This window comes from Salvelinus sp. IW2-2015, linkage group LG24, assembly GCF_002910315.2.
Source record: "Salvelinus sp. IW2-2015 linkage group LG24, ASM291031v2, whole genome shotgun sequence".
Lineage (NCBI taxonomy): Eukaryota > Metazoa > Chordata > Actinopteri > Salmoniformes > Salmonidae > Salvelinus > Salvelinus sp. IW2-2015.
Genome location: NC_036864.1, coordinates 9,638,151 through 9,701,355, shown reverse-complemented (window position 1 = coordinate 9,701,355; position 63,205 = coordinate 9,638,151). Strand labels below are relative to the sequence as shown.

The 63,205-nt window shown below is 42.6% G+C and overlaps 5 protein-coding genes across 11 annotated transcripts; 2 read left to right on the top strand and 3 right to left on the bottom strand.

Moving 5' to 3' along the window:
- The first annotated feature begins 4,941 nt into the window (after positions 1-4,941).
- Positions 4,942-6,967, top strand: LOC111951572 (fibroblast growth factor 23-like). The gene is made up of 3 exons (XM_023969742.2): positions 4,942-5,308; positions 5,415-5,518; positions 5,836-6,967. Exons 1-3 carry the CDS (start codon positions 5,074-5,076, stop codon positions 6,280-6,282), a joined length of 786 nt encoding a protein of 261 aa, XP_023825510.1. The 5' UTR covers positions 4,942-5,073; the 3' UTR covers positions 6,283-6,967.
- Positions 6,968-12,000: 5,033 nt separating this feature from the next.
- LOC111951372 (fibroblast growth factor 23-like) lies at positions 12,001-13,360 on the top strand. Its single transcript, XM_070434726.1, has 3 exons — positions 12,001-12,268; positions 12,375-12,478; positions 12,959-13,360. The coding sequence occupies exons 1-3, from the start codon at positions 12,001-12,003 to the stop codon at positions 13,358-13,360; spliced, it is 774 nt and encodes a 257-aa protein (XP_070290827.1).
- A 908-nt stretch (positions 13,361-14,268) lies between these two features.
- Positions 14,269-18,456, bottom strand: LOC111951274 (fructose-2,6-bisphosphatase TIGAR B-like). Of its 7 annotated transcripts, none has more exons than XM_023969315.2 (6): positions 18,327-18,432; positions 18,001-18,131; positions 17,836-17,873; positions 15,280-15,357; positions 15,027-15,137; positions 14,269-14,803 (listed from the first exon to the last, which is right to left on the bottom strand). In XM_023969315.2, coding segments are annotated over exons 2-6 (657 nt in total). In that variant the 5' UTR covers positions 18,002-18,131; positions 18,327-18,432; the 3' UTR covers positions 14,269-14,374. The 7 variants fall into 7 exon arrangements, with proteins under 7 accessions (XP_023825083.1, XP_023825082.1, XP_023825087.1 ...); XM_023969314.2 differs by having other exon boundaries at positions 18,001-18,080; positions 18,327-18,426; XM_023969319.2 differs by having other exon boundaries at positions 18,005-18,080; positions 18,327-18,426.
- A 4,612-nt stretch (positions 18,457-23,068) lies between these two features.
- LOC111951371 (G1/S-specific cyclin-D2-like) lies at positions 23,069-32,771 on the bottom strand. The gene is made up of 5 exons (XM_070434787.1): positions 32,764-32,771; positions 31,612-31,827; positions 29,017-29,176; positions 26,818-26,966; positions 23,069-23,551 (listed from the first exon to the last, which is right to left on the bottom strand). Exons 2-5 carry the CDS (start codon positions 31,705-31,707, stop codon positions 23,363-23,365), a joined length of 594 nt encoding a protein of 197 aa, XP_070290888.1. The 5' UTR covers positions 31,708-31,827; positions 32,764-32,771; the 3' UTR covers positions 23,069-23,362.
- A 24,466-nt stretch (positions 32,772-57,237) lies between these two features.
- LOC111951370 (ubl carboxyl-terminal hydrolase 18-like) lies at positions 57,238-60,714 on the bottom strand. Its single transcript, XM_070434786.1, has 11 exons — positions 60,614-60,714; positions 60,306-60,445; positions 59,723-59,819; positions 59,461-59,591; positions 59,267-59,346; positions 59,008-59,142; positions 58,744-58,839; positions 58,485-58,649; positions 58,180-58,308; positions 58,028-58,071; positions 57,238-57,907 (listed from the first exon to the last, which is right to left on the bottom strand). Exons 2-11 carry the CDS (start codon positions 60,370-60,372, stop codon positions 57,829-57,831), a joined length of 1,023 nt encoding a protein of 340 aa, XP_070290887.1. The 5' UTR covers positions 60,373-60,445; positions 60,614-60,714; the 3' UTR covers positions 57,238-57,828.
- Positions 60,715-63,205: the final 2,491 nt, after the last annotated feature.

Genomic DNA, 63,205 nt, shown 5'->3' with positions numbered 1-63,205 from the left:
AGGTGCCTTGGTGTTCCCACTTGTGGCCCCCTTAAACTTGCATGTAAGAGACACCCACTGTAGTCAGAAATAGGGCTGACACTCCGAGGAGGGCCTCAGGGGGGCAGGTCTATCTCTGGTTTATTTTCTTTTTCTGTTATTAGATCGATTAAGTAATATACACTCGGGTACACAGAGAGAAGACTAGAGGAGAACTCAGCCATGAGTGTGGGGAGGTAGAGAAACTCAGTTGCCCACCCACAGTAGAAGTTTAACCGCCATGTGAGACTCTAGTCTCTCCACAAGGTCATTTAAACATGGTGGGGCAGTTATGTGTTACAGACTGGATTCAAACCTCCTTTGTCTCAGAGCTCATTTGCATCATGGCTTGAAATGAACTGAAAAAGGGACTAGCATAAGAACGCACAATAAAACATGTATCTGCTCACAAACTGGGACACTGCTGACACCCAAAAGCTTTAGCGTTTGGCTTTGGGTGAGTGTGTGAAATGTAAAATTGCAAGCTTTTGTGCATCGCCATACATAAACATGTCTATTAAGCCAATGAAAAATGATGTAAATATTGACAAATGTGAAACAGAAAAAAGTACCAGGAACAAGTTGCGCAGTTCAGGTTGCACAGTGACCATCCATGATGGTGCCTGATGTCTTTTATGTTGGTGAGAATCGTTCCCATACATGATTATTTATTTAGTTGTTTGTTAATGTGTTTGGTGAAATCCCAGATCAGTGTGCTCTGCAGCACCATTGCAGTGCCAGAAAGTTGTTGGAAGCTGTAGTTGGATGGTTTTAAATGTAATTACGGGAGGTTCAGTTCCTAGAGTCAATGTGTAGCACCGGACTGAAGGACAGTGCAGTGCCTCATAGTTGATAGTGTTCTTTCCTCTGCTGCTGGTTACTTGAAAACTGAGGCTTCTCATTCTACCCGACCCCAAGTCACCCTCTGGGAATGTTCTCTTTGGTGGAGCCGAGGAGGAGCAGGACTATTTTAACCTAGGAAAGACTTATGGGATGCGGCCTGCTGTCTCTGTTTGTTGAATCCCCTGCAAGAATGTGTCTCGGCCAGGATGACTGGCTGCTCCCCACATACTCCCCTTTAACCAGTACCACCCCGGACGTCAGATACCCCTGTGAAAACCCATGGGGCTGGAGGGACCTTGGGATTCCAGCAGTAACCCAGGAGCTTCCTCTCCTGCTTTAGTCCTTTTTTAATAGTTATTACGAGTGCAAGGAGTATCATGACCATGTTGACCTCTGACTCTAGTTGATCAGGGTGTCTGCTATTCGGGTCACCTCTCATCAAATATGTTGTCTCTATGAGATATGGTTTATCATCTCTATATTGATTCATTGCAATCAATTTGATATATAAGCTCAAGTTATTTTTGAAAAAATCCGAGAATTTTTAAAAAACGGGGGGAAGCCATAAAAAACATTGGCCTTTTTTTTTTTTGTTTTAAAAAACTTGGGGGGGTTATTAATTTATTGGACAATATTTATCACTGTTTGAATGTCTCAAAGGAAAAAACCATTCAGTGGCATACGCAATAACTCCATCTTGTTCGCTATATTGTCTCTTATAAAGGGCTTTAATAGCTACTAGTCGTGATGTGCATCCATTTTGGACATTAATGTAATAATGAGCTTTATAGCCATTTATTTAAAAATATAACTTAGAAATTTCGAGAATTAGTTAAACTATGTTACGCTCCATCACACAAACCACCAAATAATTACGCTATGAGTTTAATTCTACTGTTTTAGAACAATGTAATTGTGAACAAAGTCCTATGGGTACTTAGGTGAAAAATAAAAAGTGCTAGGCCAGCGTTTGTTTTTCGAACATAGACTAGCTAAAAATATATATTACAACTCATTGTTCATTTTTCATAGATGCTGGCTGAGAAATGCATGTTCTGAGACTACAGTTGTTTTGAGTTAGTCTTTAATTTCTCTTGCGAAGTTCAAACACTGGTTTGATGCGTCTGCCTGCATTAATGTACATGCGATTTATTTTTTGGCCTCTCTCACCCTTTTATACACACAGCGTACCTACATCCGAATTACTTCCAGGAGGGGACATCTGCAGCTTGAGCGTCTTAGAGACAGATTGAAAAGTACGCAAGTATAGATCTCCAGTCTCTTGTGTTCACGCAGATCCTTGTGGGGCACTGTGAAATAACACCAACCATCTGCTCTTCGGATCAATCGCTCGCTGATGAAACAAGCTCATGTCAAAAGACTGTGGACAGAGTTCAATTCACTAGTTAAACACGTTGTGAAACTTATGCAGTCTTTACAGAGAGGTTGGAACGTGTTAGTTTTAAGATTTTAGAGACATGAGTATTAAGCGAGGGGAGTTTTCATATCTAGTCAGAGTTACGAGTTCACAGTTTACAAAGAGTCCTTGGTAGTAATTTTCAGAGATGGAACGAAGCGATTACTAAAGGGCAGACTACGTACGCATTACTATGGTGTAACAGAGACTGACTTTTGATGAAATATGGACATACGTCACACGGTATATCTGGATGATCAATCACTTTGCCAACATCATTTGAATAGAGCATATATGATGAAGAATAAATCCTTGTCTGTTGACTTTGGTAAAGATAGTCTCAGACAGACTAAAGACGTTTGCGTTACTGCTGTTGCATAAGAGAACTGTGGGATAGTTTATTGACAACATTGGTAAAAGTAAAACAAAAATTATCAGATACATTGTTCTGATAAAAGTGAGGCAAATATGTATAATAAGTTCAATGTGAGTTCATTTAACACTAATCCTCATGCATCCTCAGCACACAACCATACAAGGTATAAGTGATGTGTGTGTGGTGTGTGGTGTTGTTGTGTTGTGTGTGGTGTGTGGTGTGTGTGTGTGTAGTGTGTGTGTGTGTGTGTGTGGGTGTGTGGGGATGTGTGTGTTGTGTGGTGTGTGTTGGTGTGTGTGTGTGTGTGTGTGTGTGTGGTGTGTGTGGTAAGACGCTTGCACGCCCCCTCATAGTCAACAAGATGTCAAGGTGACCTTATCAAGAGATTGGAAATATTGAAAGTAGTGCTGCTTGTGAAAAAGTGACAATTTGTATCTTACAGTAGCTTATAAAATGCTGTTTCTATGTCTGAGCATGGTAACGGATAGTGAGGCAACTAAAATATGGAAGCCTAAACGATTACATGTTGATTTCTGTTCCTATCAGACTTGACCAAAAATACAATTGCAATAAATTCTAGTTCTTTTTTTGAAATGATTTGTGAAATGTGTCAATTTAACTTCAGCAGAGAAGGCATCTGTTATCATGCCCGCTAACTCTAAAAGCTGTCTGAAGCCCACAAGCTTGATTGGGAGTGTGCTGCATGTGTTTCCTTGTGTGTTTCGGCAAAACTTCTTTCTCTTGGTTTGTACCCTGCACAGGGGAGTGAGCTTCCACCTATGCCCCTTCTCTCTGTTAACATATACCTCACCTTTGCCCTTAGTTAATTTGTTTATGTAAAACAGTAGACTTCTGCTCATTCATATTCTGAAAAACTGATGAGGCTACGTGAAGTATCTAATATATGAAATGTTTTTCCTTTTATTTTTGTACGTATGTGCTGTGCACAGCATTCTACTGTATTCCTGAGATACCAATAAACGTTTGTTTTATACTTGTTGTTTTCTTGGTTTCTTATTGAGCCCGGGGCTGGATGGCTTTGTTAAAGGTGACAGAGAATAATGTACACGTCACCTAGGAGAGATCAAGTTGATCTCTCCCTAACACCTCACACACAAAGATGAGTGACTTATCAAACATATAGTGTGTAATGCACACTGACCAGTGCACTATGCCCTCTACAGCCTATTGCAATACTTAAGGTGATCTTCTATTTTAAGGTTCAGGGCCACTCTTCTGCAAAATGTGACCCCTGAACCCCCTTATAGAATGTTGACACTTTTTATGTTGAAGCACCAACAACAAAGGCAAATCTGCAGTAGTTCTTGCTTGGAAAAGTGTCTAACATGAAATCATCATGTCTGAAGATTAGATTTTATGAACTTTATTGTCCCACCAGGGGGAAATTAATTTAGTCAGGTGCTTAAAAGGACCAAGTACATAAAACATTTTATTTGGTCTGACACTAGGACCCCCTGTGCCGTCCATATTGTGGCATAGATTACCTTGTGGTTCCCTCTGCTGGTCAAACTGTAATGGTGGAATTGTTTGTGATGGGCAGTTGGCACCAATGACCATACTTTATTTAAGAGGGCCACTCATCGTCATATATACACACAGTGTAATGTTAATTTGGAGCTTAATTAGTATTAATCAGGCATGGATTTATGTTTTTATAATTAAATAGAAATGTCAGATAGAAATACAGCACTACATTAGATCTGTGTTTTTAAATGGTCAAATATGTATCTGAGTCTAAGATGTTGTCTTATCATTTAATTCAAACAGATTGTACCATAATGTTCAATTACTATCATACAATTACGTTTTCAAAACATTGGAAAGGTGTTGGGAATATGTTGTATAGATTAGGGACAGGAAACCTTGGGAATTGGTTGTATAGATTATCTTTAGCCTTATAAAATGGGTAAAACTGGACCCAATAAAGGGCATAACCTTGACTCATTGTTTTTTTCTATACCTCCCAAAAATATATAGGTAATTATAATATGCTTACTGGACAGAGGGGTATATTTCACACACTGAAATGACAGAGGTTACATGAGTCCAAGGATCCTGATTGTGAACGTTTTTATGCGTGAAAGAAAAGACTTCACTTTTGTACAGACATTGCTCAATGAGACTACTACGTTATTTGGTGACCAATACCTTTAGACAAACAGTCAGGTGGAGATGCACCCCCTTCCTTCCGCCGAGAGAAAGACCCACATCTGCGTTGGGGGCGAGCGCTGCGTAGGCTAAAGGATGCGAGCAGGAGTGGCATTTGGGTCCCTTTAAATAGAGCCGTTCTCAAACTTTGGACCATCAGATCAGCTGAAGTTTGCAAACAGTTTGCTGCAGAACTCACAGCTACATCCGAAATCTCTGTGATACATTTTCAGTGTTCTTTGGGGAAAAGATGGAAATAACCAAAACATCTGGGATGAGGGACGCCGTCCTTGTGCTCTTACTGGCTGTTCTTCAGGGATTTCGACTAGTAGACGCTCTTCCAAACCCATCACCTCTCCTGGGATCCAACTGGGGGAATCCGAGAAGATACGTACACCTGCAGACGTCTTCAGACGTGAACAATTTCTACCTTAAGATCAGTTTAAATGGCCACGTGCGCAAAACTACACTTCGAAGCTCATACAGTAAGTTCTTATTACACTTTTGCCGTTTCTTTTTGATTGAAATTTGGTTTGAAGTTTTTGTCTTTAATCTGCTTCTATAGGCTAACACAATTAATTTTGTCAACAGCTGTGATTTTATTGAAGGCGGAAACAAGAGAGCGCGTAGCGATACTTGGAGTCAAAAGTAACCGCTACCTGTGCATGGATGCCCTGGGAAACCCTTTCAGCTCTGTAAGTAAATGCCCATTTTCATTATCCATTGAACTGAAATACATGTTTTCTTAACATTTAGAATAAGACACGTGAGATAATTGAATGGCACTTTTTCCTCATTTGAACCCTTCCTGACATAAACCAAAAATGCGCTTTTACGCACGGATTTCAGACCACTTTTATCAAAACACACAGCCTATATCTTATCCTTTTTTGTTTTGTTTTACACTGGTCGAAGTGTTCTTGTGTTTAGCACTCAAGCAACACTTAAACAATTAAGTTAATGGATATACGTTTCTAAATTGCAGTTTTTACGTAAATTTATCTGTTTACAGACCGTTTGCCACAAGGAAGACTGTCTTTTTAACCACAAGTTATTGGAAAACCACCGCGACGTGTACTACTCTTGCAGAACTGGTATTCTGCTCAACTTGGAAGGGATAAAGCAAGTGTACACTGTGAGTCAGAATCTACCGCAAACCTCCCTCTTCCTGTCGGAGAAGAACACGGTGCCACTGGAGCGCCTCTTGCACCGGGAGAAGAGAAACCGGGTGGTTGACCCTTCTGATCCGTACAACATGCTGGGGCAGACGGAGGAGGATGAGGACTCCCGGGCTATGCCGGAGCTGGATGACACCTTGGAGACGGACCAGGAGGCTGAACTCCCCGAGGGACGCAACATCTCCAGGGAGACCCCCCAATCTCACTCCGACGACCCGTGGAACGTGCATTCCCTAAACCCCCCTCCCAGCCCCCGTATAATGAATGCAATGGTGGGATAAGAGGACAGGACACTTGCCGTTGTACACCTGGTTTTAAGAATATAAATTGTGTGCGCGTTCACGTTGGATCTTTTCCAGCTGGTCTGGAAACAGACCCTAACTATTACACCTGTGAAAGGCTGACCGTGACAGGCATATTAGTCGTTTGTATATAGTCATAAGACGGAAAATTGTATTTTGTTCATTTTTCACTATAGCACAGTAGCTAGTGGGTATGTACAGTAACTATTGGTTACCGTGCTTTTTTATTCTAGGACGCAAATTCTGCACATGAGTGCGCTCTGTTTACGGGATGGATTCTTATGAGAATCATGCTGAAACACGAAATATTTGTGCGTCTTCTTCGAAGAAAAAAAGTAAGTTGAGCTGAAGTCACTTTATTAAATGTTTTACAATGTAAGAAGCCTACAAGAAAATACTTGGGTTATCAAATCAAGCTTTATTTATACAGCACATTTCAGACATGGAACGCAACACAATGTGCTTTACAGGAAAAATATTGTAAAAAAAACTATGAAAATAGAAGCTGAAATATTTACTAAACAACAAATATGAGATAAAAAACAAAAGATGACACAAACTGAACAACAAAAAAGGACCCCAATGAAAAGCAAAGCTAAAATGTGTGTTTTAAGATCTCTTTTATATATGTCCACAGTTGATCTCTTTTAAATATGTCCACAGTTTCGGCCCCCCTCAGGTTGTCTGGCATGCCTCTAAATGCTTCTTGGTCCAATGGCACTGGCCTTTTAACAAACCCAAAGCCTATGACGGCTTTGGGTTTGTTAAAAGGCCAGTGCCATTGGACCTGAGGGACCTAACATAAAAGTATGTCTGACATGTATTGAGGTGCACAATCATGGATAGATTTAAAATCCAATAGAAGAATCTTAAAATTAATTCTAAAACTCACAGACAGCCAGTGCAGAGACCTTTAAAATTGGTGTAATGTGTACTCTCCGTCTGGTCTTGGTCAGTACCCGTGCTGCTGCATTCTATGTTTTGTAGTTGACTAATGGCTTTCTTGAGTAGACCAGACAGGAGACCATTACAGTAGTCAAGCCTGCTTGTAATAAAAGCATGGATGAGTCTCTATCAGCCTGAGTGAGAAACGGCCGCACCTTGGCAATGTTCCTCACGTGGTAAAAAGCTATTTTGGTCACATTCCTAATGTGTGATTTGAAATTAGGTCAGAATCTGAAATAACACATCGTTTTTTACCTGGTTGTTTTATCTTTATTGCCCGTGAATTAAAATGTGCGGCTAGATTCTCTCTCTGGGCTTTGGCTCCAACAATAAGTACCTCATTCTTCTCTTGATTTAGCTGGAGGAAGTTGTGAGCCAACCAAGTATTTAAATAATAATTTATACGTGGAGCTAAAATCCTCTGGTGACACAGAAATGTAAAGTTGTGTATCGTCTGCGTAGCAGTGCAAATAAATTCTGTGCTTTCTGATAACGCTGCCAATGGGTAGCATATATAAACTGAACAGTACCAGACCCACAATCAAACGTTGTGGAACAACATGATATGTATTTTCTCCGAGTTATGTTCACCAAGGGTGACAAAGAACTCTTGACCAGTTAAATAGGTCCTAAACCAATTTAGAACTGGACCGGAGAGGCCAACCCACCTCTTCAGTCTGTCCAGAAAGACATCATGGTCAACAGTGTCGAACGCAGCACTTAAATCTAAGAGTACAAGGTCAGATTATGATGATGAAACTTAAACATATTCCATATAAAATTAGGCCTACTACAATGTTTAATATGCCAGTACGCCTACATGTTATAGGCCATTTTCTTGCAGTGAGACATTTAATTTAAAACGGGAATGAATGGCAGGCCTACACCCTACAGGGTATCAGAACACAGAAAGAACAGGTTGGTGATAGGTGCTGGCCAGCAAAAGCAAGCAACAAAGCCAATCCCAAGAAAGTTGAAAGAAAGTATTTATTTATTTAAATCTATTCATTTATTGTTATTTCTAGTATTTATATGGATGCTTAACTGTTAAAGAGGAATTCTGAGTTGGCCTTTGATGGGATATAGCTTCCGTTTCCCCAGAAAACCGGATGTGGGGACTCAGCTCAGGCGTTTCTTTTATGGCTGCTACATTAGGTTAGTTGTGAGTAGGCTGTGTGTGAGTGTTTGTGACATTTATCTTGAAAAATAAATTATTATGAACAAAATATGACTTTTTTTCAATGTATTTATTTTTTGGGGTTATATTTTAGATAAATATTTTAGTACTTAAGGATGAAAAACGGCATACCTGAGATCCCCATGATGTCATAATAGCAAGCAAATGCAGTTCTGGGTGGAGAAAAAGGCGTACTCTGTTTTGTTTCTGAATCGTCTGAATGGACTTGATATTGACAGTAATCTACAACGTTAGGGACTTTGTAATTATATAAATTACAATAAATCCCATATTCAGCCATATAAGATTTTTCATGTGTTATTTTGCTTATGTTTAGAGCTTGCAAGAAATGTATTTCACTGTACTTGTGTATTTGACATAAAAACTTAACTTGCTGTGTGTTGCTGTTTGAAAGGTTAGCAATCGCACCAGTGTTACATCCCTGTTACATTATTGTTTACATCCCTGTTAGTGAGCATTTCTCTTTTGCCAAGATAATTCATCCACCTGACATATCCATCCACCTGCGGCATATCAAGAAGCTGATTAAACAGCATGATCATTACACAGGTGCACCTTGTGCTGGGAACAATAAAAAGGCCATGCTAAAATATGCAGTTTTGTCACACAACACAATGCTACAGGTGTCACAAGTTGAGGGATCGTGCAATTGGCATGCTGACTGTAGGAATGTCCACCAGAGCTGTTGTCAGAATTCAATTGAAATTTCTCTACCATAAGCCGCCTCCAACATCATTTTAAAGAATTTGGTAGTATGTCCAACCGGCCTAACAACTTCAGACCACGTGTATGGTGTCGTGTGGGCGAGCGGTTTTCTGATGTCAATGTTGTGAACAGAGGGCCCCATGGTGATGGTGGGGTTATGGTATGGGCAGGCATAAGCTGCAGACAACGAATACAATTCCATTTAATCTAAGGCAATTTGAATGCACAAAAATACTGTGATGAGATCCTGAGGCACATTGTGAGGCCCATATTTTTTTAAGGTATCTGTATTCCCAGTCATGTGAAATCCATAGATTAAAGTCTAATAAATGTATGATTTCCTCCTATGTACTGCAAATGAATGAAATTGCTGTATGTCACATTTATATATTTGAACCCTTTTTCGTAGTTACAGTCTTGTCCCATCTTTGCAACTCCCATACAGACTTGGGAGAGGGGAAGGTCAAGATCCGTGCGTCCTCCAAAACACAACCCAGGCAAGCCTCACTGGTTCTTGACACAATGCCCGCTTAACCCGGAAGCCAGCCGCACCAATGTGTCGGAGGAAACACTTTACACCTGTCGACCGTGTCAGCTTGCATTGCCATGGGTCTTCAGGATCTCCAGTGGCACAGCTAGCACTGCGATGCAGTGCCTTAGAACACCGCGCCACTCGGGAGGCCCTGCATTTATATTTTTGTTTAGTATATTTTATATAATTATAAATGGCATCAAACTGTTTAAAATCTTATTTCCCCCTAGCTGATCATTGTCTGCAGCCAGCTCTGATTATAATATAATGAAACAGGCAGGAAAAGTGAGCTCGTTTGTGGTAGTCGGTGAACCCTCAAACGTCTGTCCCGTAGCCCTGCATGGCATCGACTCTGCCACAAAAGCATGCCGAAGTGGCAAAGTTGATATCCACCTTTATAAACACAGGGTCGCTACAGTTATTGTTATTTGTGGTCATAAACATTATTTTGAGGAAATTCTATGAGGGGGGGGGGGGTGTTCAATTTATTTTAAAGTAAAAGGGGAGGGTCATGTGGAAATATTGTAACTTTGCATTTGCATTTTTTTTATGACACCTTGAGTTGGATAGGCCCCTCCCCCCTGGTACATTTCGATCTGTCCTTTAAGGAGCCTAACGTTACCATTACTCCTTAAAGTCCAACAACCTTATGTTATTTTCAGAGGTAGACTGGCTCTGGCAGCCCAAAACAGCCAAATACTAAATTTAAACATTAATCAATTTTCAATTGCGATATGTTTCCCCCTTATTCATTCAATATAATCTATAAAAGCTTAAGCTGACCTCATGAAGCTGGTTGAGAGAATGCCAAGAGTGTACAAAGCTGTTATCAAGGCAAAGGGTGGCTACTTTGAAGAATCTAAAATCTAAAATATATGTTGATTTGTTCAACACTTTTTTGGTTACTACATGATTCCATATGTGTTATTTCATAGTTTGATGTTTTCACTATTATTCTACAATGTAGGAAAAAAATGAAATAAAGACAAACTCTTGAATAAACTTTTGAGTGGTACTGTAGTTCAACTGGAGGATCCAGCATTTTGCCTGGAAACCAATTGGTTGAAGAGAAAACACCAGTACTTCACTCAAGTTCAAACACAACTGCTTGTCACAGGATGTCAACAGGGTAACTTTGTTGTCTGGACACAGCAAGGCATTTCTGTCATCAATCTTCCCTGAGATGAGGCATTCATTCAAGACCTGTTGATCAGAACCCAAGCCTTTGTTGAACATCACCTGATTCCAGAGTTGCAGAAAAGGAAGTTGCAAATGGTATTGAATGAATAGGAGGAGGGATCAGCAGTAATCTGTTCCTGCAATAGACATCTGTTCGGCAAGATCATCTGCTGCATGGTGAAGTGGTTCCATTACAGATGTGTAGGAATCAAAAGGAAGACAGGACAATGGTTGTGTAATTCACATAGGAAGTAACCTAAACAAGAAGAGGCAGTGTTGTTTCTACACAAGGGGTAATATTGGACAAAGTAAGTCTAGCTCCCCCAGTCATCATCAACTATACACACAGTGTAATGTTAATTTGGAGCTTAATTAGTATTATTCAGGCATGGATTTATGTTTTTATAATTGTATAGAAAATACTAGATAGAAATACAGCACTACATTAGATCTGTGTTTTTAATTTGTCAAATATTTATCTAAGTTTAAGATGTTGTCTTATCATTTAATTCGAACAGATTGTACCATAATGTTCAATTACTATCATATAATTACGTTTTCAAAACATTGAAAGTTGTTGGGAATATGTTGTATAGGATTAGGAACAGGAAACCTTGGGAATTGGTTGTATAGATTATCTATAGACTTATCTATAGTCAGTTTTTCAATGTGAAATGATTAATATGTTTCTATATCTATAGAAAATATATAAGTCTATTATAATATGCTTACTGGACAGAGGGTTATATTGCACACACTGTGATGACATATGCAATTTAAATATTAGTGCAAGGATCATGGTTATGAAAGTGCTGATGTTTGAAAAAATACGTCACTTTTGTACAGACATTGCTCAAGGAGACTACTACGTTATTTGGTGACCAATACCTTTAGACAAACATTCAGGTGGAGATGCACCCCCTTCCTCCCGCCGAGAGAAAGACCCACATCTGCGTTGGGGGCGAGCGCTGCGTAGGCTAAAGGATGCGAGCAGGAGTGGCACTTGGGTCCCTTTAAATTGAGCCGTTCTCAAACGTTGGACCATCAGATCAGMTGAAGTTTGCCAACAGCTTGCTGCTGAATTCAAAGCTACATCCGAAATCTCTGGGATACATTGTCTGTATTTTAGGGGTAAAAGATGGAAATAACCAATACATCTGGGATGAGGGACGCCGTCCTTGTGCTCTCACTGGCTGTTCTTCAGGGATTTCGACTAGTAGACGCTCTTCCAAACCCATCACCTCTCATAGGATCCAACTGGGGGAATCCGAGAAGACGTTGGACCATCAGATCAGCTGAAGTTTGCCAGTTTGCCAGTTTGCAGACGTCTTCAGACGTGAACAATTTCTACATTGAGATCAGTTTAAATGGCCACTTGCGCAAAACTACACTTCGAGGCTCATACAGTAAGTTCTTATTACATTTTTGCCGTTTGGTTTTGATTGAAATTTAGTTTTAAGTCTTTGTCTTTAATCTGCTTCTATAGGCTAACACATTTCATTTTGTCAACAGGTGTGATTTTATTGAAGGCGGAAACAAGAGAGCGCGTGGCGATACTTGGAGTCAAAAGTAACCGCTACCTGTGCATGGATGCCCTGGGAAACCCTTTCAGCTCTGTAAGTAAATGCCCATTTTCATTATCCATTGAACTGAAATACATGTTTTCTTAACATGTAGAATAAGACTCGTGAGAGAAGTTTCCTAATTTGAGCTCTTTCTGTCATATGCCTACCAAAAATGCGCTTTTACGCACGGATTTCAGACCACTTTTATCCAAACACATAGCCAATATAATATCACATTTTTACATTGGTCTAAGTGTTCTTGTGTTTAGCACTCAAGTAACACTTTGAAAATGAAGTTATTTTATGTACGTTTATAAATGGTCTGTTTGCGTAAATTAATCTGTTTACAGACTGTTTGCATTTACATTTTACATTTACATTTAAGTCATTTAGCAGACGCTCTTATCCAGAGCGACTTACAAATTGGAAAGTTCATACATATTCATCCTGGTCCCCCTGTGGGAATTGAACCCACAACCCTGGCGTTGCAAGCGCCATGCTCTACCAACTGAGCCACACGGGACCCACAAGGTTTGCCACAAGGAAGACTGTCTTTTTAACCACAAGTTATTGGAAAACCACCGCAACATGTACTACTCTTGGAGAACTGGTATTCTGCTCAACTTGGAAAGGATAAAGCAAGTGTACACGGTGGGTCAGAATCTACCGCAAACCTCCCTCTTCCTATCGGAGATGAACACCGTGCCGCTGGAGCGCCTCTTGCACCGGGAGAAGAGGAACCGGGTGGTTGATTCTTCTGATCCTTACAGCATGCTGGGTCAAACGGAGGAGGATGAGGACTCCCGGGCAATGACGGAGCTGGATGACACCTTGGAGATGGACCAGAAGGCTGAACTCCCCGAGGGACGTCAAAGTCAAAGTCTCCCTCGACGACCCGTGGAACGTGCATTCCCTAAACCCCCCCCGGGGTAACTCCACATTGCATTGTAAAGGCTTTAAAAGATAATGACATTCCTCACACTTTTCTGCCTTTGGTATAATATGACAAAAACAATAAAATCGAGTCACACAGGATATACAAACATCCTGCCAATAGTTCTGCAGAATTTGCACTGAGCAATGATCTACTGTAAAAAGGGTCCATTGTCAGCTAAAAAGCTAATAATTTACCCTGTATTCCCATAATACTTTGTGTCCTCTACTTCTCAGTGTACTTGTCTGTGGTCGGGTATTCATTACTCTCTCGTGATCAATTTCTGATTACATTTGTTAATAAAACGGGAGAAACAGACAAACCTCAATGACAAAGGAACAAAATTATGTAAAATAGATACATGATATCACTACAGGGATATGGACCCAACTTCAGACTGATTCAAGCTGCACCATCCGACCTCTCAAGCCAACCCACCCCGATCTCTAGCCAAATAAATACACAATCAAACAATCAAAAGAACAACTGAGGTAGTACATTTTTGTGTGTAATTGCCATCGCAGCGCCAGCATCTTTTCTGCTTTTGTCAAACCTGTCAGCATTACACGTCATTGTTGGAGTGACAGTGTGTGTGATGAGTCATCATTAAGGACTGGTATAGTGACTCCAAGAACATCAGAAAAGGTAGAAGATACCAATCTTCAAAATCTATCCACTTTGGGGCACTTCCAATACATATGCATAAAAGAGCCTAGGTCACCATGGGTGAGGTCACATAACGTGTAGGTTACTTAAAAAGCTTTAAAACAGGCGAAGATATAAACTGTGCAAAAATGCTTAATTTATTTACTGTGTATAAAATAAAAAATGAATCAATTGGTGATTTGTGTTCTTCGATGACCCTACTAAAATCTCCCCCCAACTCATATCATCAATATTAGACAGGTCACTGTGCCAGATATTCTTTACTTTCAGTGGTTTGTTAGCTACAGTAAATAACATTTAAACAGAACAGAGTAGTGACTAAACCTTTTGTGTTGCCTTGTCCATCTTTAATGTGTGATGTAACATATGTTACGGGAGGTCAGGTGGTCCTTCCTGTTGGTGAAAACACAGCGGACAGCAGAGAGGCCAGACTCTGTGGGAGACACGATGAGGACAAAGCGGCTGATGCCCGTGTTGGGGCAGGCTGACAACAACTTGGACATCTTCAGGCCCTGGGGCAGAGAGCACTGCAGGTCCTCCACAAAATGTCTCACAGCCACACGGATGTAGGCCCCGTGGCTCACCACCAGGGCATGGAGAGGGACACCCTCCATCCCGTCGTCAGGCAGACCAGGTAGGGGCCCATCTGTGCCAGACTCAGCTGCACCGGCCCCGGCCTCTCTCCCTACAGCAGCAGAACTCTGTCCTGAGCAGCCGTGGTCGTCAACCATGCGCTGGTAAAGGGACTTTAGAAACTTCTTGCATCGCAGCCTTACCTTGAGGGAGACAGACACACGTTTAAATTATACAAGGACTAAAATAATACTTATCTCCCTAGAAGAAAAATCTATTAATGATGTGTTGAGCTTCTGCCTTGAAGTTCCGAGTTGAACCCCTGCATGGCACTGTTGGCCATGGAATCCAGCTCTGAGCTGTTGGCAGCTAGCCAACAGCAGGGCCAAAGGGAAAGCTGATTAAATGTTTAGATCCCAGTCTAACCTGTTCCAAGGTCTCCCCTCCTGGAGGAGTATAGTCTCGACACGACTGGCCGGCTCTGTTAGCCATGTTCTTTAGATCCTCCTTGGGCCGTCCTTCTGCGATCCCAAAACCCTGTATGATTGATGAACCACTTTGATGATACTTTTCTATGCATTGTATTTGAATGTCAAACTCTAAGGTCCCTGTTGAGGTAGACTGGGCTGGATCAAATGTATACTACATACATGCAATAGGAGGCATATGAAAGACTTACCCTCTCTCTGAGTAACGGGTCAAAGACCATTTCAACACCCGAGGAGTGAACATTGTTCCTCATAATGATTTCTGCAGTCTGACAAAGGATAAGGATGTGTGAACAATGACAACATTGTCTTAATCTCCACACCTACAACCAAATCAGCTACTAGGCTAGAAACAAACATTTCCCTCATTACTGTACTTCTAAACTCAGCAAAAAAAGAAACGTCCCTTTTTCTGGACCCTGTCTTTCAAAGATAATTCTTAAAAATCCAAATAACTTCACAGATCTTCATTGTAAAGGGTTTAAACACTGTTTCCCATGCTTGTTCAATGAACCATAAACATTAATGAACATGCACCTGTCGTTAAGACACTAACAGCTTACAGACGGTAGGCAATTAAGGTCAGTTATGAAAACTTAGGACACTAAAGAGGCCTTTCTACTGACTCTGAAAAACACCAAAAAGGTAGATGCCCAGGGACCCTGCTCATCTGCATGAACGTGCCTTTGGCATGCTGCAAGGAGGCATGAGGACTGCAGATGTGGCCAGGGCAATAAATTGCAATGTCCATACTGTGAGACGCCTAAGACAGCGCTACAGGGAGACAGCTGATCGTCCTCGCAGTGGCAGACCATGTATAACAACACCTGCACAGGATCGGTACATCCGAACATCACACCTGCAGGACAGGTACAGGATGGCTACAACTGCCCGAGTTACACCAGGAATGCACAATCTCTCCATCAGTGCTCAGACTGTCCGCAATAGGCTGTGAGGCTGGACTGACAGCTTGTAGGCCTGTTGTAAGGCAGGTCCTCACCAGATATCACCGGCAACAACGTCGCCTATGGGCACAAACCCACCGTCGCTGGACCAGACAGGACAGAATTTTACATACACTCAATTAGTATTTGGTAGCATTGCCTTTAAATTGTTTAACTTGGGTCAAATGTTTCGGGTAGCCTCCACAAGCTTCCCACAATAAGTTGGATGAATTTTGGCCCATTCCTCCTGACAGAGCTGGTATAACTGAGTCAGGTTTGTAGGCCTCCTTGCTCGCACACGCTTTTTCAGTTCTGCCCACAACTTTTCTATGGGATTGAGGTCAGGGCTTTGTGATGGCCACTCCAATACCTTGACTTTGTTGTCCTTAAGACATTTTGCCACAACTTTGGAAGTATGCTTGGGGTCATTGTCGATTTGGAAGACCCATTTGCGACCAAACTTTAACTTCCTGACTGATGTCTTGAGATGTTGCTTCAATATATCCACATCATTTTCCTCCCTCATGATGGCATCTATTTTGTGAAGTGCACCAGTCCCTCCTGCAGCAAAGTACCCCCACAACATGATGCTGCCATCCCTGTCCTTCACAGTTGGGATAGTGTTCTTCGGCTTGCAAGCCTCCCCTTTTTCCTCCAAACATAACGATGGTCATTATGGCCAAACAGTTCCATTTTTGTTTCATCAGACCAGAGGACATTTCTCCAAAAAGTACGATCTTTGTCCCCATGTGCAGTTCCAAACCGTAGTCTGGCTTTTTTTAATGGAGGTTTTGGAGCAGTAGCTTCTTCCTTGCTGAGCGGCCTATCAGGGTAAGTCAATATAGGACTCGTTTTATTGTGGATATAGATACTTTTGTATCTGATTCCTCCAGCATCTTCACAAGGTCCTTTGCTGTTGTTCTGGGATTGATTTGCACTTCTCAACACCAAAGTACGTTCATCTCAAGGAGACAGAACGCGTCTCCTTCCTGAGCGGTATGACAGCTGCGTGGTCCCATGGTGTTTATACTTGCGTACTATTGTTTGTACAGATGAACATGGTACCTTCAGACGTTTGGAAATTGCTCCCAAGGATGAACCAGATGTGTTTAGATCTACAATTTTTTTCTGAGGTTTTGGCTGATTTCTTTTGATTTTCCCATGATGTCAAGCAAAGACGCACTGAGTTTGAAGGTAGGCCTTGAAATACATCCACAGGTACACCTCCAATTGACTCAAATGATGTCAATTAGCCTATTAGAAGCTTCTAAAGCCATTACATAATTTTCTGGAATTTTCCAAGCCGTTTAAAGGAACAGTCAACTTAGTGTATGTAAACTTCTGAGCCACTGGAATTGTGATACAGTGAATTATAAGTGAAATAATCTGTCTGCAAACAATTGGTGGAAAAATGACTTGTGTCATGCACAAAGTAGATGTCCTAACAGACTTGCCAAAAAAATAGTTTGTTCACAAGAAATTTGGGGAGTCGCTGAAAAACGAGTTTTAATGACTCCAACCTAACTGTATGTAAACTTCCGACTTCAACTGTATACACACTTAGAAAACCAGTTGGATAAGGGATTAGTCAGTGTTTGTGTGAATTACCATTATTTTAACATTCCCTCTCAAGTGAACATGGAAACAGATGAGGATCAATAACTTTGATTCTACTAGCTGATACATGAGCAACAAGGAAAGGTTTATAGCTGGTTCTTACAGCCTTTGTTTTTAAATCACACATGATTCCCGAGTGAAGGTCATTACTGGTCAATGTTGGAATGTTTACAAATGACAACATACCTTGTAGCAACTTCTCCTTGTTGTATTGTGTCTCCCCACTGTGAAATTGAGAAGATAGTCATTTTGAAAATTACATGCACAGCAATTTTCTGAGGATAAAGAGTATCAGATAACTTTTAAGCTATTTGTGCACCTCTAGAATGTAACGTTAATAGCTTTAATCACTTGCATGTCTTTCAAGGAGGCTGCATGGGAGGTAGGCTTTATATGTGGTCTATGGAGAGAGGACACTCAGGGTGACACTGCTTCGATATGGTGGGCAGAATAAGAAACCTATGGATTTAGCTAGGCAGCCGCTTTGGCACAGAATAATACTGTTAGATGATACATTTGAATAGGCAACACGCTTCCTARCTAATATTGTCGGCAACTGACAGCTGTGCTTTGAAGTGGTTCAATAGGGTTGTCAAGAATGCAGAAGCCTACGTACATTTTAGTAAATATATTATACATACAGCACACAAAACAGAAAGGTGGTGGTATTTACTTACTGTCGAACAACGGTCAAGCTAAATGTAAGCATTTTAGGCTTAGCCAAAAGATTTTCTGCCTCCTTACCGGCTCAATGTTTACGGGTTTTTTCCTAGTTCTATGACACGTGGACTTGACGTCAAACGTCACGAGGTCTACTGTAACAGACCAATGGCATTGCAGAAGGTGAGAAATGAATAATACATGTTCTAGTTAAAAATAAATACAAACGTTATTATTAAGATTGTTCCCTGGTCAAACACAATTCTTTGAACAATTGAACAATTCTTAGAACATTGTTGTCTAGAATAATAATTTCATGAACACTAAATGCCTTTCGTGAGGTGAAGATAACCGTTTTGTATGTGATTCCAGAGAGAATAGGCAAGGCATTAAAAAAGCAATACATTTGTCAATGAACTACAACTATTGGGGGGGGGCTGAATTAGTGGAAAAATGATCCGAATTGGATTGCTTGTCTACCAGCCATTGGTGTGTAATGGTATGTGATAAATGTAGCCTAATCATTGAAGTAAAGAGAGGGAGTTTAAGGATGCTTGCAACTGAAAAGGTACAAAACCATTCCATTTGAGTTGGATATATTTTCTTCAACATTATTGGTTGTTTACCACTGTATATTTTATCATCTAAAAGAAAGCTGCTATATAGTAAGTCTTTACTAGTATCTCACCTCTGAAGATTCAATACTGCAATTGTTAGTGAGAATATATAATACCCAAACAACTTGTGCTTTAGTGTACGTTTCAAAACTCTATGTCAATTATACAAAGAGAATTGTAAGAAGTGTGAAGAGGTATGTGGCTCTGCGGTTTAAACAATACCATGCAGCCAAGAATTTGTAGGTTCAAATATCTTGTGTGTGTGTTTGTGTACGTTTCTGCAACTCTCGATGTCAAAATTACAAAGAGTATAAAAAGTGTGAAGAAGTCTGTGGCTCGGAGGTTAAAACCATAACTTGCACCTGAGTTGAATGTTTTATCCTATACTCTTACACTTCAGTGTGGATTTCTGCAACTCTTAACGTCAAACATACAGAGGAAGAAGCATTAACCTTTTACTGCAGTGGGCAGTATCAGGGTCATGCAGTGTTTCTTGGTAGTCTTAAACAAATCTACTTTGAAACAAAAGTATACACCTCACACACATGGTTATGGGATTAAAAAAAAGAAAAAACCTGTACCATATCAGATTTAGAGTTGAAATGTATACATTTTTTTGTCTGCATCCCAATATTACACTTTAAATACATCACAGAACACAAATACAGCAAAACAGTTTTACATAAACACCAGATTTGGGGCGTAAAAATAAATAGTTTATTATTTATGAAATTATGTAAAATATTAATGATTCCACTTGAGGCCACTAGGTCATTTGTCTGCAGGAAAGGGGTACAGACTTGGTGGTTTAATAATCATAGAACTGACTTACAGCCAAGAGGTTGTGGGTTTAATATCATCGATGTGTGCTTTTGTATACATTTTTGCAACTCTCATTGTCAAAATTACAAAGGAGAACGTTTGAAGGAGTCTCTGGTTCTGGCGTAAGGATCCCACCCCATAAGAAGTTTGAACACACGGCCACTAGGTCAGATAAGCCTATAGCTGCAGACACAAAATAGCCTTTTGGTGCAGCATATCTTCAATCAAATGAGAAGCCATTTAKCACCTTCAACTTACCTTCATATGGGCCTGCATAGTTACTTGACTGCACAGTACACCACCGCCAACCCAATTACTCTACACATTTCACCTTCCCTTTATCTCATCCACCAGCTGGCTCTCTATGCACCAGCAATTTGAGCCTGGGGACGAGGTTAACCTTCCCTTAACCAGCACAGAACAGAAGTACATTACTAGCCAGTAAAGATGCTTCACTCTTTTTTGTGGGTCAAATTTATTGAACAGAAGTTGTGGATCAGACACTTCTGAGGTACATGTGGTGGGGGTCAGAACGAACTGGAAACCCACAGTTTTCCACACTGAAGGATTACACAAACATTTTTTGATCATATAAAAAAAACTCACTAAATGGGTACCTCACAAAATGCATTCCACTTAATCCAATACACTGATCCTAAATGTGCCAATTAAATTGTAACTCAAATGTAGGAAAAATAAGATACAAAATATATTTTTATTGTTTTCCAAATACATTTTATATAGCCGTCTCTTATTTAGCACTAGGTATGATATGAAATACCTGGTATATGGTCCTTTACTTGGCCAACGACAGATCAGTGTAATCTGACGGATGACAAGGAACTTCTGTTGTCTGAAGAGAGGAGGTGCCACGTGAATATCCTGCCTCTCATCCAGGGAAAAATCTAGAACCTATCAAAAACGTATCAGAGTCAGATTTGATTCCACTAACTCCCTGAAAAACTGCTGAGTTGTGAGGTATTGTCCAATGAACCTGAGGTACAACAACATTTCAATGGTAGAATGCAGCAAGGAAACGACAGAACACCAGATAAATGGAAAGAGTAAAACATGCTATTTTAGAAAACTGCAGAAGGTATTTCCAGTCGAAGACGTGTCCCACTTTACCGCTCTCCAGTTTACATACAGCAAGGAAAAAGCAAGGAAATAATGATACTTTAAAATTCATAATTTAGCAGCACACTCAAGTGAATATCACAATTCTAAGATTGAAAAACAAAAAGCTTAATAGCAGCAAGAAAAAGATATCAAGATAAACAGATCCATTTTGCTTTCATCATTGAAATTATTTAAGTAATTAACAAACAAAACTTAAACGCTTACCCATATCTTTTCTCAGTTTATAGCAAATTGCATTTCATGAGAAAAAGCAAATAGGTTTTAAGTACTTTCTGCTTTGTGAACGTGATGCCAAAAGTAAAGAGCAAAGTTTTCTGCCCATAGGTTTAAAGTCAGTATGTTTTTTTTTTTTTCTGAAAAACAAGCTGAACTGTGGAGCAAAACAAAATACAAAAACTATGAACACGAAAAAAAAAACATTGTGTAATCCTTTCTTAGGACCATCATATTGATTTGGATATGAAGAAGGCAAAAATAAAATTCAAGTTAAATGGATGTAATCAAAAAATCAAGTTAGATGTGATTTTTAAAGCTTTCCTAGGTTTGCATTGCAAATTATTTGGTTCAGTTGGTAAACCTTCTCCTACTCATTGGTCAGGAAATGCTTCTAGTCCTTGTGCATCACCTAAGTGGGAATCCAGCCCAGAGAAAATAAATAACTTAAAGAAAAAAAATAAAAAAAAACATTGAAAACCACCTACCCCGTTTGATACCATCCTTCAGCTTTTAAGGAACATGTTTTTAAAAGTGCATTTAGGTTGATCCAAGTCTTTGACCACTTAAATATCTAGTTGATTTAACGACGGAGGCCCTTACAGGAAATGTTCAGCACACCAAACTGCTCCCTCGTGATCAACTCTTGACCTATCAGAATGACAACCGCCTGCAGCCCTTCAATCAAGAACAGGCTTGTTCTGGTGTGCCACGGAGCTTCCTACCATGTCTTCATCCATTTCCCCCTCATTTAACTGTTTGCAGTCCTTCATTTCATGGCACCAATCGTGCCTCTCTAGTTCCATTCAACATCCTCTTTTTTGCCATCTCCTCTCACTCTCCAATAGGCTACTCCACCTTTGCCAAAGTCCACGGCTCTAAATGTTCCATACACGCCAACTCTACAAACCTTTTTTAACAATCCATCTGACACTAACAAACAACTGTAGTTTCATTCTCATCTCCAGACTAAGACCATCCCTCCAACATGCCATCTCCCTTTCACAAGTATTGGCTTTGGCTGACCCAGAACAAAAACATGCTTTCACGCCAACTTTCCTGACAGACTTAAACAGTGCTCCCTGGTATAAAATGTATACATGATCCTCAATAATTTTCTAATAACATGCAGGAGTTTCTCAGAGCACACAACCCAATAACATATAACAACAAAAATAGCTTTGTTCAATTAGAAAGTAAATATTGGCTTGGTATTAACTTGGTAATGAAATCAAGACCTTAACAGCTGATAGTTGTTCTGTCCTCRCTCTCACCCTTAGGGGGCAGTATATACACACCCTCAGGACTCCTTACCTGTCTCTCTCTACCCTCTCGCTCTCTTTGTGTTCTGTGTGAGTGGGCCCAGCCCTCTCCTGGCCAGCATATAAGAGCATAAATAGGAAGCAGTGCTACAGATGCAGTTTAGCAGGCAGAAGATGCAGCTCTCCTCATCCTGTACATTAGCTTTTCCTAAATAAAGGTGTATGAACACTGTGCAGAACCAAACCAGTACTTAATGTAATGAACACAATACTACAGGGGCTTCCTGTATTTGAAATTGAGGGAAACACCCACCCACTGTGAAATTGATAAATGCTTACTAATGATTAACAATTATTATAATAATCATAAAACTAAATTATATTGAAATAATAACAATATCTAGAATAACAATAATTAGAATACAATAATATGAATAATAACAATGTTTTTGCTAGCTTTTTTAGAGTGAAAAACTATATTTTGTATTTTTATCAAGTAAAAAAACGTATATTTCTATATTTAATAATTCAATGACGCAAATCTATTCAGGTTTCCTTTCTGCAAACCTAAGGCACTATCAAGTTTTCAAATACATTGGGTCTAAAAAAAGCTTGTTTAATTTAATATGGCACATATGTCAATATGTGACCAGCTAAATATAGATGGGAGCCGCCCATAGAATTTTTTTTTACCCATTCTCTATATTGTTTGTAAAAGTTCTTATCAGTTGATAATTCCAGCATGATGCTGTTGACAGCTCATAGATTGCCATCCCAAACTTTGTGGGACCTCAAAGGTTGACTTAACAAACAAGGGTGGGAACTCGTAGGTTGGTGTGGCATTTAGTAGTGGGAGTTCATTGGTTGACTTGGCGTATGTGCTGGCAGCTCATTGCTTGACATTGCAAATGTTGTTAGATCCCATAGATTGACAGAGCGACGTAATTGGTGCGAGCTCACTGGTGGGCATCACTCATGTAGATGGTGGTGGTGGGAAGCTCATAGGTTGACGTCGCGTACGTCTGTTGGGGTGCTGGATACGTCTGTTGGGGTTCTGGACTGGTCTTGCTGCTCCATGGCCTTGCTGCCTGGCCTGCCTTGGGCCATCTGCCTCTGCTGCTGTTGCTCCTGCTGCAGGCTACTGGCCAACACCCTCTCGATCTGCTCCTGACACGCCTTCAGACAGTCCTGCAACAGACACAGAGAAGAAACATCAATTCACTAACACCTCTACTTTAGGTGCTGTACACACACTCTTGATTGACCCCAGACACCTGTGGACGAACAGTTAACGCTGTCATGCAGTTACACGTTCGACAACTGACTGTTATTGGAACAGCTTTGGTCACATGCATGGCAGGCCAGACCGGGAGGGTATTATGAGTCTTGTGATAGGTGGTCGTGCCTGTTTCATGACCAGTCAGTCACTAGAACAATGGGTACCAGCGCACACAGACACCAGGCAGAGAGTGGCGACTCAATGGGCCCTTGAATCCTCCTAAACACACGTGAGGTGTGGGTAGAACATTCCTAATAGTCCTAAAGTCAATAATGGGCTAGACTTCCAAATGGTTACATAGTCCCTTTATACTGCAACATTTTTGACCAAGGCCTATTGGGTTGTTGAGAGGAACACAGCAGCCCTGAGACCAAAGAAACCTTTCTTATCACTCAGGACACAGCGGGTGAATCTCAAAAGTAATTTCCCTGATTCCGTGCGTCGTCTCGTGGGAGGTCTGACTCTATGGAGCCGAAAGAGCGGGCCCTAAAGAGTGCACACAGCTCGCAAAGAGGCCAACATTCCTTTGAAATGTACGGATAACTCAAACTTAATGGGCCACAGTCTGAGCGCCAGCGTTGCCATGGCCACATAATAACCACAGGTCTATCGAGAGCTGCTGGGTTGTTCCTGGTCTTAGACTGACTGTGGCCCCTGAGTCCCTGTGTGCTGCTGAACTGGCCTCAGGTTCCTTTGTGTAAGCCAAGAGTGCAGACTTACAGTGATAAAGAAATATCTTAGACAACAAAACAGCGATTTAATCTGTGACGCAAAATTATAGATTTTCTCATCTGCAGTATATATACATATACAGTGCCATCAGAAAGTATTCAGACCCCTTGACCTTTTCCACATTTTGTTACGTTACAGCCTTATTCTACAATGGATTAAATAAATAAAAATCCTCAGCATTCTACACACAATACCCCATAATGACGAAGCGAAAACAGGTTGTCTACATAAGTATTCAGACCCTTTGCTATGAGACTCGAAATTTAGCTCAGGCGCATCCTGTTTCCATTGATCATCCTTGAGATGTTTCTACAACTTGATTGGATTCCACCTATGGTACATCCAATTGATTGGACATGATTTGGAAAGGCATACAGCTGTCTATATAAGGGCCCACAGTTAACAGTGCATTACAGAGCAAAAACTAAGTCATGAGCTCAAATTAATTGTCTGTAGAGTTCCGAGACAGGATTGTGTCGAGGTACAGTTCTGGGGAAGGTTACCAAAACAATTCTGCATCATTGGCCTCCATCATTCTTAAATGGAAGAGGTTTGGAGCCACCAAGACTCTTCCTAGAGCTGACCGCCCAGCAAAACTGAGCAATTGGGGGAGAAGGGCCTTGGTCAGGGAGGTGACCAAGAACCCGATGGATACTCTGACAGAGCTCTAGAGTTCCTCTGTGGAGATTGGAGAACCTTCCAGAAGGACAACCATCTCTGCAGCACTCCACCAATCAGGCCTTTATGGTAGAGTGGCCAGATGGAAGCCACTCCTCAGTAAAATGCACATGACAGCATGCTTGGAGTTTTCCAAAAGGCACCTAAACACTCTCGGACCATGAGAAACAAGACTCTCTGGTCTGATGAAACCAAGCGTCAACTCTTTGGCTTGAATGCCAAGCGTCTGGAGGAAACCTGGCACCATCCCTACAGTGAAGCATGGTGGTGGCAGCATCATGCTGTGGGGTGTTTTTCAGCAGCAGGGACTGGAAGACTAGTCAGGATCAAGGCAAAGATGAACGGAGCAAAGTACAGAGAGATCCTTGATGAAAACCTGCTCCAGAGTGCTCAGGACCGCAGACTGGGGCGATGGTTCACCTTCCAACAGGACAACGACCCTAAGCACACAGCCAAGACAACGCAGGAGTGGCGTCGGGACAAGTCTCTGAATGTTCTTGAGTGGCCCAGCCAGAGCCCGGACTTGAACCCGATCGAACATCTCTGGAGAGACCTGAAAATAGCTGTGCAGCAACGCTCCCCATCCAACCTGACAGAACTTGAGAGGATCTGCAGAGAAGAATGGGAGAAACTCCCCAAATACAGGTGTGCCAAGCTTGTAGCGTCATACCCAAAAAGACACTAGGCTGTAATTGCTGTCAAAGGTGCTTTAAAAAGGACTGAGTAAAGGGTCTGAATTATTATGTAAATGTGATATTTCTGTTTTAAAAAATATATATAAATTAGCAAACATTTCTAAAAACCTGTTTTTGCTTTGTCATTATGGGGTATTTTGTGTAGATTGATGAATTTTTTTTTGAATCAATTTTAGAATAAGGCTGTAACCTAACAAAATGTGGAAGAAGTCAAGGGCAAGGGGTCTGAATACTTTCCGAAGGCACTGTGTGTGTGTATATATATATATAGCAGTGGAGGCTGGTGGGAGGAGCTATAATAATGGCTGGAATGGAATAAATGGGACAGAGTCAAACATGTGGTTTCCATATGTTTAATACCGTTCCATTCATTTAATTCCAGCCATTACAATGAACCCGTCCTCCTATAGCTCCTCCCACCAGCCTCCACTAATATATATGGTGTGGGAGCTCTCAATGCATGTCATCTTAAGGAGTTAGGAAATCTGTGAGTTTCTCGTCTGCCATTTCCCCTGGAAAGATGGAGCCTCTGTTAGGCATAAGAGAAGAGTTAAAGTGGGAGCCATGCAAAGGAACTGCCTGCCTGTGTCCTACCACAAGAATGTGGGCCCTGGGTTCTAAGAAGACATTCCCTTGCCTCTGCTCTTTATAGCTGCAGTCTAGGTCCCGAGCCAAGACCCACAGGCTCTGACTCCATGAAAAGTAAATAGCTTCAATGTGCGACTACTGCAGGCATACTGTAGCATCGCTCTTGTTTACCAGGAAGATCTCCGTGCTCCAAGCCCAGGAACTTTGGTGAATAGCTAAGTCTAACAGGCAGCCAAAGAGGGTGTCGGTGCCCATTGTTGGAACACATTAAGTATTTATACGCTCGCCAACACTGATATTACCATCTCTTCAACCATCTCATTTCCCGCCATGCTCCCAAAATGTCTGCCATGTAGCACTTACCTAGCCTGATATCAGATCTGTTTGTGCTGTCTCGCTAACTCCTTGTCATTCATTGACATAACAAGGAATTGGCCAAACATTAAAAACAGACCTGGGATCAGGCTATAGACACTACTTACCACCTCAGTGTTGGTGATCTTGGCCAGCAGGTCAGTTAGACGGTCTCGACTCAGGGCCTGGTCTGATTGGTCCAGCTGCAGGCCGCAGACGGCCGCCCCCACGCTGCCTGTAGCGATCATGGAGGGGGGGTTCATAGCGAAGCTGAAATCTGAGGATAAGAGACAACGTGATCCGTCAGTCACCTGTCGGACATCAGTGAGTTCACAACAGTCAAGGGGTGACAAACCAGAATCATAGTTGCACATTCAAGTCAAGGAGTAGTCCAAAGGAAGTGAGGAAGCATTTAGAGGGGGAAAATCTACACTATAAGTTACGAACTGAGTTGAACTGTACTTTCCCACAGACTAACACATTCACACAAGATGCACTATCAAGTCAAGATGTAGTCCAAATGAAGTAGCTGAGCATTTAAAGACGTTCAAACATCTTCATAATCTCTTAATATGAGTTCTTAAAGAGCTTAACCCAACTTTCCCACAGTCTAACACATGTCCAACATGGCCGTGGTGGAGCCTGTGTGTTTTCCCTCACTCTGCCTCAACTGTGATTAGGAAAACATAGCAGGAATCCTCCTACTCAGTGAGCAATGAGTTCCAGAAACTACTCCCTCTTGTCCTCCATCAACCAGGCCCAGAGCGCTGAGCGACAATAGCCCTGCCTGCTGGCGGGGGAGGGAGGAAGCAGGCCTGGAGGAAAGGAAACGGCCCTAAAGTGGACTGGGTTTAGCTTCAGCTCCAGCCCAAGCACAGACCCTGGTCTCTGTGCTGTGGCCTTCTCTCTCTTTATAGAAAGAGGATGCGACTGATAGCTTTGGATCAACCCCAGGGAGTAGTCCAACCACTCTCGTCTCCTCCTCAAGAGGCCAGCTGTGCAGAGGCCAGAGAGCTCCCCTGTCATGAGAACAACATTCAGTGCAGCACATAAAACCCCAAACATTTACATTATTGCTAAACCACAGCAGACTCTTTTTTTTTATTGTGGCTGTTTTGCGCTTGTGATATAAACGGGCTGCTTATGAATAGTGGGGAGACCGCTGAAACACGCCCAAATAAAAAAGCAACACTAAAATGGCACTAAACAGCCACAGGGCATGAACCTCATTGAAGGAGCCTATGGCTTGAATACCATATTGTAGTAAACAAGGACTTATGGGCCAGATCGGATCAAAGAGACACGTGGCAGTAAATCTCAATACATCAAAGTGGACTTTTTTCCTAAGTTGCATTTCCTCCCTCTAACATTATCTGACGTGAAAGATGTAATATATAGGAGAGAGAGAGCAGCAGCTGCCTACAGGTCAGCTAGATCGGACTGTCTTATTACTGCAGTCCATTCAATCAGAACAAGGACATAGGAGGTAGGGCAGGTAGCCTAGTGGTTAGAGCTTTGGGCCAGTAACCGAAAGGTTGCTAGATCGAATCCCCGAGCTGACAAGGTAAAAATCTGTCGTTCTGCCCCTGAACAAGGAAGTTCAGGGGCACTGTTCCTAGGCGGTCATTGTGAATAAGAATTTGTTCTTAACTGACTTGCCTAGTTAAATAAAGGTAAAAAATACAATAGGATAAAGGAAACAAACCCATTGGGATTCATCCTTAGAGTTTAGGAAGGGTCTGAAGCAGCATCTGAGTCCATCCTGCTCCACAGCAGAGATGTGGGGAGGAAGGAAGACTGCCGGCTGCCAGTTCTGACTTATCAAACCTGGAAGGGCCTCTGTCAATAAACAATACGCAGAGAGAGAAAGCAATCCAGCTGCTGCATCCTAGTCCACAGAGGAGGAGGTGGAAGGGGAGCCAAACAGCAGGCGAGGAGACTCATCCACCCACTGTCATCACAGGGAGAGGCTAACCTAAACACTACACGCACTGAGAGGATTCTCCCAGCCTCCTTTAACTATACTATTAATGCCTTATATGCTCAAAGTGCTCTCGATACAGCTTGCATCTGCTTTTAGTAGCCGTTCTAATGTAAAGATGACCCCATTAGGCTACGAGAAGTGTTCCAGTGATGGGAAGAGAAACGTGGAGAGCAGCCATTGGATGGATGTGTGTTTGTGGTCCCTGCCCTTAGACTGCTGAGTAGAGGGTCAGATGAGTGCAATCAACGATGAGTCACAATGTCAGATAGATTGTGAACGAGAAAAAGGCGAGACTATCCTATCAGGAAGCAGAAGTTCTCCTGAGGTAATTTCCTGTTATTACCTGTGGCACACAGGGCGATGAATGTCTGTGTGTGCTTGCGAACCACAGATAGCTTATCTTTGGGCAGGGGCAGTCTGTGTAGGATGTGATCCACAAAGTCATTTGGGATGACTGCTGCCATGTTCCACTTCAACTTCCCTAGGACCACCAACTCCCAGTCCTAGAGGACAGAGACAGAAGGAAGAAAACAAAAGCTTGAGAAGAATTGCAATGTCTTGTGGATCATTATTATGCATTCACCACTTTACTCAGCCTTACTGTCAACAAATGCATGAGCTGGGTTTATAAGCTGCTAACACTTTATAGGGTATTAGTGCTAAACGATTAACCAAAATGTTGGTTTTTAAACTACTAATTGACTGACGTCGGTTCAATTATTAGAATTGCATTTTGTTTTTGTTTCTTCTTCTGTGAGCTCAATGCACACATCGTCCAGTTTCTCTAGAGATAAATCATATCGAGCCTGAACTGTGCGATGTAGTAGGGTGTTGTCGTTTCCAACAGGCCAATATTCTGCATAGTTTAGTGAAGTAATTAACTACAATAACCATAATCCATTGCGCATCTACTTGTCCGGTCTGGGTTTATTTTACGCCTGCTACGGAGGAGAGATAAATGCATGAGGTGATAGAGAGCAGCTGTTGCTTCGCGAGGAATCTACCTGAAAATAGATTGTTGGTATTCATCAGTCATAAAAATATGCCTTATTTACTTTGAAGTACTAAAATAGTGATTTTGTCAGACAGAATAGGCAGCAGCTCTATAGAGATGAGATGACTTGGAATTAAATAATAGTCCTCAAATAAAACAAGTGTAATATACATACCTGAAATAGTTTATTAAAAGTAAAATAATGTGAAATGATGCGGTAATGTGATAAGCGGTAATGGGCAGTCACTACCATCATGGGACTTTTATTAGTGGTTTTATTCTGTTGCATTATAGGGTATGTTTGAGGATTATTGATCCTGTTACTCTTCTGTTTGCCATGAAATACCATGCATACCAACAAGTCTGTCTCAATTCAGAGGAGACATCATTCAACACCAGAGCAACATTTTCCTTGACACTCTCTCTCTCTGCATGGTTCTCTCATTGCTCTTCATGTGACGTGTCGAGCCTCGCCACTGGTTCCAGCCAGAGACAGCAGCATCACAGCCACAGTTGCTTCCTTCCTGTCACAAGCCTTAGCTAGCGTCTTTGGTCTGCATCGCCCGTGTTGGTTAGCACGCTGCGGGGAGCTTTCATGTTAAAAGCAGCCTCACCCCAAGGGGAAAAGGAATGGAACAAAACAGCCAATGTGACAAATTCAGCTGATCCCCCGACTGGTTTCCTCTTTTGAGATGATGGGTCAACCCGAGATGGAGACTGTGGCAGGGAACGCCCATGTTTACTGAAACCCCTCTGTTAGTGTGGACAGGGACAGGCCCATCTCTGAGCAGCTCTCTCAGATTATAGGGGCAGCCCAGAACAAGCGGCAGCCATACAGCGGGACTTCATTAATCTATATGCGTTTCCTACCAGCGCAGCGCCACACATGCAAACGATTAACCTATGGTAAGCCTGTGGAGAATGTTGACTGAAGATGTGCAGGGAGGTCTGTGCTATTGTCGCTGCTGCGCTCACTTCCTGGACAGCTGCCCTTGCTAGAAACCCCCTGAATTCCCCACTCTCTCCCAGCTGATGCACCAGCAGTGGCTCATTGACAAAGAATCTCAATTTCACCATCCATGTCCCTTCTTAGCCTGGTCCCAGGTCTGTTTGTGCCGTCTAGCATGAGTTGGCATTACTGTGACCTTAGGAATTGGCAAGACAGCACAAACACATCTGGGACCAGCCTCTACCTATAAGTTTCCATTCACTTTTTCCAAGGAAACCTCTAGCACAAGGGTTGTGTGATGACGCAACCCCAGCAGCTGGACAGCAGAGAAGAAGAGGACACAGTCCTATAGCTCTCCTATGGTGATTCATATTTGGACACTTGAGCAACATGGGTGGGACATGCCATTTATTGTAGTGTAATGGTAGGGAGGAATGTTTTATCTGATACTAAGGAGTCACAGACTTTAAACAGTTGCTAAGAGGGGAGGCTGGTTAACTGGGGGGGGGGGTCCCCTGTGGAATAACCTGTGAACAGTCCCCTGAGTGAGACCAATCATTCAATTAACAGAAAGTGGTCAAGAAAACACAGTTGGATATTATGAAACGAATGTATATAAACTTCCTCAACCAGTGGATATTAATAGAAACCTTTGTGGATGTATGCACTACTGTTCCTTTCTACAAATGATTAATCCACAATGTTGGAAATGTTGAAATCCTTCTACCACAAGACAAACTGGATAACTGCCACAAGGTGGCAACACAGGCCACTTTAGTTCAGACCTGATCAGGCACTCTCCTCATGCATGCATAGGCCCACTGTATGGCCAAGGAATGAATCAGTCTCCAGAACTGTACACTGACATATTTAACCAAATATGGCAGAAGAAAAAAAAGTTAGTAGTGTACAATTATTGGGCTATACATGAATGTATGATGTTTTAAGTAATTGCATACTTTTCCATGCATTAAGAGAAAACAATAGTTTCTTACCAGCAGTTCCCTTGGTGTGATGGAGTTGTCTGTGTACATGCACAGCTTTTCTGCAGTTAATGGACGACTCTCCTTTAACTTTGTTGCAAGGAACATGCATACAGCTCCTAGAAGTTGCAAATAACACTTTCTAGTGGGCGCCACCGCTAAAAATCTGTCCAAATAATTAATAGCCAAGGGGAAAACGTCTTCCTCACTCTTCTCCTCTTCACAAACCTGGTGGGAGAGAATATTATTATTATTTATTAGGTACTTTTTAATTATTCATCAATATGTACATGATGTAGCAGAAACAAGAAATATCCTTTCTTTCAACATTTGCTTGATGGGAAAAGCAAATGTGATCTATGTTGTCGATATTCAGTGATCCGCGTTAAAAGCTTCAATATCAAAGATATCAAAGTTTCATTCGTTATAGCCTGTAGGAAGTCGTGCCCAGAACACCAGCTGCTCATTTGCGCCATGTCGTCATATTTAAAAATAATTACAAATATATAATATTAGCTAAGAGAAATTGTATGCGTAAATGTTCATAAGCCATTCCTAACACATTCGAAATGATGAATAGTAATTTGTCTTGATTAAAGTTAATAATGGAAAAATAAAGTAGCCTGTGCGTGCTTGCTATTTGAGGCAGAAAGACTGGAAAGATTTTTTTCAAAAATTTGTCATAATTTTTAGAACGGGAACAAATTGGATAGATTCAACATGAAATGAAGCTTAGAATGTCTCTTTCATTTAACTGATCCATAACAATACAATCCACGATATTGACATTCAGCGAACTTAAACGCATGGTGATGATTTAGCTAGCTTGGTGCCAATCCGCCAGGACCCACTGCCGTTGATGGGTCATGTTCAGTGAATTAAATTGTAAGAAATCGGCTACATGCCATGATGCAGTTCTCAAAACAAGCATCTATGAAACTTAAATAAAGCATCTGAATCTATAATACGAGTTATTAGAAGATGAACACTTCTTATCAAAACGCACCACACCTTGTAGGCTCATTTGTTTTAGAGAATAATCATGTATTACACAGACACTTATATAGTGAGATATGCCTTCAAAAATATACCTAGCAATGCACAAATGCTTGAAACAGCACTATACCTGACCAATGGCACATGTAGGCTAAAACGCTCCACAACCTCGTGCATCCATCGTGCAACATTCGCCTCATATGTGGCTGAATGTTCCTTCTGGACACATTAAAATACGAAATTGCGGTAGAAACTGTCTTCTATGGTTAGCAGACGTTGCAATACTCTGTCGTATAAGAGATGTTGGGGTCAATTTGGGCAGCACGACTTTGGTCCTCGAGCAAAGAAGTATCGGTTCGGTTTTTCCTTTGCAGAAAAAATAATAACGTCAAAACAGTAGTGGGGACAGTGTAAAACAGCTGGAGAAGTAGGCTATTCGGGAGGAAGCATGGGTGAGACTGCAGGTTATTCCAGCGTAGTCCTGCCTCTCGATAGCCTCGTTTTCAGCCCTGGGCTTTAGGCTACTTGCGTTATGAAGTCTGAATAACCGCAGGGTAGTCTATAGGCTATGGTGGCAAGCATATCTCATTCTGCACAATAGTTGCTAGCTATAGTGATAGAAGCAAAAGCTTGTGGTACAATCTATCTTTTGCTGTGTTGCTAGAAGCAGGTAAGGATGAATGCACCTCAACTCGTTTACTTGGTCCTCTCCCACCCCAACTCCGGTCTCACATCGTATGCAGTGAAATCGAACATTAGGCTAAAGAAATGTCAACATGAACTCTAATCGATCACAGTAGCATTGTGAGGTTTCTGTATCTCTTATATCTTAGTTGTCATATTATACAGGCTACTGCTTCTACTACGGCTAACGAATATGTCTCGCTGTCTTTTATCGGCTATTCTTAATTGGCACTTAATGTGTTAATTATCAAGAGCTTGGAATCTAGCAAGCTAAACTGCAAGCTTTTCTTTAGTTTAACTAATCAATGTTTACAGAACAGTATCCTATACTGTTGAAAAAGCAACTAAACCATTGAGCTGAAAAAGCAACATCTTACTGGGATGATTACACAAATTCTCTTTCACAAACATTACCAAAATAACTAAATGAAATATGCTGCTTTCTGAGTTTTGTATGCACAGAAAGAGGGGAAGTTGTCTCTATGGGAATACAAGGTTTTAATTAGTTTTACTTCAAGGGGACCAGGCTGAAACCATTAAGTTTGCATTCCCCACTTTCAGGTCAGACAGATACGCAATTAATATAGGCCTATGGGGGAACAAGCTGACGAACTCAGTTATGGCGTGCATGAGTCTCAGCTGGAGAACAAATGGAACCTGGCTGCTATGCTCATACCAGGCAGCCATAATCAAAACTTGGGGGAAACGGAGGTGTCAGCCAGATAACGCTCCTTTAGTCAGTGCTGCTGTGTGTGCATGTGTCTAATGATAACACGTGTCAGCTACTATACACAGTCCAAGTCGCACAGAGGTAACAGAGAACTGGCCAGAGCCCTGGGAAAACGTGGAGGAGGTGAAATCACCTTGATCCAAAGATTCTGCTGCATACCAGCTACTGAACCATTAGAGCAGAGGCTCCGAGACATACAGGCCCCCAGATCAGAACAGATCACAGGATGACACCAGGGTCAGAGAAAGAGACCACACAACACACACACACACACACACCACACACACACACAACACAACACACACACACACACCAACCAACACACACACACAACACACACACACACACACTGGGGAGAGAAAGATAGTGGGGTAAAGAAAGATATTAGCTTATCCTGAAATTGCCTGAAGGTCAACGTCATTATGTTAAGAATGATGTGTGATCGAGTGAGTAATACAAGCGAAACAGGTAAATAAAACCGCCATGAAGTGTCAGTCTCACTGCCAACCTGATTATAGAGTGCCCACATAGCCAGGGCCAGAGTTTTTCATGACAGTCTGACCTCAGGGACAACTCGGAGCACCACGATGGCACATGAAGAGCACAAAGTCTATTTTGGTTTATTTGCAGCAGAAAGGGCATTCCAGGAGGAATGCCTGTGTGTGAACAGTCAGTGGTGAGAATCTTTCAGGGCTGTAGAGTGGTACTGGACAGCAATGCGGTAAGAACCTCTTCAGAGCTGTAGAGTGGTACTGGAAGCCAATGGGGTAGAACTCTTCTCAGTGCTGTAGGAGTGGTACTTGGAGCCAATGCGGTAAGAACTCTCTCAGAGCTGTAGAGTTGTACTGGGAGCCAATGCGGTAAGAACTCTCTCAGAGCTGTAGAGTTGTACTGGGAGCAATGCGGTAGAACCTCTCTCAGTGCTGTAGAGTTGTACTGGGAGCCAATGCGGTAAGAACTCTTCTCAGAGCTGTAGAGTGTACTGGAGCCAATGTGGTAAGAACCTTCTCAGAGCTTCTCAGAGCTGTAGAGTTGTACTGGGAGCAATGCGGTAAGAATCTCAGTGCTGTAGAGTTGTACTGGGAGCCAATGCGTTAAGAACTCTCTCAGAGCTTCTCAGAGTGTAGAGTTGTACTGGGAGCCAATGCGGTAAGAACCTCTCTCAGAGCTGTAGAGGTTGTATGGGAGCCAATGCGGTAAGACCTCTCTCAGAGCTTCTCAGAGCTGTAGAGTGGTATTGGAGCCAATGGTGGTAAGGACCTCTCTCAGAGCTTTCAGAGCTGTAGAGTTGTACTGGGAGCCAATGCGGTAAGACCTTCTCAGAGCTTCTCAGAGTGTAGAGTTGTTACTGGGAGCCAATGCGGTAAGAACCTCTCTCAGAGCTTCTCAGAGCTGTAGAGTTGTACTGGGAGCCAATGCGGTAAGAACCCCTCTCAGAGCTGTAGAGTTGTACTGGGAGCCAATGTGGTAAGAACCTCTCTCAGAGCTTCTCAGAGCTGTAGAGTGGTACTTGGAGCCAATGCGGTAAGGACCTCTCTCAGAGCTGTAGAGTAGTACTGGGAGCCAATGCGGTGAGATAATTACATTACAGATATTGGGTAATGGACATGACTAGCACAGCTTCAAGGTTTGTGTGTGGTAATGGGGTTAACACACTCAATAGAGTTATGTATGTGTAGGGTAGTCGGCATTTTACATCAGAGACTCCCATCACTCCTAAGGTTCTTCTCCAAAGCAAAGTAAACCTATGAAGAAGCCAGTGAATGCGGAAAAGCTGACCTGGCACAGAATAAAAACTATAGAGAGCAAAAGGCATGTGGGTTGGCCTGACTGCAGCCTAAGTCATTCCTTTCAATTTGAGTCCTGTTGAAGACTGAGGGAAGATAATAAAAGATTTACATAGAAAACATAGACAGACACACAGACGTAGTCTATGCAGACATGCATAAACAGTTAAATTTAGTCTCAGACGAGCTAGAGAGAAATGAATGGAAAAAACTATACATTCAGAACAGGAAAAAGAGGGGTGTTTCCCACATTGTGCATTGAGAGATTCTCAGTGAAACTGAAAGCTCTTATATAAAGCCCAATGGCAACATTTAAGAAGACAATGTTGAGACAGTAAGCACTTCTGGGTTCAGTCTTCGGTCTTGAACACAGACCTGAGTCAGTGGCTCTATCCAACCTTCTCTCAGCCCCTCCTATATACAACTATCCCTCTATCTCTCTCTCCCGCTCTCTCTCTAACGTCCATCAGCTTGTGTCTCTATCTTGTAACCAGCATCTCTCCGAGAACATTGGCCTACTCTGTCCCTTCCATACACTCAGGACTGAGTCAGGTGGCAGGTAGCTTAGTGGTTAGAGCATTGGGCCAGTAACCGAAAGGTTGCTAGATCGAATCCACGAGCTGACAAGGTAAAAATCTGTTGTTCTGCCCCTGAACAAGGCAGTTAACCCACTGTTCCTAGGCAGTCATTGTAAATAAAGATTTGTTCTCAACTGACTTGCCTAGTTAAATAAAAAAAGAGAGAGGGTGCAAAAGGAGGAACAGGGGAGCTTGAATTAAGTCACGAGCAGCTAGTGAAATAGGTTGGATTTTTACTGGGTGAGATCACATCCTCTCCTCTGAACAGAGAACAAAACTCATCCTCTGACGCCTGGAGGAGCGCACTCCGCCCAGCCTGAGACGGGGTCTGTGTCTTTGTATGTCAACCTGTACGTACAGTATACAGTATGCATACATGAGTGTGATGTGTGCCATACTTGGTAGAGGGACTCTGCGTTATGTAACTAACCAGCCCGAGTTCACAGGAGGTTGGTGGCACCCTAATTGGAGAGGACGGGCTTGTGGTAATGGCTGGAGCGGAATTAATGCAACGGTATCAACTACATCAAACACAGTTTCCATGTGTTTGATGCCATTCCATTCGCTCCATTCCAGCCATTATTATGAGCCATCCTCCCCTCAGCAGCCTCCACTGAGTCAGTTCCCTTCCTCGCCCCCTCCGGTTGCCTCTCCTCTCCTCACATCACAGACATCTCAAGGCAGTGAAGAAGGGAAGCGGTCTGAGTGGGAGCCAATAGGCAGTGGGCTGCCTGTCACAAGTGGACCGGGTCTGTGCGGTCAAAGATCAGGGGAAGGAAGAACACAAACAAAAAAGATTCCGGTGAGGGAGCTTCTGTCAGCAGCAGCGTCGGCTGGTGCTTTCTGAATGGGGAGGATGCTGTATTTGGTTGTGCTGGGGTGAGGGGGTGTGTCCTTGCGACCACCAGCATCCTCTTTAAAGGCTGATTCATCAGGGACAGGATGTCCAACAGGAAGACAGGCCCAGGGGGCAGATAGACCAACAGAGTAGCTGGTCATGCATACAGTATCCTCGTCCCAAACAAAAGTTCTGTACAAACTGATGATTGCTGTTGTTCTGTAGCCTGTTGAAAACATGGTGTGTTAATCAGTGGCGAGCAGTTTCCAGTAAAACATTTTCAGAGAAGTTTATTTTAAAGCGCTGGCCCCACTTGTCTACAAATAACATTGCTTTCTTTGTCTCTGTGACTTCCCTTCGTCTTTGCAACATTTCCTCCCCAGCACACTTACATTTCCCTCCAGAGAGAAAGGAGGAAATGGGGCCCTAGCTCGCATGGCTGAAGAAAGTGCTTTGAAAACTGCTATAGCACGGTGATCCGACTCCCTATAAATCGCTAGCTGGGAAGGGTAGACTCCTGGGTCTGCTCTGGGGGCTGCCCCGGCCCTGTTCCTTTCCTGTGTGTGATGCATGCTAACCATGGGCCTCTTATTCCTATACCAGGCACAAAGAGACCTCTGTGAGAGGATAGCCATCTCAGCTCACATCTTAATTCACCTTATTGGTCTCATTGCTTGATTAGATTGAGGGAGGACGCAGGCTCCCCTGTCGCCAGACTCAGCCATTCAACAGGACGATGGAAGTCATCGTGCAGCCCAAAGTGGGACTTGGATTCCATCCAGCCAGACCAGGGTTGAAATAATTACAATATTTCAAATACTTTATCTGTGCTTGATTGAGCTTGCCTGGCTTACTGGAYCAACAGAAAAATCCCCAAAAGTGCAAACCCTGCTCACCTGGCACTCCAGCCAAGCTAAAGCAAACACTCAACAAATTTTTAAAATGTCATATAGTATTTGAACCCAGGTCTGGAGCAAGCACAGAGTGTTATCCTCAAACACAGCAATGGCTGGGGACACTGCTGGGCTTCAAGCAATTCAAGGGGAAAAAGCCATCCATGTCTGTGAGGTACAGTAAGTCTTTCTGACTGATTTCCCAACATATTTCTCTCAAAGTGAAAAGCCATTCTAGGAATCTTGGCTGGGTCAAGTACAATCTTGCAGCACAGGCTTGGTTAGCGCACTCAGGGACCATAGGGTGGGGGCGGTATGGCCTATTGCCCAGAGATGGCAGTGGCCACTATGGTCCCAAACCGCTCACCACAAACCGCTCACCACAGTCCAGCAGCAAAGACCGGCAATTAACAAAGCAAACAAACAAACACTCTCACATTACCATGGTAATAAAAAAAAATCCCCAAAAGATTGCATAATCTTACATTCCAAATAGCCTAGAGAAGATCTGAGATAAGCACCAGGCATACCAGCCTTATCACCTTATCTGGAGGAAATGCCATGATATGAAGTAGAGTGGTGAGGTCGGTGTGACCGGCAGTGACCATTCCCCCTGCTACCCCCCATCCCCTGGGACACGGCCTGGATTTGATCCTGTGATTTCTCTCCTGGCGTTGAGGACCAGGGGGGCAGAGGAGGCTGACCTGACCAGGGTGGGCCCAGTATTGCGGTGGTTTGCCTGGGATCAGAGCATTGTGCCATCAGGCTGGTATGTCAGTGCTCTGTACCCACCAGGGCATTCCTTTGGACCAAGCCAAGGAATTTCACATACTGCCAACTGCACACTGAAATTATCTAATCTCAAAACTTAATTGGAGAAATATGAGACTTAAACATGACTGGATTGGAGCAAATGTTGATTGCTCAATAATGTGGTGTTGTGATAAGTCATGTCTTTTTTCTTCTTCTTCCCTGTTCCTCCTCCTCCAAATTACACTGAAAATATGTTTAATTGTTCTCCCATAATTCCCTGCCCGTCCGCTCAGAATTATGGTCACTGTTTTCCCATGTCTTTTTTCCCATGACACATTACTTTGGGCACAGCCCTTTTTTAGCTGGGAGCCTAAATTCAGTTCGACAGGCTGGATCTTTATTTAGCAAGTGGGCAATAAGCACTTTCTTTCTCCACAGTGAAAACCAGTTGAAATACAAACCTGGAGATGAAGAATCTAATAAGACCTGATACTGGTGTTGTCACATACAAAGCTAGAGACACCCAAGAAATGGGAGGTGTATCAGAGCAGGCTGATGATGATGATGTCATTATGAACGAACAATCAGAGAGCAGGGCTATGTAAGGGTTAATCAACGAGAGGCTATGCATGTTACGGAACATAATGAACTCCGTGGATGGTGTGTTCCACGTCGCGCTAGCGGAGTGGAACTGACCCTCCACGGAGTTGCATTGTTTCGAGTTGATTATCGCTTTTATACCATGGCTATAATTTAACACATTTGCCGCTAGAAATGTGTCCATTTGCAGGTAGAAATGTGTTCAACATCCACTGAAGTAGATAGCAAGTTTACTAAATAGCTACAGTAGTTTCCTTGGTAACCAAACAAACAGACTTGCTAGTTTAGCTAACCAAACCATCAGTCCTAGCTTGCTATTATGATAATCGAATTCAACAATCCCAATAATATTTTCAATTCGACTTTTGCTTTCAAAAGCAGCACAAACATAAAACATATAAGAATGAACTATAGCCATTGAATTCTACCGTGCTAATACCTGAGTTCTAAGGAAATAATGCAAGCTCTCGAATGCCCTTCAAGCCAATCAGAAATGAGTATTCAACAACGCCACAGTATAAGACAATGTGTATAATGTAAAATTGGCCCCTTATTGTTACATCATCATAACTCTGCTTTCTGATTAGTGCATCATAATGACATTGTCATAACCCTGCTCTCTGATTTGTACTGTCATGTTCTTATGATGGACTAATCAGAGAGCAGAGTTATGAAGATGTCATAATGACGGACCAATCAGAGAGCAGGGTATGCCGTCATTATGAAGGGACCAATCAGAAAGAAATGTTATGATGATATCATAATGTCCTAATAAAGGCTGGGGCCAATCAGAGAGCAGGATTATGACAATGTCATTATGAAGGGACCACTCAAGAGAGTAGCAGGTATATTATACACACAACATGTCACACACACAAGCCTTATTTCAACATTTTGAGAAACAAGTGACATACAAGCAGACTAAAACATTCCCACAAGGACTGTTCAGTTCGCTCTATTGGGCATTTTAATAGCAGATACCCCTCTGAAGAGACATATCCCTCCCTCGTCCCTGAGGTCAAACGAGAGGAAGTCATCGATTCTTCCCACCGAAACTCTGGGAAGAAGAATAGAGGCCCAGAGTCTTTTTCCCCTTAAACCTTATTATTCCAATGTCAAGCCCCACACCAGCCGGTCCACTTGTGTGAGAGGAGAAAGCGAGGTTCACAGTGCTGCCGAGGCTTTGCTGCGATGCTCCAGGCTCACCCTGGGCCACCATTTCCCAGGACCAAGGCCACATCCCTGGGGATCACTCGTCCAGTTTTGGCCCCCATCGCTTTGGATCCTCCGTGGTCTTCCGGACTGGGAAAACGGCCCATCAGGCCATCACACTGACCTACATAGCGCACTGTTGGATGGTGCCCATCTATCAAATCCATCAGACATACAGTGCACTCAGATCGTTGTAGCCTTTTCATTTCTAGGAATGATGAATGTGACATATTCAATGTTTAAAAAACAAACTTTCTTCTACTGGAAGCTGAATTTTTCCATTATTCTATGTCAGACTAAAGCCATGTAAACAAATCGTAATCAAAAATCTTGCTTTATCCACCTGCCGTCATCAATTTACACACAGTGATGCACATACTGTAATTCTATAATCTGGGGAATGTCTTGCTAAGAAAAAGCAAGGTTGGGTTACAGAACAATAAACCTATTGGAACTCTCATTGATGCCAAATACAGAGAAAGTGTCCTGGCTGTTTTTGGAATTGGACGACCTTAGATGTCTGTGTTTCCGAAGCCTTATGTAAGCATCCATAACAGGAAGTAATGAGGCATATGTTATGGTTGGAGCGATGGCTGTGCTGGAGCTCAGGCCCTTGGTCAGGATTCCCACTGTCACTGAGGAAATTAAGGCAAAGGGAGGCTCTCTTTATGGTTAGCCCTGGTATACATAAATACTCCCAGGGAGAAGGAGGAGGACTTTCAATGGGGGAAAATAACGGAGGACTTATTCTATCTTTCACAATGCACAAAACTGAGCAACTGGATAAAACATTGAGCAATGAAACTGACCACAATGCAACAGGACATTTTCATTTCAAACTAATCAAATTGAAGTCTTGGTAAAGAGACCAAAGATTTTCAGGAATCTCTGCAATGCACAGTGTGGGAGGAGTGATTATCCAAACTGAGATGTTTGTAGACATGACAGAGCATTGAAGGTGTGGCTCTTTTCTCCATGTCCTTTGCTGTCATGGTAGTCATTCATTATGAGACCACTACTCCTGGGTGTGTAAACTGAGTGTGTGTTTGTAGGCCCAGGGTATACCCACTGGGATAACAACTGGTTGAATTAACATTGTTTCCACATCATAAAAAAACAACAACTGCAATGTAATGACATTGAATCATCATGGAAAACTGATTGGTCTTGAAAAACTAACATTTTTGTTGATTTCACGTTAAATTCACGTTAGTTGACAACTCAATCAAAACTAGACGTTGAAATGATGTCTGTGCCCAGTGAGTACACACTAGTGTGAATATGGGGTCCTGTGGAGATTCCCAGTTCCCCAAAACAAACAGGCTATTAGTCTACACTGTGACCTGCTTGCAATCTGTTAAAAAGGGAAGAAGAACAGAGGTATCACTACCCAGCTGTGTCTGCCACTTTCCACTGTGTGCCGGCTAACAACAAGAACCAACATGACATTTGGCAAACACATTTCAATATACAGTACCAGTCAAAAGTTTGGACACACCTACTCATTCAAGGGTTTTTCTTTATTTTCTACATCACAACTATGAAATAACACATATGGAATCATGTAGTAACCAAAAAAGTGTTAAACAAATCAAAATATATTTAAGATGTGAGATTCTTTGCACACACAGCTTTGCACACTCTTGGCATTTTCTCAACCAGCTTCACCTGGAATGCTTTTCCAACAGTCTTGAAGGAGTTCCCACATAGGTTGAGCACTTGTTGGCTGCTTTTCCTTCATCCCAAACCATCTCAATTGGGTTGAGGACAGATGATTGTGGAGGCCAGGTTATCTGATGCAGCACTCCACCACACCCCGTCTTGGTCTAATAGCCCTTACACAGCCTGGAGGTGTGTTGGGTCATTGTCTTGTTGAAAAACAAATAATAGTCCCACTAAGCGCAAACCAGATGGGAGGGAGTATCTCTGCAGAATGCTGTGGTAGCCATGCTGGTTAAGTGTGCCTTGAATTCTAAATAAATCCCAGAGTGTCAMCAGCAAAACAACTCCACACCATCACACCTCCTTCACACTACCCACACATGCAGATATCATCCGTTCACCTACTCTGTGTCTTACGAAGACATGGCGGTTGGAACCAAAAATCTCAAATTTGGACTCATCAGACCAAAGGACAGATATCCACCGGTCTAATGTCCATTGCTTGTGATTCTTGGTCGAAGCAAGTCTCTTCTTCTTATTGGTGTCCTTTAGTAGTGGTTTCTTTGCAGCAATTAGACCACGAAGGCCTGATTCACACAGTCTCCTCTGAACAGTTGATGTTGAGATGTGTCTGTTACTTGAAATCTGTGAAGCATTTATTTGGGCTCCAATTTCTGAGGCTGGTAACTCTAAAGAACTTATCCTCTGCAGCAGAGGTAACTCTGGGTCTTCCTTTCCTCTGGCGGTCCTCATGAGAGCCAGTTTCATCATAGTGCTTGATGGTTTTTGTGACTGCACTTGAAAAAACTTTCTTGAAATGTTCCGCATTGACTGACCTTCATGTCTTAAAGTAATGATGGACTGTCGTTTCTCTATGCTTATTTGAGCTGTTCTTGCCATAATATGGACTTGGTCTTTTACCAAATAGGGCTATCTTCTGTATACCACTCATACCTTGTCACAACACAACTGATTGGCTCAAACGGATTAAGAAGGAAAGAAATTCCACAAATTAACAAGGCACACTTGTTCATTGAAATGCATTCCAGGTGACTACCTCACGAAGCTGGTTGAGAGAATGTCAACAGTGTGTAAAGCTGTCACAAAGGCAAAGGGTGGCTACTTTGAAGAATCTAAAATCTAAAATATATGTTGATTTGTTTAGCACTTTTTTGGTTACTACATGATTCCATATGTGTTATTTCATAGTTTTGATGTCTTCACTATTATTCTACAATGAATAATTGTATTATTGTATTAATTGTATTATTTCTACAAAGAAAGAAAATAAATAGACATTGGCTGACAGTACACATCAGGAACAATTCAAATCAAGAGGTCGGACAGAAAGAAAACATGTCATTCGGTCAGAGCCGTAAAATGTGTTTCTTCACATCTAACTGATAAGGTTCTACCAAGTGTGGCGTACAGTATGAAGCACGAGGGATCTACTGGGGGAAAGAGGAGTGATAACGCATTCCCATATGCTACAATCATTTCCTCCCTCAGGCACTGTTGCTGCCTCGACAGCTAGCTCACCAGTTGGGAGAGGGTGTGCTGGAAAATATGCCAATGACATGGTGACATTCTTTGTTGATTTCACATTGAATTCCCGTTAGTTGACAACCCAACCAAATGTAAATCAAAGTAGATGTTGAAATGACATCTGTGCCCAGTAGGTACACACTAGGGTGCCCATGAAGGTCCTGTGGAGTTTCCCAGTTCCCACAAACACATCGTTGGGGGGCTGCTGCAGCTTTAGGTAGGAAGTTGCATTGAACAGCATGACCCATTCTTCCATGCAGCACTATAGTGCATTTAAGAGGTCAAGTCAACATGACACAAGCAAAGGAAGTCAGGTGACAACGCACCTACCGGTAAGCAGACAGACATACAGGCAGCCATATAAGTGGACAAACAGGCTATGACAGTGTACACTGTGACCTGCTTTCAATCTGACTGTTAAAATGGGAAGAAGAACAACAGAGGTATCACTACCCAGCTGTGTCTGCTTCCTCAAGAGAGTGGTACATACAAGGRGAACATGATACAGCCACTTTCCACTGTGTGCCRGCTAACAACAAGAACCAACATGACATTTGGCAAACACCTTTCAATATACATGACCTTAGAATAGACATTGGCTGACATTACATGTCAGGAACAATTCACATCAAATGGGGGGACAGATAGAAAACATGTCATTCGGTCAGAGCCGCAAAATGTGTTTCTTCACATCTAACTGATAAGGTTCTACCAAGTGTGGCGTACAGTATGAAGCACGAGGGATCTACTGGGGCATAGAGGAGTGATAACGCATTCCCATATGCTACAATCATTTCCTTCCTCAGGCACTGTTGCTGCCTCGACAGCTAGCTCACCAGTTGGGAGAGGGTGTGCTGGAAGAAATGCCTCGGCAGTGAGTTACTGTCAGCCGTAATGGAAACATCTTTTCTCACAGTCAAGCCAATAGGCAGTGTCATGAGATAGGCTTTGACTGGAGCTAGCTGGGTCACCATTCACAAGCTGCACTTCCTGTCCTAAGATGACTTGTCACAGGAAGTCAGGAGGCTAGGTCATCACTGTAACGGCATACACCAGCCAAACTAAAACTAGCAAGCATTTCCCAACACAGTCCACAGAGAATAAATTATAATCAGGAATAGCTTATATATAAAAAAAAAAAATGGTATCTTACATGAAGTGTGATTCAAAGATTTCTTCACTTTAATGGAAATTAATTAAAAAGGTGGTGACTGTAAAGACAAAGAAATTACAGCACTATCTTGCCTAAGATACCCACTTATATGATGCATTAACAAATTCAAGGCCTGGCTATTGCAACAACCACTCTACAGTACACATGTCATTTTGATAGTCAGTGAGGCATCTGCCCAATGCTAAGTCTGCATGGGCACTTCCTCTGACAGTTCTGCATACTCTGCTCTTCACCCACAGACACACCGAGTTCCACTTTGTTCTTGACAGGAACTGTGATGATCTCTTCTCACCACCTGCGAGGCACGCTGAGCCTCTCGCCCTGCCCTCCATTCACCACCCAGACTGTCTCGTATAAATATATGGGGCACCAGCGCTATCAAGCGTGTGTGAGATGGCGGGAGACGGGCACGTGCCAACACGCTCAGCTCTGCCCTCACTTGTTTGTCATACTCTAGGGGTTTTCCCATACATGCCAACTGCAGCGAACATGTTCTCACAACATCTACAGATAACAACAAAGATGAGGAGGAAGCTTATGCAACATTTCTACAAACAACAATATCACAGAATCAACATGCCTCGCCTCTGGTGTTTCCTTCAACAACCACATAGCAGGAAACATGGTGAAAGCTCTCTGTACAAACAAATAGGATCCTTTGCAAGACAGAGGTGGATGGCTGGCCAAAGAGAGGGCAAAAGCATGCTTTTTTCACATATTCACTGTAGCCAATTCGCCTCAGTTCACATTGCCACAAAAAATGGCTGCATGTTATTGTCTTATTTCCAGATGTGTAATCTTCCTACCATCACCAAACATGCGCTAAGGGTTTCAGAATAAGCGGTGAATGAACTTCTCGTGGACCTTTGCATTATAAAGACCAAAGATACAAAACATGCTCCCTGCACGTCGTTAAGACGTTTGCAGCCGCTTTGAAACGGCGACACAGAGGGTTGATTTTAATATCGCATACCATTATAGGCCTATTGACCAGAGAGATCTCCAGAGGTACAGAGCCTCAATGATACTTCAATTGAAAACGCTGTGGGTAGATGTGCACTCAATGATGTAGGCCTAGCTCTGATTCTACATACGCATCCAAGAACACATGAAAATACTTTCTGCCATGTCATAACATCCAGAATAGGCACAGCTCTATCCCCTTCGACGTCGACGACAGCGCTGCATTGTGAATCAGATCAAACGTCTGGGCTAGCCTGGGGCGCATTATATCAGATTCAATTTTAGGTTGAGGCCCCTTCATTCATTTCTGACATTTACAGTTGGAGCAGCCCCCTCTCGGAGGCCTCTTGTATCTGGCTCTCTCTGTGGCCCCAGTCAAGTCAGCCACTCTGGAAAAACCCAGCAGTGCATCTGACTTGCATTGCCTGGCTCCGCCGTGTGTGTTCCGTTTGGCCCGCATCGCTGGTGGAGTAGAGCGCGCCAATTACCAGCAACTGCTCTCTCCAAGACGAGCATGATGTCATCCCCGGTCCGCCATAACAGACTGCAGATGAGCGGGGGTTTGGACTAGAGAGGGCTGGGTCTCAAGCCGAATGAATGTGCCTCACACAGGCGCAGAAAAGGAGCTGAAGGCTTAAAACAAGGAGGATTTGACTGTACAAACTGCAGAAATACAGACTTCTAATACATAATTCATATTTCCTCAATATTAAAAGGTGCTTGTGTCACTTTGCGGTGGAAAATCAAAGGTTGTGTAAGAATTGAATTACAAACACGCCGACAGTAGATATTAGTGCACCAGCTGTCTCAGATAACAACCCAGGCTACAGATGGGTGTGCATGACTGATGTCATAGCTGTGAGAAAGCACAAAATGCCTCCAAGGCAGGACCTCTACAGAGGGCTTCAGCTCTAATGAACCACACCCCTGAAGACACAACACTGTGTAAAGGAGAGAAAACAACTGACTGATAGTGTGTGCTCCCCTGGCCTCTTTCTTCTAGGGCTCTGGAGGACATCATTTTTTGTGTGTGGAAAGCCACAGATAGCCAACTGTGTCTTCAGATATCAAAGGAAGGATGAACAATACAGCATAGTGAGGCACACACACACGCGCACACCACTCCATTGATGACTGGTTTTGGTATCATCCCAGAGGGCTTTGCGCTTTTTAGGAAATGTTATAAAGCCACATCAGAGGCTGTCTCCCCTCCCAGAATGGACCTGTGGGTTACAGCAGGCCTCCTTTCATTTCCCCATGTAATTCATCCAGAACTCTCCAACCAACACTCCCCACCAGGAGTATAGGCTCTTTCTATAACCCCGCTCTAAGAAAGAAATATTTGTTTTTGCACTATTTAGGCGTGTAATGGAAATAGTAAAAAAAATACTGCTGGTGCAGTGACTTCCAATGACTGTTATGTAGTCTTAATATGACAGGGAAACTCCGGTATTTGTTTCGTTAGTCCATTCTTGACATAGTCCCAACATGTTTTGTTTTGTCAGCAATCACATTTTCAAGATATGTAACTTTCAAAATACCGAAATCATCCGCGTATGATGGATTTTTGCATCATATGATGCAAAACACAGCTTCATATGATGCAAAATGATCCTACGCCGATGATTTGTATTTTGAAAGTTACATATCTTGAAAATGTGATTGCTGACAAACACAACATGTTGTGACTATGTCAAGGAATGGACTAATGAAACTAATACCAAAACATAGTTTTTGGGTGGAGTGTTCATTTAAATATAGCAGTGGCCTGAAGGTCTCAGAAACTGCAAAGAAGAATGCACATCATGATATCTGTGTGTAGAAGAGACCAACCAAGACATACATAAACAAATGAAACAGATGGCAGGTTAGACAGAGAAAGATTCGAAACAAAGATTACATTGAAAATGACTGGGGTGGTTTTTCAACAGATTACATTCAGGATGTTTTCAAAATCAAATCAAATATCAATATTTATAGTCATACTACATAGATCATGGTTAGCAGATGTATGGCGGTGTACGAAATGCTTGTGCTCAAGTGTACTCCGTCATGCAGTATACAATAGATCAAATACATATACTACAACACATGTACATACAGCAATTCATAACACTACAGTCTAAGTACACACTTGACATTACACAACACACAAGTGTAAAGGATAAAGAATATGTACATAAAGATATATGAATGAGTGGTGGTACAGAACGGCATGGCAAGATGCAGTAGATGGTATAGAGTACGGTATATACATATGAGATGAGTACTGTAGGGTATGTAAACATAAAGTGGCATAGTTTAAAGTGGCTAGTGGTACATGTATTACAATAAAGATGGCAAGATGCAGTAGATGAATATAGAGTACAGTATATACATATGAGATGGGTAATGTAGGGTATGTAAACATTATATTAAGTGGCATTGTTTAAAGTGGCTAGTGGTACATTTTTTACATAATTTCCATCAATTCCATTTTAAAGTGGCTGGAGTTGAGTCAGTGTTGGCAGCGGCCGCTAAATGTTAGTGTGTGCTGTTTACAGTCTGTGGCCTTGAGATAGAAGCTGTTTTTCAGTCTCTCGGTCCCTGCTTTGATGCACCTGTACTGACCTCGCCTTCTGGATGATAGCGGGGTGAACAGGCAGTGGCTTGGGTGGTTGTTGTCCTTGATGATCTTTATGGCCTTCCTGTGACATCGGGTGGTGTAGGTGTCTCGGAGGGCAGGTAGTTTTCCCCCGGTGATGCGTTCTGCAGACCTCACTACCCTCTGGAGAGCCTTACGTTGTGGGCGGAGCAGTTGCCGTACCAGGCGGTGATCAGCCCGACAGGAATGCTCTCGATTGTGCATCTGTAGAAGTTGTGAGTGCTTTTGGTAAGAATCGTTCTTCAGCCTCCTGAGGTTGAAGAGGCGCTGCTAGGCGCCTTCTTACGCTGTCTGTGTGGGTGGACAATTTCAGTTTTTCCGTGATGTGTACACCGAGGAACTTAAAACTTTTCCACCTTCTCCACTACTGACCCGTCGATGTGGATAGGGGGGTGCTCCCTCTGCTGTTTCCTGTTGAAGTCCACAAATCATCTCCTTTGTTTTGTTGACGTTGAGTGTGAGGTTATTTTCCTGACACCACACTCCGAGGGCCCTCACCTCCTCTCCTGTAGGCCGTCTCGTCGTTGTTGGTAATCAAGCCTACACACTGTAGTGTCATCCGCAAACTTGATGATTGAGTTGGAGGCGTGCATGGCCACGCAGTCGTGGGTGAACAGGGAGTACAGGAGAGGGCTCAGAACGCACCCTTGTGGGGCCCCAGTGTTGAGGATCAGCGGGGTGGAGATGTTGTTACCCTACCTCACCACCTGGGGCGGCCCGTCAGGAAGTCCAGGACCCAGTTGCACAGGGCGGGGTCGAGACCCAGGGTCTCGAGCTTGATGACGAGTTTGGAGGGTACTATGGTGTTAAATGCTGAGCTGTAATCGATGAACAGCATTCTCACATGGGTATTCTCTCTGTCCAGATGGGTTAGGGCAGTGTGCAGTGTGGTTGCGATTGCGTCGTCTGTGGACCTATTGGTCGGTAAGCAAATTGGAGTGGGTCTAGGGTGACCGGTAGGGTGGAGGTGATATGGTCCTTGACTAGTCTCTCAAAGCACTTCATGATGACGGAAGTGAGTGCTACGGGGCGGTAGTCGTTTAGCCTCAGTTACCTTAGCTTTCTTGGGAACAGGAACAATGGTGGCCCTCTTGAAGCATGTGGGAACAGCAGACTGGGATAAGGATTGATTGAATATGTCCTTAAACACACCAGCCAGCTGGTCTGCGCATGCTCTGAGGACGCGGCTGGGAATGCCGTCTGGGCCTGCAGCCTTGCGAGGGTTAACACGTTTAAATGTTTTACTCACCTCGGCTGCAGTGAAGGAGAGCCCGCAGGTTTTGGTAGGGGGCCGTGTCAGTGGCACTGTATTGTCCTCAAAGGCGGCAAAAAAGTTGTTTAGCCTGTCTGGGAGCAAGACATCCTGGTCCGCGACGGGGCTGGTTTTCTTTTTGTAATCCGTGATTGACTGTAGACCCTGCCACATACCTCTTGTGTCTGAGCTGTTGAATTGCGACTCGATTTTGTCTCTGTACTGGGACTTAGCCTGTTTGATTGCCTTGCGGAGAGAATAGCTACACTGTTTGTATTCGGTCATGCTTCCGGTCACCTTGCCCTGGTTAAAAGCAGTGGTTCGCGCTTTCAGTTTCACGCGAATGCTGCCGTCAATCCACGGTTTCTGGTTTGGGAATGTTTTAATCGTTGCTGTGGGTACGACATCGTCAATGCACTTCCTAATGAACTCGCTCACCGAATCAGCATATTCGTCAATATTGTTGTTGGACGCAATGCGGAACATATTCCAATCCGCGTGATCGAAGCAGTCTTGAAGCGTGGATTCAGATTGGTCGGACCAGCGTGAACAGACCTGAGCGCGGGAGCTTGTTGTTTTAGTTTCTGTTTGTAGGCTGGAATCAACAAAATGGAGTCGTGGTCAGCTTTTCCGAAAGGGGGGCGGGGGAGGGCCTTATATGCGTCGCGGAAATTAGTATAACAATGATCTAGGGTTTTTCCAGCCTTGGTAGCACAATCGATATGCTGATAGAATTTAGGGAGTTTTGTTTTTAGATTAGCCTTGTTAAAATCCCCAGCTACGATGAATGCAGCCTCAGGGTGTGTGGTTTCCAGTTTACAAAGAGTCAGATAAAGTTCGTTCAGGGCCATCGATGTGTCTGCTTGGGGGGGAATATACGGCTGTGATTATGATTGAAGAGAATTCCCTTGGTAGATAATGCGGTCGACATTTGATTGTGAGGAGTTCTAGATCAGGTGAACAGAATGACTTGAGTTCCTGTGTGTTGTTATGATGATCACACCACGTCTCGTTAATCATAAGGCATACCCCCCGCCCCCTCTCTTACCAGAAAGATGTTTGTTTCTGTCGGCGCAATGCATGAAGAACCAGCTGGCTGCACCGACTCCGTTAGCGTCTCTTGAGTTAGCCATGTTTCCGTGAAGCAGAGGCACGTTGCAATCCCTGATGTCCTCTGAAATGCTACCCGTGCTCGGATTTCATCAACCTTATTGTCAAGAGACTGGACATTGGGGTAGTAAATGGCGGGAGTGGAGCGCGATGTGCCCGTCTCCGAAGCCTGACCACGAGACCGCCTCGTTTTCCCCTTTTACGGCGTCGCACAGGGTCGCCGGCTGGGATCAGATCCATTGTATTGGGTGGAAGGCAAAACACTGGATCCGTTTCGGGAAAGTCATATTCCTGGTAGGAACGATGATGAGTTGACGTTAATCGTATATTCAGTAGTTCCTCCCGACTGTATGTAATGAAACCTAAGATTACCTTTATCAATCTTCCTGTGTGACATCAGGTTAAGCCCAATATTTCTCAGCCTCAGAAGTAGGAAGCTTCTCATGGTTGACACAGAACTTTCACTGAGGGAATGTTTTTTTGGGGGCCGAAGCATTCAAAGGTACGTGACAGCGACCATTTGACAAAATTTGCCCACTGTCCAACTCATTTCACTTCCCCTTAAGTTGAAAATTATTTTTCGAGAGCATCTGGGCTCCTCTTCTGCTGAGAGCAGAGTGAAGCACTTTGATGGAAATTCCTCTCTTAATCTTCACAGACCACTGCTCAGATACAGCTCAGAGGAGGGTCATAGTAGTTGGAGTAAGGTGAGGTCAGAACCTTAACAAACCTTACTCAACCTTGAACTCTCCTTGTCTCACTCCTCAAAAAGTGTGATCGTGTGTGGTAGAACTAGCCTGGCTACCATAGAACGATGTAAGGCTTCAGACAATGTAACTTAGCTCAACAGAAGACTGATCATTCGTATGCTACGCTATGTTCAAAATCCTCCTCATCTTAAGGAGGAGGACACCATTGAGAAGACCCATAGGACAGTCTGGTCTGGGGTTAAGAGGAAATGACCTCATAATCAGAAGTCCCCTCGGCCAATCTCTGTAAATCATGGCTCATGATAGATTGATGGTTTGTTGAATGTCTCCAAACATGACTACAAAGGAAGATCTAAAACGACAGTCTAGGCCTCAATGTTAAAAAAAGAACTCTGCCCTGTCCTCTTGACTAAGACCACACCCTATTATATAGCTGCCTTTCTCCCTCTATGGACCTCCACCCTATCAGTCTGCAAGACTGTGTGTGTCACTGTCATAGTAACTGGTGAGCTATGCCATGGTTCACAATCCACTGCCATCCACCTCCTGTCCTGCCCATATTTTCCCACAGAACTTTAAACCCTGTGAATGAGAGTCTGCCTTTGTTTTCATGCATTTTTCCTCCAGATCCCAGCAACTTCTCCAAGGTAGGAATGCAGCCGGAATGCCAACACCAGCTACCTGCATTAGAGGGCCTTTGTCCGGAAATAGGAGCGGCTGAAGAAGAGAACAGGTCAAAGAGGTTTGACAGTTGATACCTCGGCTCGAAGGAGCCAAGCCCACAATCCTTAGCAAATGAACAGTACATACAGTCTGGATCAATGTTTAAACATGGTAAAGGGGCACAAGCAGAGAGGCAAAAAAGTATGTTTGCGCAGGCCAGTTTCAGTTTGTGTCACGGGTCACAAGAGCCTCCCCCCACATGCCCCCCTGCACAAATCATTAACTTTTCTGCTGATGAGAGAACTGATTGCACACATAGCACACTCAACACGATCACTATCTAAGGGTAGCATCCCAAATGGCACCCTATTCTCAATATAATGCACTTCTTTTGACCAGATCCCTTTGGGAATAGAGAATAGGGTGTTTTGGGACACACCCCAAATGTGTCAGGAGCAGATACAACACTGTGCTGTGGACTTATCACTTCAGCCCAGAGCTTGGAATGATGAGGAAGCCGTTTAGCCTGAGGTTCTAATTCCATATGTTCCTGCATGCTTGGGTTACAATCGCTGCATAAATTAATTAAAAGTCGTTATATCATAGCCCGCAGAAAGTGGACTCTCCCTGTTCTCTGCATAACAGTAATTTGTGATGTAATTCCTAAACCGATGCACCTATTTCCTGACATGATATGGCAGCATACTGCTCTTCTGATATGAATGTTGTTAAATTAGATAGGCTACATGAGCCATGAGTAACTGCTTGGACAAGAAACCCACATTCTCAAAGTATACTTGAGAGGAATCTAAACATTTGCAATCATTTGCAATACCAGCCAAAATAAAAAGTCACTGTAAGCGTGGGAACCATTGAATGCCGCTGTACATGTTGGAGCAAGAGAATACAGAGGCTTTGCGATGGCATGCACAGGCAGAGACAGCTATAAGGGCCCTGTGTGAAGACAACAGAGAGGACCGTTTCTCCCCTGTAACCTGAGAAGGCCTATCTCACGGAGTGAGACCGATTACTGATCTGGCCTGGAATCCCAGTTTGACAACTAACGAAGATAAGGTGCTAACAGAGGGGTAGTAATAGAGGTTGAATGAATAGAGATTGGGACATCATATCATGTTAGCTGTTAGCCAACGTTCTGAAGAAGATAAGATTGTCTGAGTTCATTTCCTGGGTGACAACAACACAAAGCGAACCAAATCCAAACCACACCTCCCTCAGTCTTTGAATCTTTAGTTATGGTGGTCAGACATATGATACAACATCCTCTTAGAAAACACAGCAGATGTACAGTTTTAGTTTTACGACCCTCACGCCAACTAGACTCATAGGGAGCAAAGCTGACCGAGGGGAGAGGTAAACTTCATGAGGTCCAGACTCCCTCTGGAGAGGATATATTTTATGAACTCAGAAGGGGAAAGCTGAAGCACGGCAGCCTATATATGACCAGAGAAAAGATTCCACTGTTTCCAGACAGTTTAATTTGAGTGAATCTTAGACAAGGGTTACTGGTAGGAACCTAGGACTATTAGGAATACCATTTAACCAGAGTATCGTAGGAACACATGCCTGCATTCACAGTCAGTCAGTGTTGACATCAATATGAGTCAAGGGTCATGACCCTAGAAGCAAAGGTGAAGTGTCACAGGCCACCAATCAAAGTACATCACAGGGATACCTCCACAATGAACTGACAGATGGATGTCTCACTGCTCAGCAGATGGAAGACCATCTCACAAGAATTAGGCGTTGGTCTACATTTACCACTAGACGGTACACAGCAAGAACTTTTGATAAACCTATCGTGGCAGGTCAGAATCATGCACCTTTACTATTCAAGAGACAACAAGAGGATAGTGATTCAGTGCTACATTCCATTATATTATTCTACATTGATACGAATGGAAATATCAAAGTGATGCAAAAGACATTCGCATTCAGTTCTTGTTTGTTATTATTTACATCCTCACTTCACCATGGTCACCAGGGTCTGCACACTCAACACGGAGAGCGAAGCAGAATCATTTCCTCTTTGAAAACCCATTACATAACCACGACAGCCGGTAGATAAGCTAGAGATTTCAAGATGATAGGTTGACTAAGATTAAAATAGAAGAGTAGGCCTAGTCATGACAGGGTGGAAATCAGAGATTGAAGTAGTTGTCATTGGACATATGGAGGAACATAGGCTTTTCTTCATGGTGAAGTAGGTGAAAATTCAGCAGTAAATCAAACTATTCTAACTAACACCATTGGCAATGTCCTGATTTTAGATACGAGATGGTGACTGCAAAGGCAACACAAATGGATGGTTTGTCTCTCAATCCTAAGACATTCATTGTCCTCTGAATAATTAGAAAATGTTGCAKGAGWCTACTAAGCCCTCAGAATCAATGGCCATTTTTGTGAATGGAATCCTCTGCACAACAGCATATACTGTGCAGTAAACATTGCTCAAGAGGAAGGAAGGAAGACTGGACGGATGACACCAGTGATGTAACACCCCTCTTTCACAGCTACTAAGTGGATGAAAGCAGTGAGAAATGCCCAAAGGAAGCCATGTTGAATTCTGAAACTGCCATCTTTGGCAAGACAGACGGAATACTGGGTTGGGTAGGGATGTGTCACAAAGATTCACTCACATTCTCAAGCAAACCACTGACCTGAGCTCCTGAAATCCACCATAAACCATCCACACTCTCCTAGTAACTGGTACACACACATAAACAAAGAACCCAAAGCATTAGGAAACCTTGTCCAAAGACAACACTAGCACTTGAGCGCTGCCACACTGCAAAGCCTGTAGAATATCATCACCTAGATCAGTTTTGGGGGGAACTCAGTCCGGCTCTCAACGTACTCTTGAAAGTTGTAATAGTGGAAAGAATGCACAAGGTACACTTTCAAAATTGGGTAGTACATCATCAGTTTTCCTCTTGTCATGCCAGTCATTTCATACCTTAGAGAGCTATTTATAMCTTGTCAGAAATGTCCAGATCAACTAGCCCATGTCAGCTAAAGTTTTTTTAGCTAGGTTTTTTAGCCCATAGATTTTGTAGTAATGTTCGAGTCACTCAAATATCCCACCAATACACATTAGACATGGCAAAATATATAGAATTGCAAGAAAATTTGCTTTTAAAAYGGCTAAATGTTCTCTGAACCCCGTGACAAAATGTGTAGAATTGCAGGAAATAAGCTTTAAACCTGCAAAATGTTCTCTCTGCCAACAAGAGGGCTGTGAASAGTTTGTGTCATGAACAGTGCTTGTGCCCATACAAAGGGGGATCTGAGTGAAAAAGTTTGGGAACCTCTGACCTAGATGACACTGTGGTCAGGCAATGAGTTCAGCTGGCCCACATGCTAGTTTAGTCTCTTCCCTCGCACTTGGCGTGTCAAGAACAGTCACTGTTATGGGCAGAGATAAGTCACCTTGCCAAGATCTAGAAGAGTAGATCCTGTAAACACAATACAGTAACCAATCCAGACCGACTGAAAACCTTCCAAATACAAGAACGGTTCATAAGGTGCCTCCCATAAGGTGTCCACTGTCCAGGGGGTAATGACAGTACAAAGGACAGACGACAGACTGGGAGGCTCAACAATGGTGGTGCAGACATGTATCGTGTGCCACACGTATGAATAGGAGCTAATGTGTCGCCTGTGTTAAGGTAAGTTAAGCGTACACTGGAGCCACATGGTGGGGTATGGAGGGGTGCGTCACGGCAGGTGTTCTCCTCGAGTGAAAATTGTGGCACACGCCAGCCATCCTGTGACTATAAGGGGACATTCACGCAATAACAGCTGGTTAGTGTTGGCCTCATTGTAACTGGGCATCAATAATTAATTTACAACTATAATAGAAGAGAAAGAGGTCTATCAACTAACTCCAAGTTCAGAATTATTTTGGACGCATTGTTCTATGTCATTGTCTTACTGCTGTAAGTACTGAAATTCAAAACTGTTAATTCAACTATCAAAGTCAAATATCTATTATTTTTCAGTTTATTCCTCATGTTATTATTTTTCTATTGGCATTGTTGGAAAGTAAGTAAGAATTTCACCTGTTGTTTACGAAGCATGTGAAAAATGACTTTTTATTGGATTTTATTCAAAAACAGAGTAGCATTTATAGAGGGCAGCCCGAAAATATATATCTGCCAATCAAGAGTGAGGTTTAAGACTTAGTTACAAAACTGTTACATTTCTGTAGTGTTGAGAGTAGACTCAAGCATCAACTCTAGAAATGCAACATCTGAAAGGAACAGTGACACGCCAGCAAAARCGCTGTACATCACCACTGTACACACTGAATGAATTACTCTGCTACTGTCCGCTGACTGTGGGTGGGAGATGCCCACGTAGGCTACTACCTGTGGCACTGTGCAGACGTCTTCCATTCTGTCAGCGCGAGGCAGGCTGCGAGCACACGGACACCATTTCAACTGGTCCTCAGTGTCTTGGCTAAGGTAGTGGGAACAGTTTTTATTAACTATGTGTGAGATTCCCCAGACAGACAGCCTATACCAGTTGTACATGTACTGTAAAGTATGTTGAGAAGGAATAGGTGGATTGGAGATATTCTTTCTGTGCATCACTCTCCTTTTCTGAGAGAAAGATGACAGGCAAATGAGAATAGAAGAAAATAGAAGATAAGAAAATAACAGAACAGAGAAGATTATACAAGAACATAACATTTCAATGCATGTCATTCCAAACCACATTTAAGTATGAGTATTGAGAGAGCCTGTGGCACATATGATGGGTGTTTTAGGTCTTGCAGGGCTCATATCAGTAACTGGAAAAAGACGCAATGCATTTTCAGGTGCTAGCTGGGAAAATGACCGTTTATTTCTCTGTTGACAGCATTATATCTGTARTGAAATCGAAACAGAACAGAGTACCGGTAACTACTGTATAAACCAATTGTTCTGAAACAAGGTGAGTCACATGTTTTCCATGTCAGGCAAATATTATCACCAATGAGTCAATGGCCTTTTTCAGGTTTTCCCCCAGAATACCTCAACTCAGCACTCTCTTCAAACCACCCGTCTTATAGTAGTTTCAGAACGGTTTCAGAACGTGTGGTCTCTGGAGCTTACAAGATGACTGTACTAATGACAGGGTGAAGGGTCTTTGCCTCCACCTATTGGCTAAACTCAGTAATGGCCTATGAATGTCCAATGTATCCAGCATAAACAAAACCTCAAAACATATACACACCACACCAAATATACTTAAACAAATCCATGTAATTGCACATAAACAATGACCCATTACCCATCATTTTAAAGTGAAAATCATCAAGATAAAGGACATCCCCRATGCTAAATGAAGACAACAACCCCTCCAATAGGTAGTTGTGCACTTTGTGTTTGGTCCTTGATTCCTACAGTCTCCAGTCTCCACCCTTTATCCCTTTAGCTCCGTCGGCCTGAGGACCACTCCTGTTGCTTTCCCTCTGGGGTTCGTCTGTAGAGCAGCATATATGCTGTCTCTCTGTTAACAAAGGATAAGACACCTGTCAACTGATGCCATTTCCCCCCCCAGAATTGATCGAGGATAATACTGAGAGTTGTCGCCATTCTAAAGAGAAGTAATTTTGTGTTAAAACCTTACCTCAGACTTCCTCCATAGGTGTTCTGTACTTCCTTCCAGCTAACCTGTGTTTGTGCAAATGTTATGTTACTTTTAATGATACCAAAAAAACGTATAGGTATAATACAAACTTGCTGAGTGGTGTAAACATTCTTCCACTCATTTTCTCTTACCTGCCGTACATAACGATCATTAGCGTAGTACCAGCTCTGGTCCTTGTGACGAACGTATGCTGTGTAGTGTCCAAACATGGCATCGCCGGAGTGCACTATGACTGCACACAAACTGTACTGGCTGTCACTCTGAAAGAATGAACAAATACAATTTGATGTCTGTCAGTACAGCTGTACTATTTCCCTCCAATGATGTGTGATCAAATGTAATTGTGTTTATATAGGCCCATGTGTAATTGTTTTATGTGCATAATGTTGTATATTAGCATACCTCAAACAAAAATTGTAAACATATGCCTATCTACCTGTACATAACGTTCTGACAGTGCCCCTGCTGTCAAGATCTCAGAAATGTTCAGGGTTTCTGGGAAGGTGACTTTGMRGTGTAGTTTCCTGGTGTAACCATGGGAATGTCGGAATCTCTTCAGGTGAAGACACAAGACAGGGGGCAGGGAGATGAGTTTGAAGCCCTGCATAAGAAAGAACAAAATGGAGTAATTCAGTGAAGAGGCAAATCACAACAGTCTCTACAATGGAACATCCCTTCAGTTAGAAAGAACTGACCTGTTTGGATGGCGTCTTCTCTCCACACCTTTCACAGTAGCACTTATCTCCATCCCGTAGCTCCTGAAGCTCGAAGAAAAACCGTATGCAGTCCTCCTGGAAGACCACAGAATAGGAAAGACACAGACTAAATTTTCAATTTTAACAAACCACATCCTCCCTTTGACAGCTATCAAATAGAGMAATRTAACATTCAGKGCTAAGTACTTTGAATAGAATCCCAATATTAGAGRRAACTTKWGCCAAGTTTGAGGGAACCCTCACCAGSRAGTYRTGGCTCTCCMTTATGTGCATGGGGAGGCTGAGYAGAAAGCTGGTCCCAGTTTCGRTGTATKYACATTCTAGACACTGAAGGTATGTCTCCATGGTAACCTTGTACAGAGASTGAATCTCCTGAGCCTGGGGATGGAGAACACAGACAGAGAAGCTTCCTATCGTATCATCTCCAACATGCTTTTTGTTGGGTGTCCCTGTTGTTCTTTWTTAGTTGATCTAATATTATGTCAATTTAAGTAGTACATACCAAGGCCTTGTCACTCATCTGTTGTTGGATGAGGTTTAAAATGGAGAGGAATACCTCATCTGCATCCTGCTGAACATGGTCTGAGAAACACATTCTTGTCAATGTTAAAGTTGCAGACAGAAAAATGATATTCTTTGTAATTCATAATTGTCGTTGCTTTATTCTCCATGTAATGACACGTAGACTACTCATACTGCGGATGTAATTTCTGTCCAGGCAGTGCAGGAAGTCTTTATGAGGAGCAGGCTGGGATTGGTCACTCTGCATGGCTAGTAGCACCTTCCTCAGATACAGAGGGACACTCTCCTTGTCAACTGGGTTCCACCTAAGAACATAACATTTCAAGCACTCAATGCTTTCCCACAAGCAGCCTGATAACTACCAGTAAGCTAACTAATGTCTTTGTTACATGTTGATTCTTAATAGCGAAGTATTGTAACCTGSCACCTGGCTTACCCTTCTAGAAGATCTACCAGTTCCCAGGTRGCAGAGAAGGACTGCAGCAGAGCGTTCACACAGCATGACAGGCCATAGTTCAGCAGACCTCTTAGGCCTATGGGCATCAATATGATCAGAACATAGCTGCATGCCTCAATTATATCCAGACAGTTAAGTAATAATAATGTATTATGTCTCACAGGAGGTTGTTGGCACCTTAATTTGGGGTGGACCGGCTCATGGTAATTGCTGGAGCAGAGTTAGTGGAATGGTATCAAATACATCAAATATATGGTAAATATATGGTTTCCRTGTGTTTGATGCCATTCCATTCACTCAGCAGCCTCCTGTGCTTGTGTCCATATTGATCAATGCAAAGTGTGTGGTGTAAATTGCAGTGATGCTACTGCTGATTATGGTCAGAATTTCTTCCTGTCTATGTGATCAGGAAGAGGGAAAAGTCAAAGCCCTATAGCGGCTCAGTAGGGTTCAGTTATAGGGAAAAGTGTAAAACAGGTCCCGTGATCAGGGAAAAATAACCAGCCCATTGGCTTGTTTCAGTATCTACTTTCCACCATATGCATTCAGTCAAAGCCCGTACCTTGTGACCTACTCCCGATAGGTAGTAGACTCCAACTACCGTAGAACATTGAGAAACGTCGTGCCATCAGGGCTATCGTTTTAGCTTATCTATTGCTGGAATACTGTTGTTGAGTTAAGAAGTACAAGGGGTCCACCTCCCTGTGAGTGAAATACAAATTAATAACTGGATCGTCATCATACATTTTYACAKAGCTGAGTTTACTCAACTTTGATAAACACGGCTAACATTAGGGGTGCAATTTATGTGAATCCAAAACACTGCATGTAGCATAATATRTATTTATTTTAAGCAAAGATTTCACTTACTTTATCGATCTCATTGACTATCCACAGCCTTGGGAAAATATAATATGKAAAAGACGCGACTTGACGCGACTACCGCAGCATCACTTTCAATTTCTATTTCTGGCAAACTTTAGGTWAAAACGAAACTAACGAAWCTGAGTCCATTATATCGCCATCTGYCGGCCTTTGGGCTAAGTGCCATTYATTTCTACCKATTTCTATCTTATCTTATTKTTGGGCTTTGTTGAGGTCGCCACATACAGTATTTTAAAACAKCATTGACTGTCATTTGCCTGTAAAAWKCCATGTCAGGACTATAAAGTAGTTGACAGCGACAGTTAACAAAAATTGGACTTCTGTTATGTAAAATGTTGTCCACATTGTTCTAGACAGCTGTGTAGGCAACTATTTTAAATCAGCATGGAGGCAACCTTTCGCAGSAAGAGAAGATATGGGACTTATTATGGGACAAKATATAGAACTATTGATGGGGCCCTCCTTCAGAGCAGTACAGTATGAAACCCACATAGTTGGTTGGATGGCACCCCCTAGTGACAAACCTGATCAAGCTGTAATTTCTTCAATGGAGAATGAGGATGAAGCTCCCAGGGGTTGAGGTCTTCATTTCATCTAAACCTAGGGTATGGCAGCTCATTTACTGCATTTCTACACAATTTAAAAACTCTCAAATGCATTTAGGAGAACAGCAAAAACAACCTAAATGCACTCCAGCCATTATCACCTTGGCTGCAGTAGCTTCATTCACCTCAGTCGATAGGGGACTTAACATTCTACAAACATGTCATACGGCAATTAGCTACTACGCACTAGCTCAGCACAGGGGTCAAACACTCTAGTTTAGTTACACGTCAAGTCAAACAGTTAACGTTGCCTAGCCATCTTCCAGATCTGCACTGTTCTCTGGAGAACTGCGTCGATGTTCNAAAACAGCATTGACTGTCATTTGCCTGTAAAAAGCCATGTCAGGACTATAAAGTAGTTGACAGCGACAGTTAACAAAAATTGGACTTCTGTTATGTAAAATGTTGTCCACATTGTTCTAGACAGCTGTGTAGGCAACTATTTTAAATCAGCATGGAGGCAACCTTTCGCAGCAAGAGAAGATATGGGACTTATTATGGGACAATATATAGAACTATTGATGGGGCCCTCCTTCAGAGCAGTACAGTATGAAACCCACATAGTTGGTTGGATGGCACCCCCTAGTGACAAACCTGATCAAGCTGTAATTTCTTCAATGGAGAATGAGGATGAAGCTCCCAGGGGTTGAGGTCTTCATTTCATCTAAACCTAGGGTATGGCAGCTCATTTACTGCATTTCTACACAATTTAAAAACTCTCAAATGCATTTAGGAGAACAGCAAAAACAACCTAAATGCACTCCAGCCATTATCACCTTGGCTGCAGTAGCTTCATTCACCTCAGTCGATAGGGGACTTAACATTCTACAAACATGTCATACGGCAATTAGCTACTACGCACTAGCTCAGCACAGGGGTCAAACACTCTAGTTTAGTTACACGTCAAGTCAAACAGTTAACGTTGCCTAGCCATCTTCCAGATCTGCACTGTTCTCTGGAGAACTGCGTCGATGTTCTCTCTGTCCATAGTCCTAAAGCCAGCTAGCCGGGCAAACAGCCTTCTCGCCCTGCTCTGAGCCTTTCGCATGTTCTTAAAGCCAGCCCTCTAATACTGCTAAACTGCGTTTTCCTTTTAATTGGGATTGGAATGATTTTAGTTGCCAATTTTAAATTGTTGGTGTTGAGCTAGGTAGGGTATGGTGACCAGCCATACTCTGCCATGCCCAATTGACGCCCTACTTCACAGGTCCAAAACGTTGGTCCCAGACCCGAACGAGGACAAATAGACCCGGATTCGAACGGACCCGGTCAGATCTTTGGACCCGGTCACTTGTTTAATTATTATTTATTTTTTTACCAATGATGTATATAAACCCTAGATTGCTGATTATTCGTATTGCCCAATGAGAGGTTTTGAAGCCACTGTACGCCATATTGGTACTCCTCAGATGGAGCAGTCCTCATAGATGGGTTGGTTGTTTAGCAACAAAACTGACAACTATGGGGCAAAACAGAGGGGGTTATCTTAGATTGTTGTCAACATGTTAACTCTATTATGTCTCCAAATGTTTATTGAAAACTTAAATACATTTGCACAATGAGCACTTGTTGTCTCTCAAATACATCATGACAGTTGTTGATAAGCTAGCTAGTGATTTTTTTGCCATATTAGCATTGACATGAAATCAGCCAAAACACCTCAAAACAAGACATAGTATCAAGCACAAGATAAAACGAGCTGAAACGAACCACCTCCAATTCCCCATACGGCTTCCTGTCATTGTTACCAGCTATCTGACCGCTCAGAATCATAACAAAGTACGGCTTCCGGCCACATCAATGTGCGCGCATTCTTTATGTCAGCCGACCCATCATTACAATTACAATCACTTGGTTTAATTTCATTCTTGGTGCATAACTTTACACGTACATTCTGGTGTGTTCATAAGAATGAATAAAGTGCTACTTCAATCAGCAAAATTATACTTCTCAAAATATTTACAAAATTGTG

What these genes read in the sequence shown, in the direction of transcription:
- LOC111951372 (XM_070434726.1), top strand. Translation starts at nt 12,001, where the DNA reads ATGGAAATAACCAATACATCTGGGATGAGGGACGCCGTCCTTGTGCTC. An exon ending in TACACTTCGAGGCTCATACA is followed by an intron (nt 12,269 to 12,374) that starts GTAAGTTCTTAT and finishes TTTTGTCAACAG; the next exon opens with GTGTGATTTTATTGAAGGCG. An exon ending in TGGGAAACCCTTTCAGCTCT is followed by an intron (nt 12,479 to 12,958) that starts GTAAGTAAATGC and finishes GGGACCCACAAG; the next exon opens with GTTTGCCACAAGGAAGACTG.
- LOC111951371 (XM_070434787.1), bottom strand. Translation starts at nt 31,707, where the DNA reads ATGTTCCTTGCAACAAAGTTAAAGGAGAGTCGTCCATTAACTGCAGAA. An exon ending in TCACACCAAGGGAACTGCTG is followed by an intron (nt 29,177 to 31,611) that starts GTAAGAAACTAT and finishes TCTGTCCTCTAG; the next exon opens with GACTGGGAGTTGGTGGTCCT. An exon ending in AGATCACCAACACTGAGGTG is followed by an intron (nt 23,552 to 26,817) that starts GTAAGTAGTGTC and finishes TGTCTGTTGCAG; the next exon opens with GACTGTCTGAAGGCGTGTCA.
- LOC111951274 (XM_023969313.2), bottom strand. An exon ending in CAAGGAGAAGTTGCTACAAG is followed by an intron (nt 15,358 to 17,835) that starts GTATGTTGTCAT and finishes ATCCTTTGTCAG; the next exon opens with ACTGCAGAAATCATTATGAG. An exon ending in GAGGGGAGACCTTGGAACAG is followed by an intron (nt 14,804 to 15,026) that starts GTTAGACTGGGA and finishes GTCTCCCTCAAG; the next exon opens with GTAAGGCTGCGATGCAAGAA.
- LOC111951572 (XM_023969742.2), top strand. Translation starts at nt 5,074, where the DNA reads ATGGAAATAACCAAAACATCTGGGATGAGGGACGCCGTCCTTGTGCTC. An exon ending in TACACTTCGAAGCTCATACA is followed by an intron (nt 5,309 to 5,414) that starts GTAAGTTCTTAT and finishes TTTTGTCAACAG; the next exon opens with CTGTGATTTTATTGAAGGCG. An exon ending in TGGGAAACCCTTTCAGCTCT is followed by an intron (nt 5,519 to 5,835) that starts GTAAGTAAATGC and finishes ATCTGTTTACAG; the next exon opens with ACCGTTTGCCACAAGGAAGA.